Source organism: Oryza sativa, chromosome 2, assembly GCF_034140825.1.
Source record: "Oryza sativa Japonica Group chromosome 2, ASM3414082v1".
NCBI lineage: Eukaryota > Viridiplantae > Streptophyta > Magnoliopsida > Poales > Poaceae > Oryza > Oryza sativa.
The window spans coordinates 28,587,709-28,657,052 of NC_089036.1; the positions used below are offsets into that span (position 1 = coordinate 28,587,709).

The 69,344-nt window shown below is 43.4% G+C and overlaps 8 protein-coding genes and 1 long non-coding RNA gene across 11 annotated transcripts; 2 read left to right on the forward strand and 7 right to left on the reverse strand.

The window, feature by feature from the left end:
* Window positions 1-9,597: 9,597 nt before the first annotated feature.
* LOC136355034 (uncharacterized) lies at window positions 9,598-10,334 on the reverse strand. The gene is made up of 3 exons (XR_010739055.1): window positions 10,205-10,334; window positions 9,972-10,042; window positions 9,598-9,861 (listed from the first exon to the last, which is right to left on the reverse strand). It is a non-coding gene; the product is annotated as an uncharacterized lncRNA (long non-coding RNA).
* Window positions 10,335-10,759: 425 nt separating this feature from the next.
* Window positions 10,760-14,362, reverse strand: LOC4330353 (uncharacterized protein At4g15970). The gene is made up of 5 exons (XM_066307106.1): window positions 13,933-14,362; window positions 12,961-13,326; window positions 12,322-12,803; window positions 12,068-12,178; window positions 10,760-11,783 (listed from the first exon to the last, which is right to left on the reverse strand). Exons 1-4 carry the CDS (start codon window positions 14,242-14,244, stop codon window positions 12,157-12,159), a joined length of 1,182 nt encoding a protein of 393 aa, XP_066163203.1. The 5' UTR covers window positions 14,245-14,362; the 3' UTR covers window positions 10,760-11,783; window positions 12,068-12,156.
* A 339-nt stretch (window positions 14,363-14,701) lies between these two features.
* Window positions 14,702-19,671, forward strand: LOC4330354 (aspartate--tRNA ligase 2, cytoplasmic). The gene is made up of 10 exons (XM_015769778.2): window positions 14,702-15,354; window positions 15,732-15,842; window positions 15,953-16,066; window positions 16,553-16,843; window positions 16,923-17,033; window positions 17,134-17,187; window positions 18,063-18,142; window positions 18,225-18,340; window positions 18,967-19,081; window positions 19,216-19,671. Exons 1-10 carry the CDS (start codon window positions 14,824-14,826, stop codon window positions 19,340-19,342), a joined length of 1,650 nt encoding a protein of 549 aa, XP_015625264.1. The 5' UTR covers window positions 14,702-14,823; the 3' UTR covers window positions 19,343-19,671.
* A 3,586-nt stretch (window positions 19,672-23,257) lies between these two features.
* On the forward strand, window positions 23,258-24,674 carry LOC4330355 (F-box protein SKIP31). Of its 2 annotated transcripts, XM_015767076.3 has the most exons (3): window positions 23,258-23,629; window positions 23,817-23,976; window positions 24,170-24,674. In XM_015767076.3, the coding sequence occupies exons 1-3, from the start codon at window positions 23,551-23,553 to the stop codon at window positions 24,393-24,395; spliced, it is 465 nt and encodes a 154-aa protein (XP_015622562.1). In that variant the 5' UTR covers window positions 23,258-23,550; the 3' UTR covers window positions 24,396-24,674. The 2 variants fall into 2 exon arrangements, with proteins under 2 accessions (XP_015622562.1, XP_015622560.1); XM_015767074.3 differs by having other exon boundaries at window positions 23,334-23,629; window positions 23,817-24,674.
* A 6-nt stretch (window positions 24,675-24,680) lies between these two features.
* On the reverse strand, window positions 24,681-29,110 carry LOC4330356 (MYG1 protein C694.04c). Its single transcript, XM_015767073.3, has 7 exons — window positions 28,786-29,110; window positions 27,924-28,070; window positions 27,395-27,493; window positions 25,959-26,150; window positions 25,728-25,847; window positions 25,563-25,634; window positions 24,681-25,134 (listed from the first exon to the last, which is right to left on the reverse strand). The coding sequence occupies exons 1-7, from the start codon at window positions 29,068-29,070 to the stop codon at window positions 24,910-24,912; spliced, it is 1,140 nt and encodes a 379-aa protein (XP_015622559.1). The 5' UTR covers window positions 29,071-29,110; the 3' UTR covers window positions 24,681-24,909.
* An 8,183-nt stretch (window positions 29,111-37,293) lies between these two features.
* Window positions 37,294-38,537, reverse strand: LOC4330358 (uncharacterized). 2 transcript variants are annotated; one of them, XR_001542954.3, is made up of 3 exons: window positions 37,993-38,498; window positions 37,531-37,912; window positions 37,294-37,451 (listed from the first exon to the last, which is right to left on the reverse strand). XR_001542954.3 is itself a non-coding variant. In XM_015768340.3 (2 exons), exons 1-2 carry the CDS (start codon window positions 38,265-38,267, stop codon window positions 37,747-37,749), a joined length of 441 nt encoding a protein of 146 aa, XP_015623826.1. In that variant the 5' UTR covers window positions 38,268-38,537; the 3' UTR covers window positions 37,294-37,746. The 2 variants fall into 2 exon arrangements, 1 of the variants encoding a protein (XP_015623826.1); XM_015768340.3 differs by having other exon boundaries at window positions 37,294-37,912; window positions 37,993-38,537.
* A 6,189-nt stretch (window positions 38,538-44,726) lies between these two features.
* LOC107277113 (FCS-Like Zinc finger 2) lies at window positions 44,727-45,697 on the reverse strand. Its single transcript, XM_015768341.3, has 2 exons — window positions 45,421-45,697; window positions 44,727-45,324 (listed from the first exon to the last, which is right to left on the reverse strand). Exons 1-2 carry the CDS (start codon window positions 45,627-45,629, stop codon window positions 45,156-45,158), a joined length of 378 nt encoding a protein of 125 aa, XP_015623827.1. The 5' UTR covers window positions 45,630-45,697; the 3' UTR covers window positions 44,727-45,155.
* An 8,700-nt stretch (window positions 45,698-54,397) lies between these two features.
* LOC4330359 (FCS-Like Zinc finger 3) lies at window positions 54,398-55,378 on the reverse strand. The gene is made up of 2 exons (XM_015768342.3): window positions 55,147-55,378; window positions 54,398-54,996 (listed from the first exon to the last, which is right to left on the reverse strand). The coding sequence occupies exons 1-2, from the start codon at window positions 55,290-55,292 to the stop codon at window positions 54,822-54,824; spliced, it is 321 nt and encodes a 106-aa protein (XP_015623828.1). The 5' UTR covers window positions 55,293-55,378; the 3' UTR covers window positions 54,398-54,821.
* Window positions 55,379-61,265: 5,887 nt separating this feature from the next.
* On the reverse strand, window positions 61,266-62,971 carry LOC4330360 (BOI-related E3 ubiquitin-protein ligase 1). The gene is made up of 4 exons (XM_015767601.3): window positions 62,841-62,971; window positions 62,654-62,745; window positions 62,149-62,516; window positions 61,266-62,059 (listed from the first exon to the last, which is right to left on the reverse strand). The coding sequence occupies exons 1-4, from the start codon at window positions 62,885-62,887 to the stop codon at window positions 61,538-61,540; spliced, it is 1,029 nt and encodes a 342-aa protein (XP_015623087.1). The 5' UTR covers window positions 62,888-62,971; the 3' UTR covers window positions 61,266-61,537.
* Between the last annotated feature and the right edge of the window lie 6,373 nt (window positions 62,972-69,344).

The following is a 69,344-nucleotide window of genomic DNA, read 5'->3' on the forward strand; positions in this document are numbered from 1 at the left end:
TGCACGTTAATATATTAGAAGAAAAATAGTTTTATTTATACGACACAGTCAGCCAGACCAACTTATGCTAGGGGGAGGGAGAAAAAGCAAATGAAAAAAGTTGAAGCTTAGAGAAACTACGACGGCTAGAAACAGACCCCGAGTAGCGGGAATGGGCCAAACCACGCTACACTCCCAACAAATCCCTAAAAGTGACGACGCCAGCTAAAAATCACACATGGCCCTTCTAATGGATGAACTTCAGAACCACTGAGATGGTTAAAAGCTGATAGTACACGGTTTTAAATCTCAGAATCGAGATTTAGACTAACATTGATTTATGGTTGTTAAAAAGAAACTTCCTCATAGAGGAATGCCACGAACTAAAGCCTTGATTAGACACAAAAATACATTCTAAATATTTCACTTGTCTCGTGAGTGAGCAGCATAATAGCATACACCCAACTCTCAAGGGTTCCAGGGAAAGATTTATGCGATTGGCACTATAATCCTTAGTAGTAGCACCCACAACACAACCCAGAGAGTGGAACACTTTTTTTTGGTAGCAAAAGGTTGCGAGCAAGGGACAGATGTCCGAGCCAGGAGCCACACGAAACAATCCTGGTACAGATACTTTCGGCGTTTCTCTCGCTACATCTACATGTGTCACGCTGCCACAGCCTACATGTTCTCTCATGCGTGCAGGCAACCAGCTTTTCCCGTTTATGCTAGTGGTGGTCACGCTTGGGCATTTCCCTTCCCTCACCACCGTTCTTTTTTTCTCTTTTACATGGCGTGTGTGCAAAACTGTGCATGGCCGCCGCGACCCGAGACGGGAAACACGCCCAGAGGACGCACATTCTCCCCCTCACAGAAAGCGCGCAGAAACGCTTGCCGGGTTGCCGCTCCAAATTTGCGACGTGGGGCTCGTTCGATATGGCTTGAGCCTAGCCGAACAATTTCGGCTTCATCTTATTTGCGACGTGTTGTACCGGTGCGAGATGCGGAAAGGAACACCGGTGACTACTGGTGATGAGCCGTGAGATATTCGAAAGACGATGCGATCTTGCTCTCGCCGAGGACGGCTTGCCGAGAGAATTTCTCGCCTTTCAGTAGCCTCCATGCTGCGGAAGTACGTATAGTCCCTTTTTTGTTGTAGTGGTGCGAGAGCCCAAAAGCAGCCACTTCGCACATGGCAGCGGCGCCTTTCCGCAGCACATATCACTATATCACATGGGGGGCGAACCAAGCGTAACTGAACGGTAGGTTACACGAGATGTACGAATACGACCCAGCGGTAAGCAGCTATGCACGCACGGCTGCAGCTCGACGTGCAGGTTTGCATGTTGTATCTTGTATATGCTATGTTGCTATGCACGATGGGAGTGTGTTTCATGTTTGATCGATGTGTCGAGGTAATAGCGAATCGGTGATTTGGGGGTGGATGCCACTTTTCAAGCCTAAGCTAGGCACTGAGCCACACACGATGTGTAGCCGCCTTAGGGTGGGCTTTTTGGAGTGTGATCAAAAGCTAGCACAGCGCCACCTTTCTCTCGGATCAGCGTGACGGTTGTTGTGGACGAGAAACAGAGAGCCACGAAACTACACAGGTGCGACACAACAGAAAGATTTTTCACCTGAAGCACCAAATTACACTTTTAGACCGAGTAAAACTGGGCACTTCCTTTTAGTAAGGTAAGCCGAATTGTATAATAGCATATAGAAATACAATTAGGAAATAACCGAAAGTCAGAATTAAAAATAAGAAATATTAGAAGTAGAGTATAGAGTCTATATAGAAATACAATTAAGAAAAAAATAGAAATTTGGAATTAAAAAATAAGGAATATTAGAAGTAGAGTAGAGTTCATATTGAAATTTAAAACCAACTAAAATTCGGAATAAAAAGGAGCCTCCACGTTCGCTCTCATGGCTTAGAAATTCTCACATTAATCAGAGAAAAAGAAAAGAGCAGAGTCCATATAGAAATACAATTTAGAAATAGCTGAAATTCAGAATTAAAAAATAAGGAATATTAGAAGAGGAGACTAGAGTAGTTATTACACATTAGTAGTTTTGAAAAGTCATTGCAAAATTTAAAATTATGTCGTCATTGTAATATATTTTAATAATATAATGAGAAAACATATATGCTATTATATAAGAGAAAATATAATGATGCTAGCCGCGCAATCTGCGCGGACCACCATGCTAGTTGTTAGTAACGTACTAAGATAAAAAGCTATGCTGATCGAATCATCTGAAAAATAAATGGTCGCATATGAAGGAGATAATATCTTCACCTTAAACTATTGTCAACAGTGAAATTTGAATTATCACATCGCCAATAGTCGGATTCTTGCTATATTCGGTTAAGGAAATTAATCTATTAAACAAAGCTTATCAAGGAGGATACGGCATGACAAGTTATCTATTAATTAATAATAGTTTATTAGTTTCCTTTTATCTCTAGGAAAATATGTTTAGTGTCCTATAAGGACTTTATGTATTCCTTTTATCTTTAGGAAAGTTTCTTTCTTGTACTACAAGGACTGTATCTCCCCATGGGTATAAATATGTACACCCGGGGTCATTGTAAGATCTCTCTCACGATCAATACAATTCGGCGCATCGCCACCTTTTGTCTTTTCTACTTTATTTTATCGTCCGACAGGACTTAGCACCTGACGCTGGGCTGCATCGGTTTTGATCTCCGGCGAAGGGGTAAATCCAATATTCCACCGGCCCAGGCAATCGTATCTACGTCGGTGTTGTTCAAGGCTACATCAGTACATTCGACCTCTTGGATTACTCTGGTTTGGTTGATATATTTGCCTGGTTATTTATCATATGTCTTAGTTAATCTAGTCTTAGTATCTCAATTTAGCTATATCGGTTGTCTCTCGCTTTAGGCGGAACTCTATCAGTTGTCTCTCGCTTTAGGGTTTCCGTCGGTATCGGCTAAATTGTTTTACTAGATTAGATTAGCTAAGGCATCTATCACCCTGAAAATTAGTCAAGGGCTCGATTGTCTAGATATTATGTTTCTTTTCATAATTAGTGATGCATCAGTTAAGTTTGATCTACCAAGTTGTGCTTAGAACCATAATCTCTAGCCTGCTTGTTGACTGCCAATAAGGGTTTCCTCGGGGTTTCAGCCGATGAATTATCTGGACGTTGCATTGGCTTACAAGGATTGCATATAAGTTGGATTTAGCCGATAATAACAAAGGCTTTACTGTTTAATCTAATCTCGTGGATTTTATGGCATCGGACCTCCAGCTGATGTATGCTTTAACCTTCGGATCAGTGCTCATTCTATCATATTATTGCTAGCCAACTGGTTTCTACTGGATATTATTATTGTTATATTATATCATTATCAGTCGATCGCCTTTATTTATATCAAGTGTCAGATTCTACATCAAACACATAACCGATAGCTCAAAACCCTATCGCTATCGGCTAATATCGACATCGGCTAGAACTACTCTATCGGCTTGTCAGCCGATCGACAATTTGATCTACTATTTTCATACCTTGTCAGTTGCAGGATCAAACTGACTAGCACGCCTGCACCTCACCAAGATTTGGACCTGCACTAGAGCTAAGCAGATCTCCCAAGCCAGCGTATGTTTTTCACGTCAACAACTATACAAAGGAAAAATATGCAATTTTCAAACTTGAACTGTTGAACTCATGGTTAACCTTTAATTATAAACTTTCACGTGATGCATATTTGCCCCTAGAGACCAAAACCACCTTTGTTTTCACCTCAAAACCTCCTCAGGGCAACAACAATGTATATAGCAAAAGTAGTCCATATAGATGGGACCCACATATATAGACTTTAACTATTGTAACATTCCCAATGTATACAGATAGCAAATAGTATTAGGAGGAGAGAAGAAATAGAGACAAATAATATATTTTATGCTCTATGGGCAGCCCATATGCTTATGGTTAGCTTTTGTTATTTCTTTGCTATGGACTAGTTCCACAATGTTACTAGCTAGTTGAATGAAATATTATATTGCATATGAATGACCACTTTTGAACTCTATTGTGGATGCCCTTACATCCTCCAATAGCGGACAAACTAACTCTAAACTAAGTGGCGCATATTTTTTTTTCTTTTCCTATGATTAATAATGATAATTCACGTAGAATTAGATTTAATATACAACCCTGAAAATTTATTTCTATTAGCAAAATACCCATGTGTTGCTATGGGTAAAAGAAAATACATTATAATATGTCATAGAGATTTTTTTTTATCAAATATGTTAGTACCACTTATTTACTTATTTAAATATATGGTGTTTACTTGTTTGAAACACACACTGGACTATTCCATGATATAAAACTTATACAAGTTATAGGAGTGGTGGAGTGGCAATGGCAGATTCACTGCTGCCACCACTAGTGTTTTTTAAAGGAGTATATATAGGTACCATTACATGTAGAAGTATATTTAGATTTTGTATACAACTCTTAACTTCTATTTATATAGGTTTAGTTCTCATATATAACTCTTAACTTATAGAAATCTATTTCTATAGTTATAATTGTATTTTGTATGCCGTTACAATTCAAACCCATCATGATATAACAGTTAAGATCTTTTTTCTCCGATTAATGTGAGAATTTCTAACCTTTATAGCTAACATGGTGTCTCATTTCAAAGTTGTCTTGATAATATAATAAATAGATTACTAGGTCTTCAAAAAAGCGGAGAAAAATGACAATATGCCACTCCATTCGGTGGGTCTCGACAAAATGCCACCAACTACAATACAAAGAATAAAATGCCACTTAATAGGTTACTTTCAGGACGTTTTGTCACTTTGGAGGATTTTAAGACCAAAATACCCTTGGATGTGGATAAAGAGGAAGAGGGAGGAGCGGGGAAGGTTGAGCCCGACGGAGCTCATGCTTCCCCGCAGCGAGCGCGGGGCGTTAGCTGCGACGACGGACGGGGGGAGGAAGACAACGACGCTGATGGGAGGAGGAAGACAACGACGCTGATGGGAGAGACGACGGCGATGATGGGTGGCGAAGGACGGCGACTGGGGGATGAGGGCGGCGCCGATGGGAGGGAGGAGGAGGCGACGACGGCACAGAGGGCTCTCCAGCGCTGCCCACCCACGCGCTTGTAGCTTGCCGCCTCCGACACCGCCCGCGCGCGTGCTCCATGCTTGCTGCTTCTGGCGCCACCTGCGCACGCGCTCACTGCTCGCCTCCTTCGGCACCGCCCGCTGCTCGCGGCACCACCGTCCTCCTCCCCATCGTCGTCCGTCCGCACGCCCTCACCACCCATCGCTAACGAGCACAGACGCCGCCGTCTCGATGTTCCCTGGTGCTCCCCCTCCCTTCTCTCTTCCTCTCTTCCCAGGGTATTTTGGTCTTAAAATCTTCCAAAGGGGCCAAATATCCCGAAAATAACTCAGTGAGTGGTATTTCATCCTTTACATTCTAGTGGGTGGCATTTCGTCGAAATCCACCGAATGGAGTGGCATATTATCCTTTTTCTCCTTCAAAGCGAAGGTGGTCTCATTTTTAGCTATACTTAGAGTAAATTTTATTTTGCGCGACCTTTTATTACCCGATATTTCATTTTGGACCACCCTTTAACATAGGTTTTCACTTTGGACCAGGTAATCTTCCCTTTGTTCCACTTTAGACCACCCCAACCCTCTTTTCCATCATATAAACAATTCCGAGTACACCGGCTTCCTACTCGTCAATGAATACCCACGGTTACATCTAGACTATTGCTTTGACATATGACAAGTTGATGCATATAGATAAAATAGTTGAGGGTAGTCCAAAGTGCCATAAATGTAAATTTTCCCGGTTCAAAATGAAATATTTGTTTGGTTTGAAGTGAAACAATGTTAATAAAAGGTGACCCAAAATAAAATTTAGTCCTATATTATAAATACTAGTGAGCGAGCACGTGGAAGACACATTGATAGATATAATTGAGAAAAAATACGGTTATTGTTGCTTATTTACTGATACATTATTAAAGAATCATAGTAGGAACTAAGTAAAAAATAATATTATTGTAAGCAATACATTGTTAATTCATGAAATAAACCTTAATTGTTTATTTTGTTACATGACAACCAAATGCAAAAAAGAAAATGGAATATTTATTTGTCATCATCGATTTCACGCTCACTTTAAGATCAGTCCCTCTTAGGAGATGAGGTAGTGTCAGTGTCGCTCGGTTGTAGATTGATTGCCCTGCATCTTAGGGCAATCTTCACCTGATTGTGGAGGAAGATATCGTTTATTAGGTCTTCTCGAACATCTGGATGCACATGTATATAATATGATGCATTTAGTATTATGTTAGTTGCTACATTGAAGCAGCAGAAATGAAATACGTTATGTACCTAGAAGAGGACCGTACATCCCACTGTCTGGCCATAGCGCAACCGGTAATGGTTGTATTGGTCGTACTAACCAGACTTTCTGAAAATCAGGTATAGACTTTCTGAAAATCAAGTATAGATGATCTATGAAGCATTTTATAAATGACATATATTTATTCTATAAAATGCTTCATAGATCATCTATACGCGATTTTCAGAAAGTCTGGTCCGTACGACCAATACAACCATTACCGTTGCGCTATGGCCAGACAGTGGGATGTACGGTCCTCTTCTAGGTACATAACGTATTTCATTTCTGCTGCTTCAATGTATGAACTAACATAATACTTAATGCATCATATTATACACATGTGCATCCAAATGTTCGAGAAGACATAATAAACGATATCTTACTCCACGATCAGGTGAAGTTTGCCTTAAGATGCAGAGCAATCAATCTACAACCGAGCGACACTGACACTACCTCATCTCCTGAGAGAGACTGATATGAAAATGAACGTGAAATCGATGATGACAAATAAATATTCTATTTTTCGGCATTTGGTTGTTATGTAATAAATAAACAATTAATGTTTATTTCATAAATTACCAATGTATTGCTTACAATAATGTTATTTTTTATTTGGTTCCTACTATGATTATTTAATAATGTATCAGTAAATGCTCAACAATAACCGTATTTTTTTTCTCAATTCTATCTATCAACGTGCATTGCACATGCACGCTCACTAGTAATTATAGCTTAAGACAGTTTTCTTATGGCAAAATTTACTAAAGGACACTTCAAAATTGTGTAATTAGCTGTGGGACATCCGAAAGATGTAAATTTGTCCGAGGACACTCTAAAAGTGTGGTAATTTGCTGCAGGACATTGGGCATATTAAAATATAATATCCACTGAATTGATGAGAGAGAAACCACGTAAAATGATTGTTTTGCCCCTTCTCTTCTTCCCCTTCGTCTTCCCCAACACTAGCTGCCTAGCGCCATTGCCGATTTCCGCTTCCTCGGTGAGCCCCGCATCGATTCCTTGCACCTATAGCCTCCCTAGGATCTCTTTAACTCGTTGGGCATACATGCATGGCAGTCCATTGAAGGAATCAAGCCGTCGCCGTTCACCATGCTCAGCGTCCTCGTCATCGCCCACACCGCCGCCCATGTCGCTGCAAGAGACGACATCGAGGTCGTCGCTCCCGGACCGGCTCATCTCGTTCTCCACTGCCACGCCCTCCTCCTCCCCGCCGCTCGGCTGCTGGTGCGGTGGTGACTGATTGGGTGGTTGTGGGGTGCAGGCGATACGGGCAAAGGATCTGAACGAGATGTTCCCGGTGGCCAACGCGGAGGTGGCGCCGATGTTGAACCCGCGAGGGTTCGCGAACCTGCTGTGGAAGCAGCTCAACCACCTCGGTAACACCGGGTTCGACCTGGCGCTGTTCCGCGTCAACGCCTACAGCAACATGCTCTACCTCCATGCCGACTCCACCTCGCCTCTCACGTAAGACATCGACCACTGGTTCCCCTGTGCCCGTAAGAAACACAGAAATTGAACGAACTCATCCCAAGATCCGCTTCGAGATCATTCATTCGTAGATAGGGCTGAGGGCAATTTTGTCGTTTTGAAATTTCTCTCCCATCTTTTTATCAGAAATAATAAAATATTGTCTCGGGTGTCCTACAGCAAATTACATGAATTTTGTGGTATCCATCAGCAACGACACAATTTTACAGTGTCTCACAACCAATTACACAATTTTTGGGTGTCCCAGGGCAAATTTTGCCTTTTCTTATATGTCGTCTCCATAAACCCCATCTTTGAATTGCTGCATGAATCATACGCATTTGGAGCTAAAAACGAGTTGAACACAAATAGTAAAATGTTTTTTTTCAAAGAACTTTAACAAAAGACATATTTCTCACGCCAAAACCGTTATAAGTCTTTTCTTTTGGCATGCTCTCTTATTACCTGCATCGTCATAAATCTTATATAATCAAAGGATATATATAGCTGATGCCATGTAATTTCAGATGGCTGGAACTGCAACCGTCTGGCATGGCCTCTACTCTCTTCGAACACCTTGCGGTTCACCTTGGGTACGTACTAATGTACTATAGTGATCTTTCCACTCCTTGATAGTTGGATTACGTTTCCGGCTGCTAATTAAAGTCGTGCATTCAGTCGTGCATACCGCACACAAATTGTTACATCAAGATTCAAGACCCACCAAGATTTATGCGACGGGACCTATCACGGTATCACCTTTCACATTGTAGGCTGGATACGCTGATTTCAGGTCAGATTCCGCTTGATAGGCACATCACAGGATGGCACACACCAGCCGCCAGAAAAAAAAGCTTTGCACGAGCTTAAAGCGCCAACATGGAAACGTGGTTGCTCTCAGGACACAAACAGTTAAAGTGTTTCCTGATCCCAAGTAAAAAGACGGCCGAGAAGATACCATTTCACGTGGTTGCTCTTAGGACACAAATAGTTACTGAAGCTAAGTAAATTGATCGACTCCTATTTCACGTTCGAGACCCAAAAGAACAAGAAAAATATTGGAGTATGAGTGAAATACAGACTTAAGCTTTTGGTGAAATGGTTTGTGCGCTATCTCACAAATTGCACTGGCTGGTTTAATCATGGATGGAGGACCAAATCTGAAGGAACACTTGAAGCATGGGACGACCCTGCCTTTTCAGGGTGCAGATAGAATCGAAACATGTGCAAAACGAGCTTTTGGAAAAGAAGATGCTAATAAGCGCATCGAATCGAAGGTGATTATGACTTTAAAAAAGGGCGCCAGAATCAAACATGACGAAGTATCTAGGATAAAGACCCTGGTTTTCTGATAAGATAAGATCCGTCTAATACAGTACTAAGTGACTGGTACTGATGGCAATTTTTGTTTGGTTCTCTCCAAATTGGAGTTACTACTACCTAAAGAAGAGAACGCACCAGTAAAAACTAAAAAGACAGTCGAGCAGAAGGCTCTTTGCATCTGTAATACCACCCTCCTTAAGAGGATACAACTCGGTACCGATCTGCGATAAACTGCCTTCTCTTTCCATGGGGCAAACGGCAGAGTGCTGATAAAGGAGTATGCATATGAGGGCTAGGCCATTCTTTACATAAACAAGGAGAAAAGTGATAGGGCTATTGGTTCAAGTATCTCAGGCTTCCTTTGAATAGAGGTTTTTGCAGGCATTTCGAGGGTGTATCTAAAAATCTGTCGCAAGTTTATTGCGTAAAATTTTTCAAATGTAAGTATAGTACAATTTTAGTGTAATTACATTGCAACTATACTAAAGTTACAGTGTAATACATGTAACTAATGAAAAGCATGCATATCTCAGCTGTTAAGGAGTGCTTGGTGCGAAGCAGGGACCCTGAGTTCGATCCACCGGACCCACAGCGCGCCTTCACGAATCTCCGTGCACATCAGATGGCCAGAAAATCAGAAGTTGCCCCAAAATAAAACTGTTGGAAGTTTTTTTAGCGAAACCGTTCCAAAAGGACAGGGAGAGACTTTAGACAAAGGCATGCACAAGTGTACAACGCCAACCAACAAATAAGACGGCTCATCGCACCTTTTAGTAATGTGAATGACAGAATGAGAGAAGAAAGGTAGATAAGAGAGACGAGGAGAAGGAGACTGGCCCTATAGATGGACAGGTTCAGGCAACCAAGCATTAGAGCATTGGGGGAATCCCCCCGTATCTATTAACAAATAATTTCAGTCTGCTAAAATGAGAGAAAAACGGGCACCTAAACATTATGCTGTACTGTGTTTTTGCAAACTTGCAACAGCTGGGATACGTACCAATGTTCAGATGCCAAGTATTCTTGCCATGGTCATGCAGCTGTGTTTCTTGCAGTGCTTTTCGCGCAGATGAAACTTCTACCAGTTTATGCAATTTAAAATCGCATATTTGCATGGCTGCAGTTCCAGATCAACAAACATGTTAGAACTAAAACAAAAAGGAGATAAGAACTATGAATAATCAAAGGGATACCAGAAAGCAGCCTGCACCTTTCCCAATGTTATGTTCCGAAAGATACACAATATTACTGAAGGTAGGGGTGCTAATGGGTGGAAATCCAATCCATTACTGCCCCAACCCACTTCTGTAACAAGCATCCTTCCAATTCAACCCAGACCACTTCTCCTTCTTCAAGCCCCAAACCAATCCAACCCATAAAAAGTTTTGAACCAAACGAGTCCAACCCATTCTAGTTAAGTGGGTTCAACCAATTCTAAATCCATGGACTGAAACCGCAGTGTCCAATCCTTGGTTCAACTCTCTTCACGCACGTACATACATATACATGCATGCGCATATACATGCGTGTATACTACCAATATACACATGTTCCATGCATGGATGCATATATCCACTTTAGTATCACAGAAACTTTAGTATCACAGAAGCTGTGGTTGCAGCGCCCAGCCGACCACCGGCGCCGCCACAGAGAACTCCGGCCACATGGGAGCACCTCCTCCGGCCAGTGGCGGAGCCAGAAATTATACAAGACTAGGCCTAAGGTAGGGCTCGACTAATGGAGTATTAGTTTTATGAAAAAATTACATGGTGAATCAACAAAATTTAAGCAAGTTTTTGGAGGCAGGCCGCCCTAGGCCTGCCTCCGCCCCTACCTCCGGCCGCCAGCTTCCATGTCTCCACATTTTTGCTGCTGTCTCCACAGAGCAGAGGTGACGACGTCGTCATCGTTAGTGCCAATGATCCGCTGCCCCATCTGGGGCTAAGGCCATGGAGGCCGACAGCTACCAGCCACCTCGTCTGCAGCGCCGCTGGTGACATGGTGGCCCAGACCAGGCAGGCCAAGGTTGAGGTTGAAACCCATGCCAACGCACCCCTCCAGCAGCGGTGCCGCACCGAGCACGAACAGCGAGTCAGAGCAGCTGGCCCACATGCTGGGCAGAGGTCGCCGGCGGCGGCGGCAGGATGATGATGATGAGCCGGTGGTGATCTCGCCGCCATGCTCCTGCCAGCGGTTGCAACGAGTAGTGACACAGAAGGGTGTGGGAGGCAGAGAGGAAGGTGGCAAGCCACCGGCGGCGTCAAGCGAAGTGGTGGTGGTGCCGTGGCTGTCAATGTCATAGGAAGACGAATGTGATTTGGGGACAATCCAGTGGAAGCCCATGGGCTGAATCCACTTTCTACCCAAACTTTCCTAACCAAAACCAATCCAATCCAAACCGTTTTACATCTCCATCCAACCCACCCCAGCCCATTAGCTGCATCAATCCATTTCAACCCATCCAAAGCCAACCCACACTGAAATCCAATCCATTAAATCCATTAGGATCCAATCCATGAGCAGGCCTAACTGAAGGCATCAAAGTTGGCAAAGTTGATGATGTAGTAGCCCCTTTTTCCCTGAAACATAACAGAAATGCATGTAACTTCACTATTACAATGCCATTATTCCAGTGGGTGACAGTGTCTCATCAATTCAGACTAGCTATCTAGTTTAGTTTGCTACTTGCAAAAGAGCTCCTGAGTATGACTTTTTTTTGAGAGAGAGAGAAGCTCCCGAGTATGACTTTACTCACACTGGTGTTCGGGCACGAGCTCCAGTTAGGCAGTGGCAAACTGACAACATAATATTACAATAACTGAAGTTTGTAAAACAGAAACAATAAGAAATGCAAGAAACCAACCTTCAAAGTATTTTTCTCTTTCTGACAATTATGCTCAGAAATTGACATTTTCTACAGTTTTATACAGTTTGCACCCCCAAAAGCATGTCTCACTGGTTAAGCAATGAAAGACTGCATAAGAAACCAAATTATCAGACACATCATCAGGATTCAGGAGAAAGAAAAATCAGGACATGAATACCAGTTGTACTTCTCGCACAACATTTTGGGGGAAAAGAAGCATGTGAAACTCAAATTCCAAGGTAGCATCAAACCTGCAATTTTGTGGTACCCCCCATGACAATGCCCCAAATCTTTTTAAGCTTGGTGGCATAGACATATAATTCCTCCAGTCTTCCATTATGACTCTTAGATCATGAAGTTTGCTCTGTAATCCAATGCAACAGTTTGCATGCATAGTGCAAACCTTGTTTAAATCTCTGCTGGGTTCACAAATGCCACCAAAGTATGTAGTGCTTAGGAACTTAATTTTCAGTCCAATATCTGTAATGTAAGGATCATGCTTTATAAAATTAAATACATCCTGATCATGATAGCCAGGATATCTCAGTCGCGAAGAATACCAAAACTTGTAGAATTCTATACTTTGATTGTTTGACCTCACATAGTTAAATCCCCCGTTTGCTATGTTCCCCAAATCAGTTGCATTGCCTACATAGTGATCACATGCAATCTGAAAATCTCCATCAGGATAGAAATGAGGAAAAGGATTGCGGAACCACGTGATGTCTGCATCCTGAAATGCAGATAAAAAATATGTCAGGTGTGACTAATAAGAAACTCTATTTCAGCTTCACATCTGCTAATTTTTCAGGAAAATATACAGCCCTATGTGCGTATAAAAGCTGATTTTCAATATAGATAGGACACACTCAAAATGCAATTGACTTTACCGAGAAAATGAAGCTGTAACCTTTTTCAAGAACTAGCCGCAAGAAATCCAGCCTTTTCCACATCATGTCCAGATAACCAGCAGTCAGAAACCTCTTCTCTTGAGAAAAATCCACATTCTCGGTTGCAAGAGCAAAGCAGTATGCGTGGATCTTCATACACCTTTTGTAAGCCTTCCAATCAAATGTTATTATCACAAGATGTCTCAAAAGTGAGCTAGTCCTAACACCACGGCGAAAACTGTCGATAAAAAGATCAATGACCGAGCCTGAAGAAGCCCATGCAGCATTCAGTGTTGTCAATATAATGGTCTTATTATCCATGGAGGCCTCCTGCAGAACTTGCTCAAGTTTGAGGTCGTCACTGTCCTAAAAGAAAATGCAATAAGCCAATAATCAAAATGCAGGTCTATTAGCTCTACTTGATCTGATGATCTCTCGAATTCAATGACATATCAGACAGCAGTGAAATTGGAAGAAATTGCATCCGCAAAGGAAAGCAGCAATATACTATGGCTTATTGTTCACGAATCTATTAGTTTTCAGATTTTAATGGGAGAACAAATTATTGGATGCTATGTATGATAAGCATTCATTGCAGAATTGATATGACGAACAGCATGAAATTTTGACCCGTGAAACAAATATAAGGAATCTTGACCCGTAAATCACAATGACGGTCATTTGATTATTGTTCATTACTGCAATGCGTATCTGTAAGTCATAGTCGATTGAATCAGTTAATGGAGTGTCAAACAGGATCGATGACTAAAAATAACCTCAAAAGCGAAATGAGTAGAAGTGAGGTATAAACCACGCGATTCACTAACAACGGCACGCAGAAAACCTATATATATATATATGCTAAGCACAGCAATTCGCACCTCAGATAACTAGAACCGCTACAGAAAAACTCAGGGGGACAAAATTAAACAGCAGAAACGACGGGGAGGAGGAGGTGGAAGCAAAGCGCACCAGATCGTCGGCCGCAGCGGGATCGACGTCGCCGTCCTCCTCGGGGACCACAACAGCAGGGGGCGGCTGGCCCCGCTCCCACCACGGCCCGCGATCCCATCCCACCTGCACCGGTTGGACCGCGTCCAACACCGCGGCGCGGTACAGCACGGCACAGGGCAGCGCCACGGCCGCCGCGAGCAGGAGCGCCGCCGCGGCTTTCCGGAGAGCCGGCGCGGACAGCGGCAGCGACGGCTTCGAGTGCCCAGGGAAGTGACGGAGGGAGGTGGCGGACGTCCGTGCCACGGTCTGGTTCGGCAACGGCCTCGCCATTGCGAGAGCGGCGGCGGCGGCGGCGGCGGATGACCACGACACCGACGCGGACACGCGGCGCGGCGGGGGACGGGGAGGGGAAAGTGCAAAGCGGCAGCGTAACGGTCGGTGAAGGCGTAAACTCGTGGTTTCCGTAAACGCAGCGTTAAAGCGGATACCGCCTACGGGAGAGAGAGAGAGGGGATAGCCGCTCGCACGTGAGGCGGCCGCACACGCGGGCTGCCAGATGGGCCACCGCATGCGAGGTGTCACTCGCGCGGTGCACCGCTGCACCATCACCGCCTTCCAGTCTCCATGACCGATCGGGCCCACTCTTGGTCGCTCTACCTGGCCCCACATGTCATCCACTCGTGCTACGCAGCAGTTGAGCAATCGGTGATTAAAAAAAAATTCCACACCCAAACCCTAGCCCCGCACCGATCCCTCTCCCTCTCCCGCCGCCACCGCCTCCGCCTCCGCCTCCCCTCGCGCCGTCGCCGTCGCCAAGAGCCGCCACTTCCGCTTCCGCCTCTGCCTCGTCCAAGTCCAAGCCAACTACCTAAACCTAAACCCTATTCTTCTTCTTTCGCCTCCGCCGCGATGTCGTCGGAGCCTCCACCCGATGCCGCCGCCGCCGCCGCCTCCTCCGCGGGGGATCTCGCGGCCGATCTCTCCTCCGCCACCATCAGCAAGAAGCAGCTCAAGAAGGATGCGAGGAAGGCGGAGAAGGCCGAGAAGGCGTCGCAGCGCCAGCAGCAGCAGCAGCCGCAGGCCGACGCCGACGACCCCTTCGCGGCCAACTACGGCGACGTCCCCGTCGAGGAGATCCAGTCCAAGACCATCTCCGGCCGCGTGTGGACCGAGATCGGCGGCCTCGACGAGGCCGCCGCCGGCCGCTCCGTCCTCATCCGCGGCGCCGCGCAGGCGATCCGGCCCGTCAGCAAGAAGATGGCCTTCGTTGTGCTGCGCGAGAGCATGAGCACCGTCCAGTGCGTGCTCGTCGCCAGCGCCGACGCAGGGGTCAGCACCCAGATGGTGCGCTTCGCCACCTCCCTCAGCAAGGAATCAATCGTCGACGTCGAGGGCGTCGTCTCCCTCCCCAAGGAGCCCCTCAAGGCCACCACGCAGCAGGTCTGCTCTCTCCACCATTATGTTGGGTCAATATGATCATCAATTGCATTTGCATCAACCCTTGGCCGCAGTTGATTAGAATATGCATTCGGATAGCCCTCTTGTGATAGCTCTAGAATGCTGAATATTTCATGTTAGATGATGGTTCTGCAATCGATTGGAATTCACATTGTGATAGTCCTCTTATGATACCTCTTGGAGGCTGAATATTCATGTATGGTGGTTTTTGTTGGACTTTTTGTATCCATCTTAATTTACCGTCACAATTAGCTCGATTTAATCCCGCAACATAACTTATTATACGGTGTGCACATTTAAAACTGTGCTTTGTTTCAGTTAGTACTAGCTAATGAAGTGTCTTTTGTTTTTGCTGGCAGGTGGAGATTCAGGTGAGGAAGATCTATTGCATCAATAGGGCGATCCCCACCCTTCCAATCAACCTTGAGGATGCCTCACGGAGTGAGGCTGAAATTGAAAAGGCTGAACAAGTATGTATATGTGCAACTTGCTTGTACATCCACAATGTATATTTACAGGATGCCTATAAATATTATAATCATTGTGAGACTTAAGAAATTAACCACTGCTGCCGTTTCAGGCTGGAGAGAAGCTAGTTCGTGTGGGCCAAGATACTCGCTTGAACTATAGAGCTATTGATCTCCGGACACCTGCAAATCAAGCAATATTCAGAATTCAATGTCAAGTTGAGAACGTGAGTATTTATTTATTTATTTTTACTGTTATCATTTTTGTATTAGTGGATTGTATTGTGCCAACGATGCTATGTGATCTATAGCTCAGTTAACACATTAAATTTTCCATTGAATAAAAACTACTCTGGCAAATGTTCATGCTTTCAGCTTAGTCAATCTTGCAGTAATAAACATTTGCCTCTTGGGAACTAAGCTCAAACTTTGCACAAGTTATTGCTGTTTGGAGATATACTGATTTGGTGACCCCAAGATGTTCCCAATAATCTGTGCCTTGCAACTTATCTAATTGCACTTGTCAAGGGTTAGATTCAATATGTTTGTCTTGAGTGAAGGCCATGCGTGTAGTATATATTCATGTCCAAGCCTTATGTAGGCTAATTCTTAATTCAGTGGAGGTTAAACAACGAGCTTCTATTATGTTTTCTATCGCGTATGAGCGTGTTATATTCATTATGGAAATTAAATCGTTGTCATGTATTTTGCAGAAATTCAGGGAATATTTTCTGTCGAAAAATTTTGTTGGGATTCACAGCCCAAAGCTAATTGCTGGATCCAGCGAAGGTGGTGCAGCTGTATTCAAGCTACAGTACAATGGACAGCCAGCATGTTTAGCACAGTCTCCTCAGTTGTATAAGCAGATGGCTATTTGTGGTGGGTTTGAACGTGTATTTGAGGTTGGACCTGTTTTTAGAGCTGAGAATTCAAACACTCACAGGCATCTGTGTGAGTTTGTTGGCCTTGATGCTGAGATGGAGATTAAGGAACATTATTTTGAGGTAAGGAAAATTGGATGAAAGATGCTTTGTATTAGTATAAGCAAAGTGATGCTGACTAAGTGCTGATTTCTCAACACAGGTTTGCGACATAATAGATGGTTTGTTTGTAGCAATATTTAAACACTTGAATGAAAATTGCAAGAAAGAACTAGAGACAATAAACAGGCAATATCCATTTGAACCTCTGAAGGTGAACAAGTTCTTGCCTCTTTTTGTTCCCCTTTTATAATATTATCTAACTCATATTTTGATACTATATTAGCTAACTCATATTATGCTAATTCATACAGTATTTAGAGAAAACTTTGAAGCTCACGTATGAAGAAGGAATTCAAATGCTGAAGGTAAATATCTTGTTTCAGTCATCATCTCTATGTTACCTCTTATTTGGTATGGGTGAATTTCTGAACATATGTCTGATCTATTGAATGAACCATATTCTAGCTGAGGGTAATATATGATTTTCTTGTTGGGCCTTATATGAGAAATCTACTAATGGCCCAGGTTTTTACTGAGAATCCTAAATATTTCATGAGCATAATTTACATGTTGGTATGCACATTGTGTATTTTAGCAATTTAATGTAGTTCACATCTTTGTTGCAATTTGGACCTACTGACCCAGATATTGGTTGGTAAAAGCTTCAGTCATTGCTTCATCCTGAAATAGCAACCTTGACATTTTCAGTCATAGAATCTTACCAAATAGATAGATTTGTTGGACATTTTGACAGATGTTCATGGACTAAGCCTAGTAAGCTACCTACAATGGATACCAAAGAATCTTGTCTGGTAATTTGGTTTGTTAACATTGACCAATTCATGACATTAAACGGAAATTATTTTTCAAAAAAAAAAAAAGAACAGTGATGAATCTTGATCAATCAAATCTAAAGAATGGGACTGGGGAGAGATTCAACCCCACAGTATTTTTTTTTAGTACGAGGGAGGAAGTGAGCACACCAACCGTGTTCGCAGCTCACTCAAATTTGATATAATGAAATCCTGTTTTTGCTAAATATCTAGTATGTTAGAAACATGTTATTGGCAACTTTGAAGTAGAACAGGTGTACAACTTACAGATATACTGGGTTATCTGGGTCGTCTTTTTTAGTAAAACCAGATTTAATTGTTGAACTAATTTTTTGCTTAGGTGTTGGCCTAAAATGCTTTCACAGAATTATATCCATAGCGATTAACATCGTGGTTTGTCCTGGCAGGAAGCTGGAACAGAAATCGAACCCATGGGTGACCTCAACACTGAAGCTGAGAAAAAACTAGGCCGGCTTGTTAAGGAGAAGTATGCAAATTCAGCCTGTAGTTACTTATTCGCTTCTTTTCAAAAGAAAATGTGGTTTGACAACTTGCTACATTGTCTGTAGGTATGGAACAGAATTTTTCATCCTCTATCGGTATCCTTTGGCTGTGCGTCCCTTCTACACCATGCCTTGTTATGACAACCCAGCTTACAGTAACTCTTTTGATGTCTTTATTCGAGGTACGTAAATTTGTTTATTTCTTTGAGATGTTTGAATTTATTACAGTATATTTCAGTGTCATGCATGCATGTGTGAGGATAATGTTACCTGAGCAGGAAAACATTATTTTCAGTCCTGCTGCTTATAAATCCTTTGTATTTTAGAGCCATATTGTTGTGAATCACTATCCTATATGAAATTAGTAATGACTTCCACTTTTCTTCATTGCATAGTCTGACACGCAAAAAGATAGATAAAAATCATGACTTGACAGAAAGTAAACCAGAATATGCTCTATCCTGCCAAGGACTTGAATTCGCCACGGGGATTACTTAGGATGGCACAGAAATGACCAACACCTATTTTTAGTTAGTCGCTTAAATGCATTCCATCCAATATGATGTGCTAATTGGTCCTGACGGTTAGCTTGATTGAGTGTTTGATGGTGCATCCTATAGCCAACCTAGGTCTGCACAACCACATTGAACTTTGCTATCAATTTAAATTTAGTGAAAATTTATTCCTTTATTATAGTCGTGTTTGCGTCATCTTATCTACTTCCATCAGTAGTCACTATTTGCTATCACTGAAGAAGATATTCATCATGTGTAGAAGCATCCTGTTGACCATTTTTGTGATATGATAGGAGAGGAAATAATATCTGGAGCACAAAGAATACATTTACCAGAGCTATTGACGAAACGTGCAACAGAGTGTGGAATTGATGCGAGTACTATTTCATCATATATCGAATCGTTCAGGTAAGTTTATTTGTTTATCATGTTGTTAGTCCTCTAATATTGCAACATATGTTGTAATGCTCATCCAATTTTCTTCTTGTCATCATCTAAATCACTTCATTCAACTCATTTCAATATATGGGTCATCATTGTAGCTATGGTGCACCTCCTCATGGTGGTTTTGGTGTCGGCCTGGAGAGGGTGGTAATGCTGTTCTGCGCCCTAAACAACATCAGGAAGACATCACTTTTCCCTCGCGATCCACAAAGGCTGGTGCCATAATTTGCTTTTTTTCCCAAGAGCAAGGTTTGGACTCAGTACGGACTGGGCAGTTTTCCTCGGCTGGTTTTTTTACCTGGACATTATTTTCGTATTTATTAATGTGCTGTACTGCAAAAGCTGCTCCTTTCCACAACATTTGGAATAGTTGCCGATACATTTGGAATAGGGCTCAACGTTGGCGTTGTGATTTCGTTGATGATTCCGCTATTCGTAACAATGGCGAATCCAGAGCAGAAATGACCCTATGTCAGAAACATATCACATACTCGTATGCCTATATTTCCAAAAGATAAGGGATTATGGAAGGATGACATATTCAAGTCCCAAAATACAAGGTGTGGTTTGACTCGTGGTCTTCAACATCCAACTTTTGATTGTCATTTTCTGTCATGGTACCACCTTCATCCTAATTTGACATTCTCTAAGTAGAAGGCACCAATACCAAGAAAAGTGTGAATGACTTATATTTTAAATATTGGATGTCATTGCACCATTAGAAATTAATCTTGTTGGTTGCATGTAACACATTCAATGATGCACATTACTCACATTACTCTTTGTACAAATAAACAAAATGACACTTGTTTAATGATGATCATTTTGGAAAGACCCCAGAAACCTTATGGGATGATCAAAGTGGGATGGAGGGATCATATTATTATCCATATTGAAACCAACTTCACATGTAAAAGAACATCAAAATATGAATCCAACAAGACCGTATTTATATCAGTAAACCTACACATTATATATTATTAGACTAGTGGTTAGAAAAATTTATAAAATTCAAATCTTATACGTGCGTACCTTACAGTTCGAGATGTCGAGGTGGAGGGAGTAACTATCTTAGGTCATTATTACACAAGATGTAATGAAGTCACTTGTTTATATTGATTCCTAGATAATCATCATAATCTATACCACTTTTTTTTCAAAAAAAAAAAAGTAATGGTGGTAGCAGTGACCACCACGCCATCAATAACATGTGATTTCTCATATATACATCTTAAAGTTTTCTAAACCATTTTAAAAGAAGGTAATAATGAAACCATCTTAAAAGAAGGTAATAATGGTGACAGTAAATCTGTTATCACCGTCCCATCAATAACATGTGATAACATGTGGTTTCTCATATGTACTCCTTGAAGTTAAATAAAGAAATGAGTAATAGGAGTAGGTTTTGTTTTAACTAGAGAGAGAAGTGGGTAGCTACATCAAAATTTGAACGGTAGGATTTGATTTTAGGATGAATTTAAGGTTTTTTTTCAATCTCTTTTCATAATTATTAAGATAAGTAAAAGAATTCATAATTTTATTATTAAAAATCAAAGAACAAAATTATTGTATATCGACTAATATATAATGATGTAGCCATATTTATTTTCTCCACGTGAACATGTAATGCCATATGATTCTCTTTTAATCCCGTAACAGTGTAAAAGCATTCTGCTAGGCAAGTTTTAATATAGCTAATGTATAATATTTAATCATTGTCACAAATGTAGCAACCTACGACATGTAAAATATAACCGAAACTGTCTAAACTGTCACTATTATTATTTGATCTATTATTATCTGATGAGTCTACAAACAATCTATCCCGAGAAGATAAATAAATCTTCATCCTTACCCTTAATTTCCTTAAATCTCAAGTGCATGTGCTACCTACGTATCAAAATATATGATGTTATATGAGATGTACAAAGTATGTATGTGCTTTTTTTTTTAGATAATGATGTATGTGCTTCTTTAAAAGGAAGTAATAGTAATAATAAGTGATGAATCTACAACCACTCCTACCACCAACTCCCTACCTTTTTAGAAAGTAAAATGACACGTAGGTCTAGACGATCCACGTGTTAACCAGCCCCACCATCATTTTCTACATACATAATCTCTTATTTTTTTATACATTTGTTATTGACATGTAGGCAGTAGCATGTGGCCTGTATGAGGCGGGGGAGGGGGGTGGTGAAGTGAACGGTATTAAAAGTTTACATGTAGGCACAATGTGACCAAATGGCCTACATGTCAATAATAAATGTATAAAAGAATAAGAGATTATGTGTGTAGAAAATGATGGTAATAACGGCTTAATGATTATTTATTTAATTAATGGGATAAGTACATTTTACTCTCCTTAACTCTTCGTTTTGTCTAAAATGCACCCTCGATCTTCAAAATCGGGTATTTAACACACTTAAACTTTTAATACCGTTCACTTCACCCCCCCCCCCTCATACAGGGCCACATGTCACTGCCTACACCTCTTCTTCTACCTCCATCTCCTCTCCCCTTTCTCTTCTCTCTCTATATATATCCTTCTTCTTGACAGCCAAACCTCCATGCGCTAGCTGCTGCTGCGCCTCTCTCTCTATATCCTTCTTCTTGGACGGCCAAACCTCCATGCGCTAGTAGCGCCTCTCCTCAGTCACCACCGACCTCGGTCACTGGTTATTCCTCGCCGACCCCCACTACTATAGCTCGTCGGTGACCACCCTGAGCTCGCCCTGTGTGTTGCAGCTCACTTCCCAGATATCGACGAGGAGAGCGGCGTCGCGGTAGACGCACTGTAGTGGTAGCCCCCTTGAGCTCGACGAGGAGAGCGGCAACGGCAGCCTCCCCGAGTTCACTGAACTGGACTAAGAGAGCATAGGGCAACTCAGGCTCTCCAGCGGCATCGGCGAGCTCACCCCAAGTCCCCATGCACGTGGATCTGGCAAGCTCTGGCCCTCTTGCGTGGTTGATGCCTCAGGACCCCAAATCCACCTCAAGGAGGCAAGTCGATTTGTCGTCGCCCGGATCTACGTGGATCTACCGTCACTCCATCGTCCTTGTCAGTGGCGAGAGAGCGGAGGGAGAAAGGAGAGGGGTGATGCGACGACAAATGGGGACGGGGACAGATCGAGCAGCTCACTAGTAAATTCGGTTTCCCCATCAAGTTAGTTCGTCACCGACTACCGCGGCGTCGCCAACCGTCAAGTAGATCTCAAGCTCTGTCTCCCTCTCCGACGATCTCTACCCCATCCATTATTGAGCGGCACCACAAAGGTCGTCGAGGTGGTGGTGCCCGATGGATGAGAGAAGAAGTAGAAAGGAGAGGGTGGAAGATGGGTGTCCCCTACATGCCCAACCTTTTTTTTATGTGTCAATTGGACCACCACGTTAGTTGCATATAGGCAAAGCCAGCATGGTTTGAAAAAAAAGGTTATTTATTGGTATTGATAGTTAGGAGGTGTAATATACCCAGTTTTATAGTTTGGGGGTGTGATTTAAACAAAGACAAGAGTTGAGGAGGGTGTGATTTATCGGCAGTGTCATGTTTTTTCGGTGTCCTCTAACCAATTACACAGGTTTTGATGTACTGTAGTAAATTTTGTCTTTAAACAAATATATGAGTTGAGAAGGGTAAAATGGACTTATCCTTTAATTAAAATTTGAGTAAATTTCACAAAACAACAGGTATTCTGATCAAACTATCGCAAAACTATATATTTAAGGCGTTATATCACAACTACAGATTTAATACCATATTTATCACAAAACTACATATTTAAGGTTAAGTATCACAAAACTGTATATTTAAATCTTTTTTTACGGGGAACTGCATATTTAAAATTGAAGTTATCACAAAACTATATCTTTTAGAGTTTAAACCCCTAGCACCATTATTATGCTAGAGCTATAAACATTATTGTTTTATGACCAAATTGGTTCTAAACATATAGTTTTGTGATAATTTAGTTACCAAACATACAGTTTTGTGACAATTCATCTTAAACGTATTCTGCGATAAATTTAGTGTTAAATCTGTAGTTTTGTAATAGTTTAGTATAGTACATGTAGCTCTTAAAATTTTGTTGCAATCGCACGTGCAGTAGGCTAGTACCAGCAAAGCAATACGGTGCGCATCACAGCACAGCACAGGGCAAGGGACCGCAGAGGCGCAAACCGTTTGCTTCTAACTACCGCGGGGCCAACGAACTTTTCCTCTCCTTCCCGCATCCTCTCCACCTCTCGTCCTCCCCCTCCCCTCCGCTCATCGTGCCCTGCTCCGCTGAGCACGCCGCAGCTCCGGATCTGTGGAGCCGGGGATCAGGCAGGCGGAAGCGAGGTCGTGTCTTGGCACTTCTGTGGCTGGTTCTTTCGTAGCTCTAGAGAATTTTGGTGGATAGAGCGCCTCGATCGGAGAATTCGGGGGGGACGAGATGGATGGTCTGCCTGCGGAGCTGTGCATCAAGATCTTCCACCTCCTGGATCACCAATCTCTCGCCTCTGCTCCCCAAGGTGCCCTTTTTTTGTCTGCTCTTTTTACTGCCTTGTTTCTCACGATTCTTAGTGCATCATTCTTGCCACTGTCGCATTCAGACGTAAGCGCTAGCAAATTGCATCATGGTGCCTCTTCTTATCTTATGCTAATGGTTCGCAGTTTAACTTAAATCATGGCCTTAACAAGTGCTGTTGCAAAATTCAGTGTGCAGGAAGTGGAACACGTTGACCTCCGACGACGAGCTGTGGCGCAGGCTGTTCAAGGACAGGTGGGGAGCGGATGCTGCAGCGTTCTACGCGCCAGAGGGCTCCAGGTCATGGAAGGACGTCTTCATTGTGCAGGATCGATGCGACCGATATGGGCTGTAAGTTGCCATCGAATTCACTCGCCTATCATCCCGCTCGAGCTGTACTTCTTATCTTGGCATGCCTACTGTCACGGTGTCCCCTGATATTCAGACGTGGCACACATTCTGTAGTACACTGCAACAATGTCACTCTGAAGTACTCCTATATGAACTCTGAATACTGTAAGTTACGCCTCATTGATCTTTCCAGGGGTGTCAGGATTATCAGAGAAGGAAGCGATTACTACCTGATTTACCAGGGTGAGATCCAGAGGTACTTGGGGTCGAGACAGCATGTGAGCTGCGATAGCAAGGACGCTCCTGCGCAGAGTAGCGAGGACGAGCAGCGGCAGATATCCGATCGGATCTTGTTCTTCCTTGGAGACCTGGAGGCTGCATGCGCAGATGCCAAACGTGTGAAGGTGCGACGACCGTGATATCCAGGAACAGCGCTGTATGACATTGTAGTTGTTATTTTTGCACATATTTCGTGCACATATGTTGTATGTAAAATCTTCAATCCATTATCCGTAGCGTTTCACATTCATCTTATGTATTTCCTCATTTTAAAAGTAAAAAGTTTGTAAATCTGCGCTAATCGCCTTTTACTTTTAGGCTTTTAGCAAAGCACGTGTAGCATCATCTGGTAATTTTTCCGCCGTAAGTAAATGTAATAGTCATTTAGCTGCAAATGCATATATGCTTACCACGACAAATGGATATGTCCCATCATCTTTTCTAATCTTTATAAAATGTAATCATAAACTCGTCGTTCGAGATTAAAAAGGCAACTGGCCTCTCCTGTCAGCTAAGGATGTTTTACGCAAGGAACATGAGTACTCAAATGTCAATTACGAGTCAATAATAACATGAAGTTCAACTGGTTAACTGTGTTACTGCAGCTCATGGGTGACAGTGCGTTACTGATTGAAGCCTCCGTCGAACGTTGAGTCAACACTTGATAGCAGCTCTTGCCATTTCCAACGCTCCCTCATACGTCTTATTGCCGCCAATGAAGCCGCTCATATGAACAAAGACACATCCTGGAATGCCAATATCGTTTGACAGTTCATCATCTCTCAAGCCCCTCCACTTTTCCGGCAGAGGCTTTCGGCTCTCAAATCTATCCGGAGCAACGCCAACAGCTTGTACTCTCCAACTTTTGCTCCTCTCATCCTGCAATTACGTTATCCAAATCAGCATACGCAGACATCAATACTTTTAGCATGCTACTGGCCAACGCTAGAAAGAGAGTTTATTCTATGATCAGAAGTTCAGAACTACAATTTTAAGTGCATAAACAAGGGCCCTTTTCCTTCTTTCTTAGATTGAATAAAACGGTGTTTGACGAGAGTAAGACAAAACAAGGTGGAAATCAGCAAGACCACCCTAAGGGTTAATGACAAAATGGAGGAAACATGGCATAGTATAAATGATTGCACTTAAAGTAAAATTTACTTTCAAGGCTGTGAAACGTAAATCCAAAAGAAAACTGAGTCTCTGCTAGAGCTTCAAGCTACATGCTACTTCTCGATTTCAGCTTATGCAACTAGAACTACATCAAGATATTCATATCATAGGCTGAGAAAGGCAACACTTCTCACCTGGTACAACACATACTTCGTGAGGGGATCAATCTTCAGCTCCTCTTCAAGCTCAAACAGATGAAGTTTCCACTGCAATGATAATAAGAGATTCTCAAATTACATGCTTGGAATGATTCAATATGTTAGTCAATTCAGCAGGGTATTCCTGAAAAAAGATCTTACTGGGCAGAATCTATCCAAAACCATAATTTCTTCACTTGGATCAACCTTTCCTCTTGACAACAAACACTCCAAGACAATAGATCTCGCAGGTAACCATGACTTAACATGAAAGCGAACACTCTGGAAGTGAAGGTGCAAAATATTATCATATACAAAGAGATGAATGGCGACACACTAAAAACAAAGTTCTCATGCAGTAAACTAACGTATCACATACAGAGACTATTATACCTCCATAAATTCACTTCCAGCAAGCATCATTGCCTGTTGAAATGCAGCATTTTCCTTCTCAGGTGACTGGTCTGGATCGGTCCAGTCTGGATTAAGACGCCCAACGCGTGAAGACAAGTGTGTGTTGTTCACATACTTTGGGGGTTGGTCTGTGTCATATTGATTGATTCCGTTGTCGACTGCATCAAGCGCCTGTCACATGACAAAAGTTATTGTTTCTCTGGGATCATGCAGAAATATTGGGGTAGATGCATAAACACATAAATTAATAACAGTGTATAAAAGATGTCTTAAGAAAAAATGATGTGAATTGATGCTTTATAGATTGAAGCTTTCTACTCCTTAGTATAACGGTTAAACTTAAACAAAAAAAATTACTTGCATTCAAGTATATCTGATGCCTCTACACCCTTCTCTGCTAACTTTATAATTGGCACCAAACGCAGACTGGATAGTAATCATATTTTGCCACATACAGTGCATGCAGCCTATCAAGCTAATTCAAAAGTAGATCGTGAAAAGCCCATCAAGGTAATGCAAAAGTACGGATGAAACATTGAAGCATTAACCTTGTAGTAGGCAGTCGCTAAGCTATGATATTTGTTAGTTGGTTCCATGCTCCTAAGATAAAACAAAGGATCTAATATGTGCCTAGCAAATATTTCTTGCTGTATGTCTGCTAGTGGATGTATAATGGAGCTGCAATTTATCAACTATTCTATTCCCCTTAAGGGCTTGTTCGGATAATCCCACCAATTAACCCACGAACAAGGGGATTGAGGGGGATTGGAGGGAAATAATTCCACACCCCCTCAATCCCCTCCAATCCCTCCTTCTCCTTCCTTGTTCGTTTACTTCTCCTTCCTTGTTCATTTAATCTCCATGAAAGAAGGATTGGAGTGTTTAATCTCCATGAAGGAGGGATTAGAGGGGATTGAGGGGAATAATTCCACAACTCCTCCAATCCCCCCTCAATCCCCTTGTTGGTGGCATTAACCGAACAAGCCATCATGGGGATTAAACGAACAAGGCCTAAAGGGTGCTCACTACTGCTATTCAAATAATGCCGATGCACAGATTTATATCACCAAGACATTAACACAGTAAGCATACTCAAGTACTCAATGGTGATATCTGGCACGTCAACACTTCTTAGGTCAAAAAAAGACAGAGTGATGCAGACGTCCAAATAAATCAGGCGATTTCAGTGTATAGTTATAGACTGAACACAACAAAGCACACCCACAAGGCAAACATTTACCTAAATTCCAGCCAACCTTTGATTCTCTCCAAAAAAAGAGTTGGCAAAAGTGGCAAAACAAACAGAAATGGAAGTTTAAAAGAAGAGATCTTACTCAAGATTCAACATAATCATTTAGTGTATCAAAAGCACGACAGTAAACATTCAAAGGTTGATTATCTGTGCAGCTTCATACCTCAACAAAGCTTTTATATATTGCAAGATACAACCGATGAACATCTTCATGGTCTTCACTAACTTCAAGCTCCTTTGCAATTATCTCCTTACCAAAGTGCTGTAACATCAAGTCAAGAATCAGTGGTAAACATCTGAACTATAGTCATGGTCCTCAAATGGCAACTTGTAAATTTCAATGGTCTAATACATCATGCTGGACAACCAAGGAGGAACTTGGTGTCAAATAATTAAGAAGAATCCATGAGCACATCAAGGATCGAACGCAGGAGGATCACAAAAGGACTGCAATATACCACACTAGCAAGTGCATCTCGGTCTAATACATCACAAAAGGACATCATGATCTTAAATCCACTAATAAATGGCCCATCAATCTGTCTAGCGTGGTAATGCAGTTAAAGCCTCTTATGTAGCAGTTTCAAGGTTCTACCTAACAATGTAGAGAACTTTGTTCATCGTCGTGTTTGCTAACAAGTTGTCAGGAAAAAAGCTCAGGTTTCAGAATGTGAATTATCCATGGGAAGTACCTTGTAAACAAGCCCGGCACTGCTAAGTTTTGTGTTAAAGCCATGTCCAAAGACCTCATTAAAGCCCTTCTGGTGATGATCGTAGCGATGCCGGCTGGGATCATAGACACCACCAACATCAAGCACAGCATCCAGAGTATCGAGGATCTACAATGATGCCCAACAAGAAAAAGGGAAATACAGGTAAGTTAAAGATCTAAGAATCTAAGAGCACATTACACCAAATGAGAAGGTTTATGATTATTGTATCATATACAACTACAAGCAGCGATTTTTACATAAATTACACAACAATCTGTACTGTACTAATTGTTGCACAGACGCTAGTACAATGGGAATCATTCTGTCATGGATAAGAGTAAAATCATCAGCACCTAACTAAGACACACATCTAGCACAGATGCAAGCGGGACATTTAACTATTTGCTACTTTTAAGATGTGGTGTGTAACAATTTGCCACTCATAATCTATGATATATGGGCCATCATGTGTCTATGACATGTGTGTCCAGTGGCAAATTGTTAAATGCCACATCTAAAAGCAGCATGTACAATTCAGGACACCAGATTATACGTAATTAGGAGAAAAACACAACTCAGTTAAGTTTAACAGAGAGTTGCATTATTAGTATATACAGAATCTAATTGAAACACAACATGTCTACAAATTGTAGGAACTGCCGCGTACAGACCCGCAACGCAACCCCTAGAGACAGACAAACTTCACAGAACCAAAGTCATTTTACAACCCCCCCCCCCCCCAACCACCCCCCACCCAAAAAAAACAGAAAAAAAACAAAAAAAAAACCAAAAAAATGTAAGGCAATGGTAGGTTAATCGAGCCAGTGAGAAGGCAAGAGACCTGGGGGTCGCGGGTGCGGACGACGTCGGCGCCGGCGAACTGGGAGGTGAGGCGGATGAGGTAGCACCCGAGCGCCTCGTCGCAGTGGAAGCTGCCGTTGTGGGTCCCCACGCGCTTGCCGCTCCCCGCGCCGTTCGCGGAGCGGCCGTCGCCCGAGACGGACGAGTAGACCCTCAAGCGCTTGGGCGAGGCGGCGGCGGCCATGGGGAGAGGGTTTAGGGTTTGGGATCGCACGCGGGGAATGAACGTGACGGCTCGCTGCGACAGCCTCCAGGCGGCGAGCATACTACAAGTCGCGTGCGGTGCGGGCGATGGGGGATGAGGTGGTGACTTTCGCTAGATGTTGGGTTTTTGAGGTGGGGTTTGGTTGGCCGTTCAAGGCCGCCGAACTGCAGGAACAAGGCCCGATGCTTGCGTGAGAGGTTTGAGTTGTTGCCTTGTTGGGCTCCCTCTTCGCATCCAAGGGCCGGGACGGGATTTGTCCCCAACTTACGGGCATATAAATATGTATGGTTGGCCGGCCATATAAATGATCACTTCCAATAAATAATTTGTTCTCTTTCTAAGTCATGTAAAATGAGTGTATGTTCGTGTCTTTTGTCCATAAATACTCTTACTTTGAGTTAGATTAAACGTGTATGTTTAAGTTGGGAAATTGGAGGCAAACAAAATAGATATAGAAATCAATTCCCACTCCTTTCCATACAATGGTTAAAAACTCCTATCTTATTCCGTCCAGCAAATGGCGTACGTTTAGTCCCATCACCCCTCCGGCTGCTTATCATCTTCCACTTCCAAGATTTCAAACAAAAAAATTTCCATCCGGGCTAGGATACCACATGGGCGATTGACACATCTGCCACCTTCTCCCGTCGAATCAAGAGCCCTTTAGTCCCATCACCCCTCCAGCTGCTCATCATCTTCCACTTTCAAGATTTCAAACCAAAAAGTTCTCCATCCGAGCCGGGAGACTAGCTGGTCAAGGGCCGGGAGACCAGCTGGGCGCTTCAATTGCAGTGAGAAGGAGAGCCATCCCCATCCATCCCTCTGCGCGCGGATTCCCATCCATCCATCTGCTCGTGCGGATCTAGAATTTCCGAGAGGAAGAGGCATGGTGAGTTTGCAGGCCGCCGAGCGGCGTGCGGTCCCGTTCGTGGTCTTCACGCCACTCGCCAAGCCCCTGACTGCCGCGCTGAGCAGCAAGAGGGGTGATGGGATCTCAGATGAACTTATTGCATGCATATATCATATGACCACCACTTTTTACACTTTTTAGACTGCACCTTCGTAATGCATGATTATGTATGGTTGGCTGGCCGGCCACATGAATGATCAATAATTCATTTTCTTTTCAAGTCATGCAAAATGCGTGTGTGTTCGTGTCTTTTTCATAAATACTCATATTTTGAGTTAGATTAAACGTGCATTAAGATATTAGAGGTAAACAAAATAGAAATCAATTCACATCACTTTCCATCAACACGTTGCGGGGTTGTATGAGGGATTGGAGGCAAACAAAATAAGTATAAAATCAATTAATTCCCATGTTTAAGTTGAGTGATTGGAGGCAAACAAAATACCACAGTTTTCTATAGGATGGTTAGACACAACCTTGGCATTAAACTCGTTGCGGTTGCCATAGTTAAATTAAGGAAAAAGCGTGGACATATACTCTAGCCGCAATAGCCGTCTATTTTTAAAAAAAAAAAATTATGGAAGAAGTGTGAACATATACTCTGGCGAGAGCAAAACATTTTCTACAACTCTTGACTAATTTTGTATAATCTGCAAAAATGTTGTAGTTTTTTTTTCTCTAATTGGTATAGTTTGCCAGTGTACACATATTTTCATCTTAGAATTACTTATGTAAACTTTTTAACTTAAATCATATGAAACATTTATCTTAAACTACAAAATGAAACATTTATCTTAAACTACAAAAATACAACTAAGAGATTTAGTTTGAGTGTTTGAGGGAAGGAAAAAGAACTCATATTTAGAAAATACACAAAACGAAACGAGATGAGTTATTAGTGTATGATTAATTAAACATTAATTATTTTTAAACTTAAAATTTTGGTTAATTTGTGTTTTCTAACATTTTTTTTAAAAAAATACATCGTTTAATAGTTTGGGAAGCGTGCGTGCGAAGAAGAAGAAAAATCTTCTCTCTTTATCAATTTATCAAACGCAGTATATGTTGGGAAAGCAACGGCATTAAATAGCAATTCCGGATGAACGTATGGAGCACACAATTTTGCGAGCAAAGAGCCAACGTATTTCATAATCATCTATAACGGTCTATAAGGAATAAGTCCACTTCATATCCCCCATCTTTCCATCGAGTTTAACTCGTATCCTTAAACCGCAATACTGGAATCTTAACCCTCAAACTTACAAAGTCAGGTTAAATTAGATCATATGGTAGTATGTGTGGCCGGTTTTGCCGACATAATAACATCTTAATAAGAAAAAGAAAACTGAAAATACCATTAGGCCCATATGTAAGTGGTTACCTTACATTCTTCCTGTGATTCTCCTCTCATCTTTTCTCTTCCCCTCCTCTCCTCCATGTCGGGGAGCTTCTCCTGTCGGTGGTGAGCTTTGCGACGGTCAGGGTACTTATCCTGGTGGTTGCGGAGGGTGCCGGGTGTGAGGTGTCTAGAGAAAGAAGGAGATCGTCATCGTGGGTGCCGGCGTGGCGGGCCTGGACACGGCGGTCGCCCTGCACCGCCTCGGCGTGGACGTGACCGTGCTAGAGCAGGCGCCTGCGCCCAGATTACGGTCAAACCCGTTCAGAGCAGTCTGTCCCCAAAATCAAGCTAATCATGGCAGCCACCCACACAAACGCCATCCTCTCCACTTCCCCTCTCAGAGCAAGGATAATAACATAGCCAACTGCTAGCTCTATACTAATACCATGTCATTTATGGCAATCACTAATATAATAGGTTGGCTGTTAGGTTAGCTGTTTGTTTACATCTATTGAAGATTTAGATATTTAATATTAAACATTTAGATATTTAATATTCGCATGTGCACCTGATCTCCTCGTATCTGGTTGGAAGAAAGCATTTTTTCCTTTGTGTGTTGCGCTTCAGCCGAGTGATAGATGAAATGCCCGCTCCATCTTTTTCTTCCCTTCTCACTCCTCCACGTCGGATTTTGCTGACGGGTAACATGCTAGCGCCGGCTGATTAGGATCTATTAAACCTGCTCTCAAGTGCTGCCGCCTCCCGAGTCCCGAGGTGTTCCACGTCGCCGTCCTGCTCGTGTTTGATCTGCTGACGACGGTCGCGTCCCATGTGGTTTCTTCTCCGGATTCAATCGTGTCCAGGAGTCTAATTTGGTATTTCTCTCTTGGTGGTTTTCAATTCTCCTGATACATTCAATCTATGTGTTAGGTGCAGTAGTTATCTCGTTGATTGCTCAATGTTTTTCTCCCTATCGTCCTAGCAATTAGCAGATTGATCTTGGTTCCTATAATTCGTCGCTTGGAGGAGAGGAGAAGAAAAGAGAGGAGAGGGGAAGCAGAGGAGGAAGGTGAGAGGAAACCACTTATATGTGGGCCTCACTATTTTAAACCGACCACACATACTGCTATAAGAGTATTATACCTAATTTAACCCGGTTTTGTAAGCTTGGGGTTAAGATTTCCGATATTGCGCTTTAAACTCGACGGGAAGATGAGCGACGTAAAGTAGACTTATTTTGGTCTATATTTTCACGGGCCCAAGCATCCCAGGAAGTGCCTCCTTGTAAATGGGCCTGGACCTGTTGAAAAGACAAGCGGGCCACGTGGACTGGTACATGTACCTTGTGCGGCCGTTTCCGAGTTGAAACAATGTCCGCCGCTACAACCGGGTTCACTTTTTTATTTTTCATTCGAACGTGCACATCACGGAGATTTGTCTATTGCTCCGATATTGCCGACCATGCAAAAGCACAAACTAACATGATGAATGATGGGTGACCCAGCGTGACCGACCGCTGTGATCTCGGTTGCTACTACCATCCAGGCTCCAGCACACCACCTTCTTTTCTTTAGGGCCCGTTTGATACAACTACAACTCTAGCTTCACCTCTCCTAGAGTTGAAGCTCATCCAAACAGTTTCAGCTCCACCAAAATTAGGAGTGGAGCTGGGTAGAGCTCTCTCACAAAATGAACTACTCCAGACCCAACTCCTAGAGCTAAATTTAGGAGTTGGAGCTGTATCAAACAGGCCCGTAGTAGAGTAGCTGTAGCTCCGGAGCAGCTAGTGCGCTACCGCGCTAGCTCCAATCACCGGCCTAATTAAGTGCCCTCGTCATCAAGTTTCTAGTAGCATGTTCTTGGCAGGTTTCACGTCAAGTTTCGTCCTTTGTCGTTTGATTTGTGCTTGACGACGTTCCAAGATCACGGAAACATCAAACATGCAGGCAGAGGTAGTTCCCATGGTCACTACGCGGCGCCTTTGATTGTTTTCTGATGCCTACTACTACCTTGAAAAAGCGACGAATTTACGTGAACTACTCCGTATATATACCGATTTTACTTGAAGGTTGAAGCACGCATCGTAGCGTACCGCGTACGTTCTCTCGCATACATAAAAAACTGTACTATTTGCTCGCGATGCACGTACTAAGTTATGTGAATTAAATTAAAGAGGTATACACATGGTCAGAATTAACTGTGCCGTCCAGCCAGACGCATCGGTACTACAGCAGCAACGGACGGGTCAATTTCTGGGGACGTATGCTCGGCCACCTGTCGAGCGCCATCAAATGGCACCAGGACAATGCAACAATCGCATCACCGGTTAATTAAGCTGTTCAGCACGGTACAGATTGCAACATTTCATACTCCACAAGCATAGAAAAGCAACCAGTTAACAGGACAATCACGAGTATCACTTTAATTAACCTTGAAAATTAAACTATAGCTAGACCAACATGCTTTTCAACGATCTGTTTACCAACCTGGGGAGATTTTTATTATCTCTAAATTCCTCTCCTATCTTTACACACGGGATTGATACAGCATCAAACACACTAACACGCCACCAAACAATCCAAAGGGTTTAACAAAAACACAAACCCGTTTTTACGTAAAAAAGCGACTATATTTGGTGGGGTTTTATGAAAGAAAAAGGTGAGAGATCTTATAGGCAAATTTAGCTTCTACATTGGCGGCGACATCATAGGGCTAGGATGGACCCGGCCCGGACGCTGTTGCCCCGCTCCTGTGGGCCCTCCACCTCCCTGCGTGAGGAGGGGGCCCCACGTGTCAGCTTCCCGGCGCGGCGGGCTTTCTCCGTCCTCTCCGCCGCCGCGTCCGCCTCCATCTGCTCCCGCCTGCACTCCTCGCTGCAGAACGGCGTGTCCCCTCTGCTCGATCGGCACACGACCGCGTGAGATGAGATCCCATGGCGTTTGGCGAAGAAGAAGAAGAAACGGAGAGGGTGAAAAGTAGAGGGGAGAGATAGAGTGGGCGGCACCTGTACATGAAGATGTCGCGGTTGCCGGCGAGCCGCTTCCGGCAGAGGAAGCACGCGTCAAGGAAATGCGTGTGCCCTCCCCTCCCCATCTCCTCGATCGATCGGATCGCCGCGCGCAGCCACACCACACCAGCTTCTCCGCCGCCGCCGCCGCGCGTCGACCTGACTACTCCGGCGCGAGATCCGGTGGTGCCGTAGAATAGGCCGTGCGGCCGGCTGACTCCTCCGGCGAGATCCGGTGCGGATTCCCCTCGCTTGCGGCGGAATCGCCCGTGGTTTCCCTGGATTCTCTGATGCGTTTCTGCGTGTTCTCAGCGTCCAAAATTCGTGATGCTTGGTGGGGAGGCAAGCGAAGGATGCGCGGGCTATTATATAGTGGGAGGGGTAGAGAGGTGTCAGTAAGTGGGACCGGAGTGGAGATCCTGCGGGTCCCACCTGTCTGTGGGCTCTGGCAGGATTCCGCGTGGAGACCGACGCGCTGGTGTTGTGGCACGGGAGGTGGGCCCCACGGTCGCCGACCCGCTCGTCCATCTGCCGCCTTCCAGCTTGCCCCGGCAGTGCTGTGGAGTGGGCCCTCTCCGGTTGGTGGAACCAACAAGTCAGTGGTAGTAGGAGTAGCTAGGAATGGGGTTTCAGGCTTTGCTTCTGGATGAATCTTCTGACGATCACCGCCGGATCAAAACAGCCTTGCAGTTCAGTCTAAACAAAATAAAGAATGCCCGCTCCTTGCAGCACATGTACACAATAAACACGGAGATTTTATATAAACTACAGTTTCTCTATTTATTTTTCATGATTCTTAACAGGATCGGCAATTATTAAGCCCCTGTCAGATACTCAGATCTTCAAGATCTTGCGGCCCTGGCAGCTCTGGAAAAATCTTGAGAAAGTCACACGGTACCTTTGGTTCTTTGAACAAGAAGAAGAAGGGCTGTAGTTTCGCCGGCGACCAGTGGTCCGCAAGTTTCAGCCTGGAGAGGCATGCATGATGCACGGGTGTTTAGCCCCTCTCTCTCAAACACCCCCCCTATTAGTTGGGCTACTCACATCAACGACCTGGAGCACTGCAAGGCCTGCCTCGTGGCCTGGATCCTCCATGAAATGCTGACAGAAGAGCTGAGTCGTCTCGTCCCGTAATACTGGACCAGTGGACCATCGCATGGCGGGCGTTTCTTCTGCAGAAATCTTCTGAACTTTAGAATTAAGGTTGCCATTTCTATCTTACGGGCTCGCTTATTAATTAAGCGCACGTAGTACCGGTTGCGGTGTGGCTGACGCCTTACGGCGGGCAACAACTGCACAAGCCGTTTAACTTCATCCCAAAGGAATCCATCAAGTGTGGTTGGTCATCAGGCTGAGTTTGCAGTTTACAGGTGGCAGTCAAAAGAAAGCGTAAGAGCACAAAGATTGACTCCGAATATTGGCTGCCCTTATGGATTCCGTCAAAGTTCGAGCCATGCCTCAGCGCATTTTCGTTACGGTAAGTCGGTAATTAACATGGTTAATTAGTAGCTTCTCACTTGGGAAACTCCTTTTATCCCTTAACAGAATACCTCCTCGTTTTTATATATTATTTAAATAATCATAAAAAAATTTAACATGATAATCAATATAACATATACTCCCAAGTAAATAAGCAAATTCACATTTAACAGTCGCAAGTAAAAAAACAAATTTCAGCACGACTAGCGTGTCCTACTCGCACTAAAATTTATTATTTTTTTATTTGTACAAGATACATTTGAATTTGTATGTTAGTGGAGTAATATATCATATATTGATCTATCTTGTTAAAAATTTTAAAATTTTTTGATGATTTTTCGGATGACATGCATAAAACGAAATTATATCCTTGAGAGGTATAAAAGAGTGATATTGTGGAGAGTAAAAATCTAATTACATCGCACTTACTTACATGTTAGAGTCGAGCAATGACATCTTAGCTAAAAGAGTGATCTTGTGGAGACGTGTGTGTCTTAGAGCAGGTACAATAGCAGGCTATTAGCCAACTATAAACATATTTTAATGAGATAAATGATGAGAGAGAAGAGCAGCGGGCTACAGATCTGTAGCCATAAGTAACTATTGTATGAATTGGCTATTAGATTAGCTATAGATGAATTGGAGCTAGTAGTGGGCTGTACTATTAGACTTGCTCTTAGGAAACCTTGGGGAGTCTTGGCTTAAAAAATAAGCTGATGTGGAGCTATCACCTAGGAAGTTGCATTATGTGAGTTGTGTCGTTGTTGTGGTGTGGTTATTTTTGGCGTCTTTGATGATTATATATACACTCTCGAGAAACCACGCCACGAGACCACTTAACATTGGTTTTCCCTTCCCTCTTTCAGCGCATGCTGCCAAAACGATGTCGGGTGTAAAGTTGTGATGCCTACTGCCAATAGGATGCTTGTGTAAACTAATTTGCTCATCATCTAATATATTCACACACAACCATTTTGCGTGCTCGAAAAAAATACCACTTTACAATGTAAATGCCCTTATGAAAGGATAAATTAAACCGAACGGTTTGATTCCACAATCCAAAACTCTTCTAAAACACGAATATTAGGGAAAAACCTAATATCAAATAATTAGAAGGGCAAAGTTTCGAACCCAGATCGGTTAACCCACCACATTGTGGAGCTAGCCGGAAGACCCTTGGACGTCTCTCAAATCCAAAGCTCTTCTCTGTTCGCTTTGGATAAGTTCCGTTATTTTTAGCTTAATTATATCTCCATATTATCATCAACCTGATTATATATTCATGCCAAACTTATAATAATAGGATTTATTGAAAACAAATTCTTCAACATTACTTAGATAACTTTTTTACAAGCTAATTGTTAGTTACAATACATAACATCTAATTTATACCTATAAACAAGTATTTATATCACCAACCAACTTTTATCCGCATTTCAACTTAAAAAGAGCATGCCTTAAGACATGTAACAGGTTCCAAAGGTAATATAAATATGCTTAGTTGGGTACTATTGTGCAACTAGACAGCCAACAGATCGAACATCAACAAAGGAAAATGAAGACGAGATGGAATAGAGAGGGCGTTACAATATACATTAGAAAAGAGCTCATAGGCTTCTTTTGACAGCCCGGTCTGAACCAGTACGAAGTAAATAGACCAAACACGAGAGCAGGACGCCTGGACGAGCATGCTGTTCTAACCAAACCTGTATATATATATATGCTCATCAGCAAGCATAATGCACAAAAAAAACTCTTCTATAATTACTTCACCGTTTTCCCTACCACAAACGTGGGAACTCGGGGTCGTGGTGGTGGTTCCTCTCGATCGATCCATGGACTCTTCGAAATGTCTAGTACACACCTGTACTTGTATATGTAGTATCACCCCAGTTGAACGCGTGTGTGCATGCATGCGTAACATGCATGCGCGCGTGAGTCTCCAATCCGGCAAAGGGCGCGCGGCTTGGTGTGGTGCCGAGCTGAGCTCTCTCTTGATCTCTACCTCTGCGGCTGCAGCTGACGCTGGGGCGCGCGCTCTGATCGGTGGTGGTGCGCCGCCGCCTGCGCCGTGGGAGAGTACTGCTGCTTCTTCCTGCGGTGCCTGTTCCTGTCCATCTCGATCTGCTCCCTCCTGCACTCCTCGCTGCAGAACGGCGTGTCCCCTCTGGCGAACGAACGACATGGTTTAGCTCGATTTCATGGTGTGTGTGCAGCCAGGCGGTGGTATGGTTGAGGGATCATCACCTGTACATGAAGATGTCGCCGGCGAGGCCCTTGCGACACAGGGTGCACTCGTCGAGGAAGTGGTGCGCCTCCTCCACCTCCGCGTCCTGGACGCAGAACACGGACGGGGCGCCCTGCCTCGCCGCGCCGCCCCTGCCAACGTTCACCGCCTTCGCGCCGCCGCTGCTGCTGGTGGTGGTGCCCGGCCGGATGGCCTGCGCGCTGCCGCCGCCGGAGAAGACCGCGGCGAAGTCGGGGTTGCCGAAGGCGTGGAAGTAGGACGAGGTGAAGTCCATCGATCGGGTCGTCGATCGGCGCCGCCGCGCGCACGTCTCGCCGCGGCACACCTACGCAGTCCGGCCTGCCGGATCCGGATCAGGCAGGCGAGCGAGCGACCGAGCGACGACGGCGATCGACCTCGGACTCTCGGAGGAGGGGCAGAGGTCGGGCGGAGGTGAGAGGCCGTTGGGAGGCAGGCTTAATACTTGCAGGGCAAAGAGCTTAACTGGCTAACTGTTTTACCAGCTAATCTCTAGCTTAATTTTCTTCGTCTCCAGGGGAACCACTCGATAAATGCGTGATGTCTAATTTGGAAAAGGGAAAATGGTTACAAAACACAGCAAAAAGGTGACCTGTGTTGATTCCGTTGCATGCATGCACCTAAAGATAGGTTATCACTACCGTGTGGCACCTATTTTTACTGCATCCATGACCCTGGTGACCTGGCCAATTAATTCGCCAGAGACGACGCATGAGTAATTGTCTGCTTGACAGGCAGCATTTCTACGATGTATATTACTCCGTACGAGATTGCATCACGATTTGGCCGGTCGATCGCCATGCAAGTCGAGGCTACGGCCAATGGAAGTTCGACATCACAACCATTCGTGATTCCAAGGTACCTTACAGATACTCTAGGATTAATTAAATAGACATTCCCGTCACGTCGACAAGCGCTCCAAGACAACACACAAAATTGCCCTTCATTTGTTTCGTTGTGACGAGGTTCATGATAAGCTGGAAGCACGCAAAAACATTTTTATACGGCCATGATGGCGAGCGAGGACAGGAAAACGGTGGAATTTCTCTGCTGCCGCGCGCTAAAAACCAATTGAGCCGCGCACCTGATGGTTTCGTGCACGCAGCTTCCTGAAATCAACGTACAACAACTACGCAGTGCCCTTTCGTTCTACAGGAGGTATATATGCATGCGATGCTCACCGTGTACACCTGAAGGCTCTCACATGGTTTGGCACTTCGGTTTTGAGTTTGGACGTGGACTGCGTTGTCGCGAGCTAGCAGAGGGGACAGCGGCCGTAACATGGCCAGCCAGCACAGCACAGCACAGCACTGCACTGCACCGCACAGCAGCTAGCGCACCACGGCGATCGAGTTGGTGCCAACCGTGTGCGACGCGACACGTACGTGCGAACGCGCGCGTGCTCGTGCTGAGCTCGGTCTCGGTCTCGACGGATCGGTCGATCTCACGTGTGCGCCCTGAACAACCAGCAGCCGCAGCCTGCATACCCTGCCTTGCCTTTGCGCCCAAGTGGGTTCGTGCTGGGCTTCAGGCACAGGGGCGCGGGCAATAATTTGGCGTGCTTAGATGTCGTAACGTGTCAAGAATCTCAGCTCGCACGGGAAGAGGGCTATCAAGTGCACCCTTGCGTTATTGAATTTGGCCTAGGTTGCCTAAAAACGATTCTTTTCTCTCTTGGAGCGTGCACTGTGAGCACATGCATGGTTGCAACTTGCATATACCAAGGCCCAGCAATGAAAGATTATCTCTCTATTATATACTAAAAGTCCATAAAACTTCCTACAAACATTCTCAAGCCGCCACGTGGGAGTCCTATAAACAATCTTAAAACGTCACGTGTCACTTTAATAAACAACTGGACCCACTATTTTTAATTAGTATTAGAAAATTGTTTTTTCACCTCCCTCTCCTATCCCCACGGGCTCACATCCAAGCAGCCCCCGCACGTCCATACGAACGTACAAACGTACGTAACGAAACTACCTACACACTACTCATTGGAAAAACAAATAAAAAACTATTCATTGAAAAAAAAAATGAAAAAGAACATATATATGTATGCACATCTGCACCCACGCGCGGTTGGAAAAGGAGCGATCAATCCTTACCCCTTTATTTTCTTCGGTTGTTCACTATCTAAAATTTTATAAAATATGTGATGTATCTTATCTATAAAAAATATTGCATCCATATTACCTATATATTTTAATTACAAAAAGTTATCATGTGGACATATAGTCTTAATAACTATATATGTGTGTTTTAATAACTGACAACTAAGTAATCTCCTAAGCCGCCAAGTACATTGTTGACCAATTAAATATGGTTGATCAATTATTTTATACTATTCATTTATCTTAGCAATAAATTATTTATGTATGTGCATACGTATTGTTTTTATTTTAGATACCTTGATGATCATAATTATAGGCCATTAAACTTCCTATAAATGCTTCTAGACTTCTAGCCCGTTACGTGGCACCCTATAAACACTTTCGAGTTGGCATGTGGCACTTTAATAAAATAGAGAAATTCGACCGTCGATTTTCATTTAACTCAATGAACCCATTATTTTAAATCGTTAGATCTATCATAAGAAAAATGTCCCTCTGTTCATGACTCTGCGCAGCATTCTCACGCATCTACCTAACCTACCCTGCCTCCGTTCCTCTCTTTTTTTTTTCTATTTCCATGATAACTAAAATTATTATTATTTTTCTTTATGGGCCTAAAAATATCCATCAATAGACATCAAACTACTAGATCTAGCAAGCTCTTCCTCTATACTCTCTTTATAACACAGTAAACATCATACAAATATTTCTAAATAACTACATGGCACTCTTAAATTAGAGAAAATCCAAAAAATATTTAACCATCGATTTCTACTTAAATCGATTTTAGGTTGTTAGATCTATCTTTTTTAAAAGAATGATCAAATGTACCAAGGTCGCACCAACATATATGACCAATTATTTCATTAATTACAGAAAAAAGTTTAATGTGATAAAGTTATATCTACAGTGCAAAATTGTTCTACAGTACATTGTCATTGTTATTGTAAATTTAATAGAGAGGAGATAATATAGTTGCACAAACACACGGCTTTATATAAAAGTCCATTAAACTTCTTGCAAACACTTCTAATCCATCACGTGGCATCCTATATATACTCCTAAGCCATCATATGACGCTCTAATAAATTAAAAAATCATATAAATTTTGATAAAAGGAAACACATCTCATCATTGATTTTCACTTGAATTGTTGATATGTTATTTTAGGCTATTGGATTTATCTCATCAAAAGAGAACAACAGGACCTCCACCGTTAGGTTAGATTGATCTAATTAACCAGAGCCTCAAAATTAAAGAAAAAAAATTCTATGATGCACCTCCTGCGGTTGCAGGAGATCGCCATCACCGTGTCAAGTTTCTCTGATGAGCTACAACTTTATATCGTATACAACACAACTTCAACTTTATAAACATGGATCCGTCCCATTCATATTTTCATGTGCTAAATTGTTCACCTAGACAAACCAACAATTGATATATACTGGAGCATAGTCGTAAAACATGCCATAGACATATAATACCACATATAAGCAACAAACAACTAGGGGTGAATTAGTTTTCCGGCAAGTTCAAGTAAAACCGAATTTACGTGTGGCGCGATGCATACAAACAGAGGTTTAATTAGGAGGTAAAAATATGTAGTATAAACCACATATATTGCAAACCTAAAAACTATCACATGATATAAAAATAAAAGTTTGAGATTTATCCACATCATCATGAGTAAAACTTTTATTTCCAATATACCTCCACAAATGCTTGTAGGTCATCTTACAGCAATGCACATAATAAACTACCATGATTGTTTAAATTCCTAAGTCTTTCCAACAAAGAAGATAAAATAGGGTAGATATTGTGGGCTTCGCATTGAATATTATGCACAAGTTGCGTGAACACACCGTGTAAACCAACTGACACACACACACACACACACATATTATATTGGGAGTAAGAAAAAGACATTTATACTCTTAAGACCGTCAGAATTTTTGTTACGGATAAAATATAATGAATTTAAGGGTAACACTTTACACATAAGTGTAATAAAAAATGCCTAATGTACATTAGCTAAAAAAAGTTATAAAGAGTGATTGTCTGGAGTATATAAATTCCTAATGTTTAATTATAAATTTTAGAGTAAAAATATTTAAATCATGACGACACTGATGAAAAGTCGACACTGCAATAATAATCACATATGCGGAGTTATTTTTAGCTATGAAATAATATTCGTAGGCTATGTGAAATCTCAGGCACTCTTCCCCTTAATTTTTTTTCTCCCCTAAAAGAATAATCTCACGCACTCTACACAAAACAATGAGTTGTTTCCCACAATCCAAAATCAATTTGGACTACAATAGACTTTTTTGTTTGGAATATATATATATATATTCATATACACTAAGGCACCCATTAAAAATGCAGCATATAGAAAAAAAATACCAGGTGCATCTTAGCAACGAGATACAATAATAAGTTGTAAAATATCTAGCAAATTTTACTACATACCAGAAAGACCTATCAAGTTCTATCAATTGTTGGCAAACAATAATATGGGCACAAGTACCATTATTTTCACATAGGGATTTTCAACTTTTTAATTGTATGAATAGTTATTTTCATCACAACTACGCAAATGATTTTTGTGAGCATTCTTTTCACATTTGGCTCAAATGTGCAGCCTTCTATGTGGTGAGTCTCTTGCCTCAAACTCATGAGTCATCTTTGAAAATATTTTTTGCAATCCTTTTACACAAAACAATTTTAGTGGAGTGCTTAAACCGCAATGTAGCGTTGAAGCTTTTACACATAAAACTATTTTAGTGGAGCGCTTAACCCGTAAGATAGTATTGAATCGATCTACTCCTTTTGTTATAGAAAAACATAGCTCATTTTACATCATAATGATATTTTATTCTTTCAAAATTTTTATATTTCTCGTCATACAAGTCATATACTCATATTAAACACACCAAGAGGTGAAGATAATGATAAATCAATTCAGTAAATTCTATCCTATCCTTTAAAGTACCTCCATGGGTTTCTCCACAATCTGCATGTATAAGCGCCTTTAAGGTGGCAATACAAAATCAATAGCCTTTCTTATAATAATATGATTAAAAGTTATTTTTTTTCTAATAAATTATTATTTTAAGATTCAGGTTGACTAGGTCTTTTCTTCAAAATACCGTAGGGTTTCACATATTAAAAAGAAGCGCTATACAAGATATGTATATTTGATCAATTAAAAAGAGGGGATAGCAGGATGGTTAAAAAAAAACTTACGAGCAATAAAAGTTTCTCGAGACTTCTCAAGGAAAAAGTAAACAATAAAAATTCAATTAAAATGAAAAATGCTTTACTTTAATTTCAACTTATTTTGTTAGAACTATTTCCAAAACAAAATAATATACATGCCCGCGCGAATGCGCGGGCTACCTTGCTAGTTGGTAGTAAAGCATGATGGTTTGTTTTATTAACTAACTCCAAAGTCCGCTTTAGCGCATTACCTTTGGCCCTTTTGCTCTACTAAAACTAGGCGGTAAAGAAAAGAATAATCTTTTGCTATATGCCAGGATTCCAATGGGTTGCACTCCGTACAAATGGAACCGGAGGATCGAATTTGTTCGATGTTACTGTTCGTGATATATGACCTGGAACCATATATTTTTGGATGAATGTAGTACTAATTTTTAGAGAAGTATAAACCCATTTACATTCGTAGAATCAAAGACTTCGTAGGTTGATGTCTCCTGAAATGCAGGAACAATGAACAGGGTTGTTATATATTTGGTTGCTACTATATTTTAGGCTAAGATTTGGCATGCCAATTTTTTGTTGGCCACAATTTTAACAAGATCTGACAAAAAATTGTGCCTATGACATATGAACACCAGGTAAAGTTTTTTCAAGCCAAATGTGTAATAGCAACCTAACAATACAGTAAGCTGGTCAAACTTCCTTATCAAAGATATAGCAAAATGTGGCTACTACTAACCAAACATCCCCGGAAGTGACAAATGTGCCAATTAAGTAGATTACATGAACTAGCTGCTAACCAATATGTTACGCGGTTATTTGTTATTTATATTTTAAAATAAAAAATATTTATGTTTTAATGATTTTGAAATTCGTAATTAATAACAATCGAGTTATACTCGGCCTATAATTTTAGTTGTAACAGTTCTATATTTGACAAGTCTAGCTAATATTTAGAATAAATAAAACTAGTAGATTGTATTCATATTGGAGTCTCAATTTTCATAACATGCATATATATGGGTTTTTACGGGATCCATGATATTTAATGCAAACCTACCATGATCTATATAATCAAGTACTACTAGATTTTTTTTAGTTGATATAAGAGTTTTTATGGCGTTCACGAAAAAAAGTAAGAGTTTTTATGATGTGTTCGATTAATTTAGGTGTAGTAGATGGATGTATTATTTGGTATCAGAATAATTTTATAGTGGACATGAAGGTGGGGGCTACGGGTATACGGTCTTCAGTCGAAGTGATACTGTACGATCTACTGTATCCTAATTCTTACAGGTAACTGAAAACTTCTTGGCAACATTAGAGCACCACTGATTACGTTGATGAGCACGGTACTGCAGCTCAGTTGCAAATGCAAATTCTTTATGTCAAATACTACAACTTCTCTTATTTCTTCCAGATCAAGAAAAAAAAGAGTTAAGCAAAGGCCGTATATATACAGCACAGCATACAAATGAATACCTACAAACACATACCAGTTGCACACACACGCTGCTGCAGTGTGGGCAACGGAAAAACAAAGCCTGTAGTAATTCACAGGCACACGAGCTAGCTAGAGCTAGCGCTCGAGCCGATCTTCAATAATCTCCAGGACGGCTGGGTAGACGCGCAGGGCTGTTCGCCGCCGTCGATCGAGCTGAACACCTATGGATTATATTACGTGTGTACAGCAAACAAGCCGATGCCGGAGACGACATATTTTTTTAGATAATAGAAATGGATTACATCTCCGGCTTCTGTCATACACATAGCCATAGCCGGAGACGACACATGCCGCGATAATATTTCTACCGGGCCCAGACCGGGATGCCGTGCGGGCTCTGCCGCCGCTGCGGCTGCTGCTCTCCCCTCGCGGCGGCGGGCTGCATCTTCGCCCTCTTCTTCATCATCTCCGACGCGTCGTCGGCGTCGATCTGGCGCTGCCTGCACTCCTCGCTGCAGAACGGGGTGTCGCCTCTGCACGCGCGCACAAAGCAGAAAACCACCGGTCACAAACCAGAACGCGCGTGCGGCAAGCTACAACGTACACTACAAACTCCATGCGGCGCTCACCTGTACATGAAGATATCCTTGTTCCCGGCAAGCATCCGCCCGCAAAGGAAGCAGGCGTCGAGGTAGTGGTGGTGGCGCCCGCGGAGCTCGCCGGCGACGTCGACGTCGCGGGACGTCGTGCGCCGGGGGCTCGGCGACGGTGAGACTGACTCGAGGTTGCCAACGGGCTCCAACTCCAAGGTGGCGGAGAAGTAGAAGTAATCCTCCATGGCTCGGATCGGTGGCCTCTTCTTAACTTGCTGCTGCTTCTTAATTGGTTGCAAGGGGGGAGACAGAGACAGTTGAGATCTCTGGGCTGAAGAGGACTGTGGTTATATAGAGGAGAGGAGTGACCGGAGTTTCAGTTTGCCTCCTCTGAGTCTGTTCTCATCTAGTTTTGTTAGTGTGTTCTAAAATTTTGGCGGACGATGAATTACGGATGAAATCAATTATTTAATGACACAGATGAAAAAATTAAATACTAGAAAATTGAGAGATATGTTTAAAAATAATCTAAAAAGTGCTGAAGATATATATTTTTTTAAAAAGGTGACATTCAATAGGTCGAGAAGTGCACCCACAATAATCCATAACCCCTGTTCTGAATGGCTTATGGACAACGGATTATTGCCGGTATGTTTTCTAAGCTTTTAAACGGTAAGATCTTCTTTTTTTTTAAAAAAAATCATCAGTTTCTTAGTAAACGTTTTTAATCAACTTATCAACTTAATTAATTTACAATATATACAGCTCATTAGTTTTTTCTTTTAGATAATTGTTATAAACTCGGTTTCATTCACCATCCATCAGACTATCACTATTTTTGAAAAAACCCTTGGACTAACAATAGATTGCTCTTGTCGATCATCTCTCCAGCAGTTTTTATATCATTGATGCTCTTCTTAGCTGAACTTGTTTTAAATACATTTGATCCGTGAACGTGTATCATTACCAGAGTGACGATAAAATTAAAGATAGTACAGAAGAATGATAAAAAGACAAATTATTAATTACGTCCGCGGAGACTTTGCATTAACGTAGAAATGGTAAAAATCAATCCTGAGGTCATGCATAACGCATAGCTGAACATTTTATTATCATATTAAAAACAACCACGTTCGTATGCATGTGGCGTTACTATGATCTTCCCTTGCCAAAAGTGAAAATTATATTGCTGCAGGAAAACGACAAGCTAATCGTAAACTCATTGTCCCAATTGAAGTCTTTGTTAAAAGCATGGGGAGTAAGATGTAAGAATACATCCATCCTCCAACGAAAGGTTGGATCCTCCAAATTAAAGAAAGCAAGACAGAAAAAAAATTGTGGTTATTACCAGGTTAGGCATCTAGCTGGCCAAGTGGCAACAAATCTAAAGCTGGCTCCTTTGAGTGCTATGTGGCGAATCAGGTGGCCGAGCAAGAGCAAAACCAGGGCGCAGGGTGGCAATTGGCATGGTCTTCTGATGATATTATAAGGAGCAGCTACACCTCGTGGGCTCACGACCCCTATATTCTATGCGTTCGCCCCTTTCCATTTCTCGGCCCCTTTACTTTGTAGCACACGGCCCGTCCAATTTGATGGATAGAATAGTTTTGTTTCTAGAAGTCATCACTTGCTCCTGGTTTTTGGGTGGTTTTGTGTGTTGAGCAGTGCAGCATGCTTGCTTGGAACACCACTAACATAGTTGAATTAGTATGCAAATTACATGTTTAACTTTTGTTGCAAGTGAAATAAACTAAGATATTTTAGTCAAACAGATAGGTGGTCAGCCATGGCGTAATTCTGTATTGGAGGTCAAAAAATCCTACACCCTCCGTCCAAGTTCATTTCTAGCATCTCTCATTTATCTCAAAATAAGTTTACTTTTTATAATCATTGAATCAGAATATATAAAAGTAGAGGATAATTATATTAAGAGAAAATTCATGAAATGCCATTGACAAACACTCTAATTCCAGAAATGCCATTGACAAGCGCAACTTCCTCAAAATGCCATCGTACAAGCGCTTTTCTCCCCGAAATGCCATCACAACCATAGTGCTGTTAACTCCTATCCGTTAAGTTGTATGAAAAGACAATCTTACCCTTGGGCAACCTTTTTGCTAAAACAACATCATTTTGTATTGTTTGCTCACAGAACATTATTTTGAATTGATGCATATTTAAATTCACAGACGTGTATTATTTTGCTACCAATCAAATTATTTCAAAATTAAATTCACAAATTTTGGCATCAAAATTATTTCAGAAATTTTGCTATCAATTATCAGGGTTGTGATATGAGCAAAAATAGGGGCATCAATTATCAGGGCAATACACACAGAAAGTACCAATCATGATCAACATGAATTTTCACAAAATAAAGGGTTCACAGTACTTAGCATCACAACCCAATATAAAGAGTACTTAGCATCACAACCCAATATAAATGGTTCACAGTACTTAGCATCACAACCCAATACAAGAGTACTTTGCATGCTTAATACATCTTAGTTCAGACAATACATGTGACAGTAAGAAACTCAATCAATTATTCTCCTCTTGCTTCTAGTCCCCATTGCTGGACTACTCTTCTTGCTTCTAGTTCTCATTGCTAGACTGTCATGTGGTACTTCATTATTCTTCCTCCTTTTGGCAGGTAGAGTAGTAGGTTGTACTGTTGGGGATGGTTTTCTCTTGATTTTCTTGTCTTTGTCCTCCTTCTTCCCCTTCCCCTTCCCCTTCTCCTTCCCCTTCCCCTTGGCAACAGGTGCAGCAACATGTTGTAGTGGCACAATGGTCATAGAGCTGAAAAAAAAAGTTATTTAGCAATCGATTTAAGTTGGCATTAATCAAGTGCAATGGGTACAGTAAAAAACAAAAATGGCTACCTTGGTAAGGATGGCAAAGGCTCATTATTAGACTCAAGTCCAGAATCACTAATTGTCCCACCAACGGCACTTTAAAATCATATATTACACATTAGTTAAGTTGCTGCAGCCTAGGAGCAATAAAAGGTTAACAAAGTGGAAAGTGGAAGATAGAAATTTCACCTTGATAGGCTAGCCAAGATTTGACTTGACATAGCAGTAGGATCAATGTTTTCAGTGGCAACAGTGGCAGCAGAAGTAGATTTTGGTTTTGATTTCCTTTTCAGTTTTCTACAAGAAAATGAAAATAAGCGAAGTTTGTTGGCAAAGGAAATCAACATGAAGATATGGATATAGAAATCACCTTTGTTTTGCCACTAAAGCATAGGCCTCTTTGGCTTCTGGATCTGCTTCTTTGCAACTTGTCCATCTATGGCCATAATTTTTGTAGATAGGACACTTTTGCTGACATTTGGTACCTGCTTTTCTCTTGCCCTTCTTATTCCCCTCAACCCCACCTTTGTGCCTTAAAGTTTTGGGCCTCCCTGCAGAACTCTTCAATATTGGAGGATAAAGAAAGAAATCACGTGTATTCTTTGGCCAATGGGAAATGTCAGTTAGAGCTGGAATGCGGGCTGCATATGTGGCTTTAAATCTGGCCACACTATAGCATTCATCAACATAATCATGCACCTGCACCCCCCTAATAGATGTGATGAAGCACAAGGCATGAGCACAAGCTTTCCAGACACTTGCCACTCTCTACATGTACATGTCTTCTCTTCAAGATCAACTACATGCCTCTTACCACCTTTTGTGAAAATGCAATAATAAGATTATGTCCATCAACATTAATAATGGGAATTGCAAGTATAAAAATTCAATACGACATACAACATAACATTACCTGGGTCTTTATCAGTAACCTCGGCAATGAAATCATCACTTCTATCTAGGTCAAAGTTTAGTCCTCTACTTTTCTCAAGAAGCTCCTTCATGACACAAGGTAGAATGATATTACCTTCCAATTTGGCTACCACCTTCTTCCTCACACGAAATTTATCCATCACCTTTTTTCTAATCTTATCAACCAATTCGTATGGCATAAGACCTTTATGCTTTCTGATCCAATTGTTGAAGCACTCCGCTAAATTGTTGGTGATGTAATCAACCTTAGAGTGCGTGGAGAACTCGCTTCGCATCCATAACCTACAAAATAAGCAAAGACAAAATATTACATTCAACTTCAGTTCACGTACTGAAAAAACAAGTATTCGACTAAAAAAAGATACCTTTTGTGGTGGGTTTTCAAGTATGCTATAGCTTCAGGCTTTACTTCACCTATTGAAGCCATGTGTTCATCGAAGTCTATAGGAGTCCATGCATATGCTGCTGGCCATAAATGTTCCTCAAAAACTTTGCCATGGAACTTGAGCTTGAAATTGGACACAAGGTGTCGCATGCATTCCCTATGCTCTGCATAACCAAATACCTCTTTAATAGCATAGTCAATGCCTTTTCATGCATCTGAACAAATTGATAGTCTAGCTGGTTCACCAATAGCTTCATGCAGTTTCTCCATGAACCAAAGCCATGTCTCACTAGTCTCCGAGTCAATAATACCATAGGCCACTGGGTACAGCCAATTGTGTCCATCAATAGCACATGCAGTTGCTAGCTGACCTCTATACTTTCCTGTCAAGTGTGTACTGTCAATTGCTAAGTATGGCCTACAACCTCCTAAAAAACCTTGAATGCAAGGGTGTAGTGCCACAAATAGCCTTGTGAATCTCTTCTTGTCCTTGAATGTCATATGGTCAATGGCGACTATACTTCCTGGGGACCTCTTCTCGATCTCCGCCTTCCAACCATATAGCTTGTCAAAGCTACTATCCCAGTCACCATACAATTTACTCATAGCTAATTCCCTCCCAGAATGTACTCTCTTGTAGGGGATGGTTAACTTATGTGTGTCCTTTATCCTCCTTTGCAATTCCATGGCCCCAACACTAGCATCCTCACGTAGCCACCCCATAACCTTATCACAAACCCACGCTCTCTTTGCATTCCTGACCTTCTCGCTTTTTCTAGTACTAAGACAACCATGGTACATCTCATGGACCTTAATCTGAAAAAGAAAAAATATGCAATTAGATAAGAAAATAACAAAATATGCAATGTAACACATTAATGTAACACATACCTGCACTGCTGGACCACCATGAATAGTTGACGCATGAAGCCTCCATCCACATCCTTCTTTGATACATCTAGCTCTGAATCTACTAGGATCAGTTTTTTCAACAAAAAAACTCGAATTCTTTCTTAATGGAATATTGAGCCACAGCCAATCTAAACTCACACATTGAAGGATAAATAGTCTCAACAGTCATGGGTGGGTTTTCTTTGTCATATGCAACTTGTGGGATTACTGGATCTGCCTGAGCATCTCGTGCAATCCACTCTTCATCATCACTATCAGTGATACTCAGATCATCTCCCCCTTCTACCTCAGGCACATTATCAGTTTCAGCAATAGAGTCATCACTCTCAGATGAAGAGTCATCACTCTCCGATGAAGAGTCATCAATACCAACTGAGTATTGTTTCTCATCATCTACACCTACATGCTCATAGTGCGGAATGGATTTTCTAGGTATGCATCACTTTTGGATGCCTGACTAGTGCTGCCTTCCTGAGTAAAAAATGCCTGAGAGGGGACTGAAAGTGATGGAGTGCAAGGTACAATAGCTTGGGACAAATTAATTTGGTTTCCCAGAGTGATTACCACTTTACCCCTTTTAGTATGATGAAAGCACTCCAACATTGCTGTCAAGTCCTGATCTTTGCATATTGGAATGAGTTCTTTGCTACTAGCATGAATATAATGCAAACATACAGTTTCATTTAAACCCCATGGATATTTTTCACAAATATCACCCAGAAAATCTTTGAAGTTTGTTACGTCTGCATCAATAGGCCATTTGAAAGAAAAACCACCCGGAAATTCAGGCCTACATGTCTTACCCATTATTCTCACGTCAAGTAAATAAGTAGAAGATGTGTCCATTCTGTTGATGAACACATCGTCGATGTGTGAGAAGAAAAATGTGAAAAATGTAACTGCTCTGACTCCCTAATAAAAGTATATTACTCATAGGGCATAAGATGAAAGACATACCCATCCGGAATCCAAGATGAATCCATCCCCTCATGTTCATGCTCTCCTTCACTGTGCTCCAATCCATCTATAATTCCACCACAATATCTCATTCACATCATGCAGTACAAATTCTTCAAATGAAACCAAACAAAAGAAGGAAAATGGAACCACCTGAGAGGGATGTGCCACCTGCTGGGACTATTATGCCGCTGCTAGTGACCACCGTACCGGCGCATGCAGCCCCCGCACCACCCCCTGTGCCGCCACTTGCCACCTCCTCGCCTCCCGTCGCCTGAGAGCCTGCCACCGACGCGCCGCCACCTGGAGCCGCCGTGCCGCCACCTGGGAGCACCACATCGCAGTCGAGGGCCGCCGCACCGCCGACTGGGAGCCCCGCGCCGTCGCTAGGGGCCGCCGCGCCGTCGCCTGGAGCCGCGGGCCGCCGCCTGAGGGTCGCGCGCCGCCGCTTGGACCCGCCGCGGTGACCCGCGCCGTCACCGGGGGCTGTCACGCCGTCGCCTGGAGCCGACGTGCCGCCGCCTGGGAGCCCCGCGCCGCCGCTGAGGGCCGCCGCGCCGCCGCCGAGGGCCGCCGCGCCGCCGCCGGGGGCCGCCGCGCCTGAGTGCCGCGCGCCGCCGCCCGGGAGCGCCGCCTCGCTGCCGCCGCCGGGGATCCCCGCGCCGCCGCCCGCGAGCGCCGCCGCGCCGTCGCCTGGGGGCGCTGCATCGCCGCCGCCGTCGCCCCCCATCGGTTAGGTTTAGGGTTCCCTCTTTTTTTCCCCAATCTCTTTTCTTTTACCGCCTGTAGACAGTATAATTTGGAGCGAGGGTAATCTGGTCATTCTGGTAAAAATAAAAATTCTAACGGTGTGGACTAAACGGTAAGTTGACTATGATGGCATTTCAGAGAGAAAAACGCTTGTACGATGGCCTTTTGAGGAAGTTGCGTTTGTCAATAGCATTTCTGGGATTAGAGTGCTTGTCAATGGCATTTCATGGATTTTCTCTTATATTAAGAGTAAATAAAGTAAGAGATAGTTATATTGGTATTTGATAAACTGATGGTATTATATTTTTTTTTACTTTTTTATTCATATGTGTGGAATGGGTGAAAAATGATTCTATTCTGAGACGTTGATGAGACTATGACTGTATTTGTGGAATTGTAAATGAGATAGTGATTATTTTTTTAAGATAATGGAAATGCTTAAATGGGAAACTGATACACTTCCGTTTTGCCGGCTGCCCATGCTTTTCCCAGCAAAAAAGAGTAACATCACTTTGCTGCCTATTCCTATCGGTAGTTACATCCTGCAAGCTCTTTTCGCTTGCCATCTGTCGCTTAATTGCTGAAACCATGTGCCGGCCTCTACAGCTACAGCACCTACACATAGTTTCAGACTCCAGATCAAGCCTGAAATGCAGCGATCAGTAAGCTAAGGGCCCTGCTTTAATCAAGCCTTAAGTACGTGTCTTTCAAAGTTTTGCGAGCTTATGAGAGGCAGACACATCGCACGGTTAGGCGCGAAAACAACAGGGGCACAGGACACCGATCGTTCCATTCCATCCCTTGCGACCACCACAACCATCAATGGTAGTACAGCAATGCTCCTCTTTCCCTTTTGGCCTCTTAAACTAAAGAATTTTTCTTTCGTCCGAATCTTTCTTTAACTGCTCTTTTTTTTCGTGTCACGAACTCGGGAAGGCGTGCATATTAGCTTCTTGTAATTTGCAAGATGCAAGTGGTTACGAGACGTATTAGTACCTTTTGTCAAAAGGGAAAGAAAACAAGAAAGAGGTTAGTACATGAGACGCTACCTTTGGGACACTTTACCATGCATAGGTTGATTGATAGACAATGCATGCTACGGGTGTGTTTAGCTTACGCCAAAATTGAAAGTTTGGTTAAAATTGGAACGATATGACGGAAAAGTTAAAAGTTTATGTGTAGAAAAGTTTTGATGTAATGGAAAAGTTAAAAAATTGAAGAAATATTTTGGAACTAAACTCGGCCTACATTGCTACGACCGATCTGAACTGTACTCCCTCCGTCCCAAAAAAAGGCAAACCCTGTGTTTCCGTGTCCAATTTTAACTGTCCGTCTTATATGAAATTTTTTTATAATTCGCATTTTCATTGTTGTTGAATAATAAAATATGATTAATATTTTATACGTGACTTGTCTTTTTAATTTTTTTTATAATTTTTTTAAATAAGACGGACGGTCAAACGTTGGACACGGAAACTAGGTTTGTTTTTTTTTTTTTTTACGGAGGGGCGAAGAATGTAGCAGCTAACGTCCTACTACGGTGCTAGTGTACTGGATTGCATGTGTGCAGTTGATCGAGGGGGTGACCGGTCAAGTCAATCGTCCGAATGACGACGCGGACAAAAGGTGCTGGCTGACTGGGTCTAGCCACGCGCACAAGCTGGATTCGCTTGATAGTTTTCGCGGAAGGACGCTTATGATTTTGCTTTGTGAGAGAGAAGCCTCTGCTGCTGCCTTTTTGCATGGTTCGGTTTCAGCGGTCGGAGCGTGATAACTAGCCATAGGTTACGCCGTGTAAACAGTGAGCGACATTGGGCTCAAGAACGTCGGAAGCCTCACGAACGTCTTGGGATGGAAGTACGCAGATGGCTGTGCTGTGTCATGTTTGTTTTCGGTCACCAAAAATTACGCACTGTTAAGCTCAAATTGCAGTGCTATGTGATAGCCTGATAGGTGGTAGTATTAGTTTTCCCCATCTTTTAAACTGTACTATAGTTCTAAAAAAAACTGTACTATAAAAGATCTCTAATTACTCATTATCAAACAGTGCAATAGGTCATCATACTAATCGGTTTGTAGTACTGCCTTAATTCGTTTGTTCGTTCGTTAGGAAGCCGGCAGCGGCCCCGCCTCAACTGTTCATTTTCTTTACATTTCTGCATTTGGGGCCAAGGCCAACGGACCAACATCATGTTGCCGGTCAGGATGGCCAAGATCATTGCACAAAAGCAGCTACAATGCCTTACCGGTTGATCTGCTCAGGTGACAAGTTAATAGTACAGAATCGAGGCACACATTTTACCCAGTAGGATCTACGGCTCTCAAGGATGAAAGAACTGGTTGCAACGACACAGCATCAAAGTTCTCTCCCACAGGTCGAAAAGGAAGGGAAAAATCCTCACACAAGAAAAAGGGGAAAACGCCGTCATATACACGTATTTTCTCTACCGCGCTATTTCTCTTGCTCTAATACATGCACAGAACAAGACTGCAAGGGTGATGGACAGAAAACTGGAATTAACTCGGAGCTTGCTGCTTGCCCTGACTCATCTGAATATTCCTTGTGCGTTCATCTCATCTCGATCGGGCGATTCCCTTTACTTTCTCAAGGGGACCCCGGATGCTTTACTTGCGCCTATGGCTTAGCTCAGGACGGGCACATTCGCCGCGACGGCGACACTGCCGGCGTCGAGCCTGTGGCGCTGCTCGTTTCTTGCAGCGCGCTCCCTCGCATTCGTGGCGCTAACCCTCACTGCTGCTTCGTCCATCTCCATCTGGTGATCCCGGCACTCCTCGCTGCAGAATGGCGTGTTCCCTCTGTTTGTTCACAACAAAAAGAAAGCTCAGTCAGAAACTATTCAGAATCAGAGCTCAGAGAAGCTGATCGCTTGGTGATCACTTTGTATTCTCCTGCCTAATTATCCAAGTGATTCAACCGATAGGAGCAAAATTGAGCGTGAAACAGACCTGTACATGAAGATGTCGCAGTTCCTGGTGAGCGGCTTCCGGCAGAGGGAGCAGGCGTCCATGGCGTGGCCGGACAGGCAGGCCTCGCCGCCGTCGAGTGGCTCGATGTCAAAGAACGAAGAAGAGGACGACGACGCTGACGCCATCTCGGTTACAACTTACAACTCGAGCTGAAAGATCCGAGGAGAGAAGACCGATGAGCTGAGCAAGTCTTGGGGATCACTGCCAATACGGGAGAGACTTGAGGCTCTCCTCTTTTATAAAAGAGAAAGGGGGTTAGTGGTGGTTGCTGAGTTTGGTGCAGGGGGATGCGCGAGAAACCACGGCTAGATTTCCAGGAATCCGTGGCAAACAAAGCACGGCTCGCATCGCCAGCACACACGCGGGACACGGCTAAACTGGCCGAACCGGCGCGGCTAGGGCCAACACAAGAAGTGTTGCCCCGGTTTTTGTTTGTTTGGTTGCTCGCGATTAGTCTCCCCTGGTTGCCTTGGAGACCTTGGTGGCGCCGGCGTTGTGAACTGCAATGCTGCAGAATCCACCGGAAGATCTGTAACAAACGGGGACCCGGTTTCTTTATGCGCAAATTCGATTCTATGGGGACCTCTTGTTGTGGCCTTTTGCTAGCTGTTTGGTTTTGTTTATTGCGCCGGTCTCGCCACGTGTTGAGGAGTGCACATGACTAGGACACATTAAATTACACCTTCAATGCGGTATTAAGGACATTAACTGATGATAGTTTAGTCACATTTATTATAGTGTACAATAATTTCGAAACAGAGAGGACATGTTTCTACGTGAAGCATGTTGCTGGCTTTATGTATTTTCTCACTCCTTTTTGGAGGAGAAGTTGGCAATGAAAAAGAGGAGGAAAGGCAAGGAAACTACCGGAGCGAGGAGTGAGTAGTGAGGCTGTAGCAGCGATGGCGACGCACGCGTCTCTAGTTCTGTACCGCACCGTGTAAACTTTGGAAGCGTCACCGGTGTGGACACGGACAATTTACGGTGGATCCAGGAACAAATTGCAGGGGATCTAGTAGTTAACATATGTATAGTTGCAGTCCGTGTTTGATTGGTTCTTGACACGGATAGGAATTCCCCTTGACCCGTGTTGACCACGTTGGACGTACGCCAGACTGAGACACTGACGATGACAAACATTTGTGTCCGAGCCGACGACCCCATGGTCAAGTAACTAAAGTTTCTGTCATGCATGTCCTTAACGGACTTCAGGGAGAGACAGATTCAATTCGTCTGCTTCAGTTCAGTACGCCAGAAAATTCATAGACGTGCAGGGCGCGTTGGCGTGTCGAATGGTCCACGACTCCACAGTGGGAGTGGATCTACGATCCAGGAAGCACATTTTCCGTTTCGTGGTTAATGCACATTTTCTGTTTTGTAGTTTAATGACCTGGTCTGAACATGCGTGATCCACTGATCCCATACTATAGAATTGCGCGGTGCAGCAGTTCAGTTCATCAGAACGGTGACCGGGATGGACAAGGGCATGCGTGCCGAAATTTCATTTCATCAATATTTCTTCTTGAGTTTTGCTTTTGAAGGAGATTGTTCTTGCTTCTTAACCATATATGTTTTTCTCAGAGAGAATCAGAAATATTGAATTCTAAATGCTGTAATTTTTTTTACGTATGTATGTAGATACTCCCTCCGTTCTAAAATATAATAACTTTTAGCCTTCAGGATTTGTCCCAAAATATACCACCAACATTCTCTTCCCAACCAATCACAACCCTCCACCATTAACTTTCCCACCTACCTCCACTATTCATCCAATCACAACTCTACACCACCCACTTCTACCTAATTTCTTAACAACCGTATATAATTCTAAACTTTTTATATTCTGAGACAGAGGGAGTAATAGTTTTTAGAATCAACTAGCCAAGCCCAAAATGTTTAGAATTCATACTCCGTTTATGACGGGCTGGGTATCTTAGCCCGTGTAGGCCCATGAACGTCATGTTGGGCTTTGTTAGTTTATGACGTTTTTTTGGGGAATAAGTTCACTATGGGTCCCTCTATTTGTCGTCAAGTCCGATTTTCGTCCCTTGACCACAAAATCGGATATGACCCGTCCCCCAACTTACGAAAACCGGGCAAACATGGTCCCTCGGCGGTTTTGATAGTGGTTTTGGCTGATGTGGCGCCTACGTGGCTAATTTGACTCGGTCTTCATCTGACTTGGCACTGACGTGGCGCTTACGTGGCAAATCGAATCGAAAAATAATAAAGCCCGTGGGACCCACATGTCATTTTCACACATAAAATTTTTTTAAAAAATAGTGGGACTCACGTGGGCCCCACATGTCATACTCACCCCCTCATCTTCTTCCTCCCTTTCCATCTCCCCTCTCTCCATATCTCTCCCCTCCTCTCTCTAGCCTCCAGGCGCCACGGCTCACTGGGTCACGGGAAGGTTCAGCGGTGGTGGCCAGCGACGCGACAGCAGCCGCCGGCGGCGAGCTCCACCTCTCGGCGCAGCCGCGCGCGTTTCTAACCATGCGTGCGCGCGGCTATCTGATGGCGTGGGCGGCACGGATGGATTCATGGATCTAATCCCGTGCCAGCACGTAGCCCCCGGCGACGCGACGGCGAGACGACGACGGCTGGCGACGTCGCTCTCATGCCGGCAAGAGAGAGTACATCTTCAACTGCCAGCATTAATTTGCATCGAGAGAGAAAATTAGCAGTAGCATCAAATAATATCGTTTCAGTTTCGTCGTAATTAAGCTAGCTAGCCATGTGAGGAGTCAGTTCCATGCCTCGATCGATCGTCGGCGTCGAAGAGGGGTCAAGAACTCAAGATTAGGCGATCGATTCCATCTGACTCATCGGCTGAATCATACGAGCTACCGTCAATTAAGTACTCGTACTAACGTACGCGTGTAAATGCTATTGACTGCATGAGAGAACTGTACAAGTCCTGTGCTTACACAATGTACTACGGCCTAGCCATGATCTAGATGATGCAGCAAAAGACCTTTTAATTAATTAGTCGATCGACAAGCGATCCATGCATGCATGGGAGTAATTTACAGGCTTCGAGTTCATACACTGTTGCATTGTGACTTGCGAAAAACACAGTGCTACACTGAGAATTAATGATGGTCATCCGCAGCTAAGTAATGATCTGTGAGCAATTAGCAATTACCAGTTACTGACAAGAGGTGAGTAGGTAAAGGCATTATTAGCAAGAACTGCATCGGATCAAAGTTCATTCCGGTGGTCAAAACTCAAAACCCCAGCGAGCTGAGGCGTGAGAGCGACGTCGCCGGCCGTCGCCATCTCGCCGTCGCGTCGCGGGGGGGTTACGTGCTGGCGCGGGATTAGATCCATGAATCCATCCGTGCCGCCCACGCCGTCAGACAGCCACGCGCGCGCGGGTCAGAAACGTGCGCAGCTGCACGGCTGCGCCGAGAGGTGGAGCTCGCCACCGGCGGCGGCTGTCGCATCGCCGGCCGCCACCGCCGGACCTCCCCGTGACCCAGTGAGCCGTGGCGCCTGGAAGCTGGAGAGAGGAGGGGAGAAAGATGGAGAGAGGGGAGATGGAAACGGAGGAGGAAGAAGATGAGGGAGGTGAGTATGACATGTGGGGCCCACGTGGGTCCCACTATTTTATTATTATTTTATGTGTGAAAATGACATGTGGGTCCCACGGCTTTTTAATTTTTCCGGATCAAATTGCCACGTAATCGTCACGTCAGATGAAGACTAAGTCAAATTAGCCACGTATGCGACACGTCAGCCAAAATCACTGTCAAAACCGCCGAGGGACCTCGTTTGCCCGGTTTTCGTAAGTTGGGGGACGGGTCGTATCCGGTTTTGCGGTCAAGGGACGAAAATCGAACTGGCCGACAAATAGAGGGACTCAAAGTGAACTTATTCCTTTTTTTGGGCTGTTTATGACGTCCTAAAATTACAGCCCAAAATGTTCGCGGGTTCAGATATGAAAAGCGGGAGAACCGGGCCGTTTCATACATGGGCTTTCCGGGTCAGCCTTTCGTATTTCTGGATAATTTTGCTTTTGCTCAACTGTTCATCTTTTTCCTCGCAATTCAAGTATACTATCCAATATTGCCAGATTCCCCTCTAGAAGTTCCACTTCGTCAGATTAAGATGGAAACATGCACACTTTTTTAAGGTGAAAACATATGACCATCTAGTGCTAAATCATACCGATAAAATACAACACGTTATTCGGTTATTGCTCTTCATGTTGCTTCATTAGAACTTATCTTGAGGGTCAACGAGCATGTCAGCTCTTCTGCCCCGAGATAATTGATTACTTCGATTGGCCAGACGATGATGCGCGTTGGGTTGACAAAACGCATTGGATTCAAAATATTATCGGCGACCTATCAGCTGTGCATGAGCTAAATGTGGATACGCGAATCCACAATCGTTTTACCGGGAGCACGCATTCCCTTGCAAGTTTCAAGTCACCCGATGAGACTAGCCGATCATGCATGGAACACGCCGCATCAAACCATCCATCAACAAGATCAGATCGATACTGGATAGGTCACACACGGCCGCGATACCTATCAACCTCGTGAAGAATCAGACCAGACTCCAACCTAACCATCCCACTAGGAGAGAACGATGGCGCCCCAAAATTACAAGGAAGAAAAGAAAAAGAAGAGAACGATCTGAACCTGCAACAGCGACCCATTCATCCATCGCGGCAACAACACCACCCGTGAAGAAAACGGATCAGATTTCGGGGCGGCTGCTACGAGCTATACGACCGATTCGCGGCCGGACTTGCAGCCGCCGCTGCCGTGCAACCAATCCAATCCTAAGGGGGAGGTGATGCCACTGGCGTCGCACATGACGCTACCGGACGGCGGGTTAATAGCCGGGCGCGGCATCCATCCATCCATGCGACCATGCGTGAGGCATGGGGTCAGTCTCCGTCACGCACGCCGCGGAGGCAGGCGGATCGCGTTGGTCATTGGTGACGGCGGTGGTGGTGGTAGCAGGTAGCGCGACGAGAAGTGCGTGCCCTCGCTGCGATTTCGCTCATCTCAACCACGGCTGTTTTAATGGCCCTACTAACTGAACGCTGCTGCAGTCCAAAAGGACCAACCTTTTTATGAAGGCACGCGTACTCACTGGCAGCATGCATGGGGATGGGGTGCGCTACTGGTGTACTGCTTACCGACGGTACTAGTAGCGCGTTGGACGGACTAATAACTTATTTCATCGGGTTAGGCTGCATATGCACGAATTTGTGCATCATCTACGGCCTGGAGCCCTGGACGCTAGCACCTTGTCACTGCATCCTTCAATTCCCTTTGTAAAGCTTAGCGGTAAAAATTTCTCACAGATCGGAATCGCTCTACGCCGTTGGTCGATCTCTTCGCAGATACGTCAAGATCGTAAGGTAGAAGTAATTAATTACTCCGTCATAGCAGTGGCAGTACTAGTACTACTCCCCTACTGCCTACTGTAATGACAGTATCTTGCATAGTGCTGGTGGTGCCTGCCGTTGCGACGAGTCCGTCGACCATGGCATGCATGAGGGGCAAGGGCTCCCCTATACCCACGTCCCAACACCCATCCACCCTGGCAACGTTCGTGCCAGCCTGCGGCTGACTGCTCCTCCCTGCCACCTCGGCGAATCCACTCCCCACCACCAGCGATGTCAAGCAGTCGCACGCCCCGCGATTCGGAAGCCGTTCGCTCCGCGCGCCGGTGGTGTGCGCGCCAGCAACCGACAACCGAAGGCACTGTGCTGCCGTGCCGTCCCGCGCCCCCGCAATAACTTCACCGCTCCGAGGAAGCGCGTCAGTTACCTCGCGCCAAGGCATTAACGGCCTCCGCGCGGGGGTTTGAGGTTTGAGCAAATGCGGGGGAAGGGAAACCAACCACGTCGAAACCGCACGGCAGCACGGGATGGATGACCACCGGGGTAGCATCACAGCACGGTGGGTGTGATCGGCTGTTAATATCACCACCAAGTACAGTACCCCCTATACCATAGTACCATTGGTAATATCTACATCAGTTATGTCAATGGGTTGCAAAGACGCCAAGACAGGCACGGTGGAAGCAAATTAGGAGCGACCAGTTGGGGATTATGAGAGCCAGAAAAAGGAAAAGAACGTGCAGCTTCAGCTTTGCAAATTGCTCCGTACTACTATTAACAATGAACTTATCAATTGAATTCTCCTAAACCCCAAATATAAAAAAGGAGATTTGAGGAAGTAATCCTCGGTGGTAAAAAAAAGTTGGAAAAGATATGAACAAGAAGATGAAAGTTCTAAGTTTTTTTTCTTCTTCCCTAATTATGATTTTCTGGGATGGGCAATGATGCCTCCGCACCAGACACTCACGAGATGGACGGCCGAGATGAGACGACGACAGCTCAACAGAGGATGGCCTCCACGCCCCCTGTCCGGACGCAATGGCAGACGGGGCACGCCATGGCCACGTCCACGTCGCCGGCGGCGAAGCAATCGCCGCAGAGGCTGAGGTGCCTGCAGGGGAGGAGCACCACGGTGGCCGGCCTCAGGCGGCAGGTGAGGCAGGCGCGGTCAGACCCGCTGCGGCGCGGGTCCACGTACGCCGACGAGGACGACTCCGCCGGGCCCGCCTCGCCGCCACGGAGCTCATCGCCGGACGCCCGCGCCGCGGCCGCGGCCTGCTGGAGCTGCGCGTGGAGGGACACGGCGGCGGCCTGCTCCGAGAGGGCCTTCGCCTGCCACGCCGCCGCCTCGCTGCGGAGGCGCGCCAGCCGCTCCTCGAGTTCCGCGCCGCGCCGCGCCTCGCGCTCCGCCTCCAACGCCTTCTCCCTGAGCCGGCGCGCCGCGGATCGCTCTGCCGCGACAAGCAGCGCCCTGTTATGGCGCCGCACCCGATCGGCCATCGCCCGCCTGAGCTGCTCGCCCTGTCCAAGAACGTGCCGGCACATCACGCCACGGAAAAAACGAACCACCGAAACAAACGGATCGTGTGGGGGGCAAAATCGTCGATTACCTGCTCTTTGATGAATCGGTCGAGCTCCTCATCTTGCCGCTTCATCTGTCCGGCAAGCTCGTCGGAGAACGAGACGAACGGCATGGGCGACGACGAGTAGCACAAGGCTTTCAGGCGTTTGCTCTCTTGTTGTTGCTGCTGCTGCTGCTGCTGCTCATCCAATGCCAGGCGAAGGCCAGTGGACACGAGTGCCGCCGGCGCGCGGGACGGCGACGCCGATACCCTGTTGTGGAGCTGCGCCATGTTGACAAACGACGTAGACTGCTGCGGCTGGAGCGTGAACAGATTGACCAACTCCTCCTTGGCCGGCGGCGGCGCCATGGCAATGGCCTCCCTCGAGCGCTTATTCCTCCGATTAATCCCACTCGCTGCAAAGAAACCAAAACCACATACGCCCATGTCACAATCCAAGAACCGTAGTGCGGCGGCGCCATGGCGCGACCTTGAACTCCTTCAACATCAGGCTATCTATCTATCAATCAATCAGTCAGTCACCACCACCCACCTCCTCCGCTGGGAAAGTACACCTCCGGCGAGACTCCGGCGAACATCTGCGGCCTGGGCAGGTCCATCTCCTTCGTCCTCTCCGGCTCACCTCTGTAAACCAGACGACGAATAATCCATCAGCCCAAAGGAGGCCAAACCTTTAAAACACGTAGCCGCCCTAACGAAGAAGAGGAGACAAGCCGCACCTATCGTGGAAGAGGAGACTGGAAGGGTACTGGGCCTGTACCGCCATTGTTAAGAAGGAAGAGAGGGAGGGCGAGGCGAGGCGAGGCGAGAAACGGACGGGTGGGTGGTTCGCGAAGCGGGAGGTGACGACGGGGAAGAAAACTTCCTCGCGTGGTTTTAATAGGGGTGCGGACGAGCCGAGTCCAATTCCGAGAGCACCCACTTCGCACGCTTGCTTTTAAAACCTCTCATCGCAAGGAACAAGGAACGGAACGGGCTCGCACCGCGCGCTCGCTCGATCGTCGATGGGAAACGAGTGATGCGTGAGGAGGGAGCGTTGCACCAATAAAAACGGAAAAGAAGGGGGCCTAAATTTACTGGAGGCAGAGGCAGTAGAAGAAAGATGGTAGCGGATATGGGTGGTTAAAATTAGGATCCCAGAGGATCGTGGGTGGATTAAAAGTTAAGCGTCTGTTCTTGATTTTTTTTCCTTACGTTAATGCTGAAGATTAGTGATCGATAAATGGTGTCTGTGGTTTCGCTGTGCCACGCAATAATGGTGGCCAAGGCTTTTGGAATACGCCGTAGTTAGTAGGAGGAAGTTGGAATACAAGGACGGAAGAAAGTTTCCTTTGTACTAGCTGAGCCATTGAACTTTCGAAATATGAGATCATCTATCTATTTTTTTTAGATAATGGTGAGATCATCTATCTATAGATCTACCAAATCTTTTTCTATACTAATATGATAATCAAATGAAATATTTCACATTATTTCAGGAGACAGTGAATAAGTATAGCATTTTTTTATGCGACAGCCCTTAATTAGAACATGAATAATGGTATAACATCTTAGTCTAAGAAGAGAATACTCCTTCCTTGTAACCGGCAACGACCGATCTGGTCAGTTGCGTTGTGTAACAAAACTGTATTTTTTCTAATATAGTGACGTGTACTCCCTCCGTTTCACAATGTAAGACTTTCTAGCATTACCCACATACATATAGATGTTAATGAATCTAGACACATACATATGTCTAGATTCATTAACATCTAAATGAATATGGGCAATGGTAGAAAGTCTTACATCGTGAAACGGATGAAGTAATTTTTTTACGCGTTCGTGAAAAAAAAGAGAGAGAGAGAGAAGAGAATGTCATGTAGAATTTAATTTTTTAAGTAATGGAGATGAGAGAAGAATACCGTATTAATTACCAAACGGTATAGTAGACAGCTTAATGGAATACCATATATACAATATGTATATTATCTATATAACTTAAATAATTAATTGTAATATATTATTAGACAACATTTTTATAAGTCATCTATACCTCGTCTAGATATAATGTGAAAATATTATCGATAGTGGCTGTACGAATCATTGTTCATTCAATTCACTTAGATTATAAGGATGAACAAACTAATTACAACTTGTTAAGTACTTAGAGTTATTTAGTAACTAAATCATTAAAAAAAGAATTTAAGCGGAGTTCGACTTTGTATACTGTAATTTCAAATTTATGGATTATCTATCAAGAAAAAAATTGTTACTCCAAACCATGATGTTATATTTATTAAGTAGAAGCACACATGAGTTGATCAAACATATAAATTTCAAATATTCAAGAGTTCGGATTTGTAGATTTGATAATGTACTAAACTGAACTCTGCAACCATTAGAGCTGGGTACTTATTAATATTCAATCATATCATTAAACAAAAAAAATACAATTGTGACTCTAAACCCAATATAACCTTATATTTCTTAATTTAATCAGAAAAATAGCATTATAACCCAATGACAAGTATACTTTGAACTCCCTCCATTTTCAGATTATAAGTCGTTTTGACTTTGGTCAAAATCAGACTACTTTAAATTTAACTAAGTTTGTAGATAAATATAAGTAATATTTATAACATAAAATTAGTTTTATTAAATTAATAATTGAATATATTTTCATAATATATTTGTTTTGGGTTGAAAATGTTAATATTTTTTTTCTTTAAAATAATTTAATTTAAGAAAATAAATTATGGAAGTATTTATGAGAATAAAAGAGTACAATTATCCTTGCCCCAACAAAAATTTCATAGGCACGTATTAGAGCAGACGAGCTACGTGGCCTGGCATAGAGCTAGCGAAGGCCGTTGCAGTATCGTGACACACAGCTCAATGTGTTGCTTCTACACATTTTTAGTTCATAGAAAAACCAGAATCATTAAACGATATTCCTACCTCCTAAATATATCACCTAATTGTAAGCTAAGCATAGTTATGATATTAAGTGACGTGACCTATCTTAGGCGTATTACACTGTAGCATTGTCATCAAGCAATATTATGTTATGGGTATCTCAACTAATATCTTGTGACATGGAACTCCCAACCATTTAATGACGCATTTAGCCACCGATATTTATATTAGCACGTATATGTTGTGTACTTCTTTTTGCGAGGATATATTCTGTGTACTTTGGCGAATTTACGTTTCGACGTGGACGAAACGAACATCTGATGCCAGCGACAAAATTCATGTTTTCATTCCTCATGAGAAGCTTCCAAATACTTGATTTTCCAGGCGCCTTCATTCCAGCTGTCAAATATTCAATCAGAAGCTGCAATTATAAATGTACAGACTACCGAGTATAAACTGAGGCCCCAAGTAACACGTTGCGTTGCTTCTCGGCAGATAAGAGAAATGCATAAATACAGGGGAGCAATCAATCGTTGAATTTGTAGCGTTGCCTCCTTTTCAAGTACTTGCTGTTGTTGATAAGGAGGAGAATTTTTATGGAGAAAATAAAAAAGAAAACCCGTGTCTTGTTCTAGAGTGTAGTGTGTTTGGTTTTATGGCAGGGCTTTGTTTGATCTTTCTTTCCTTTTCATGACTTTCATTGTCTTGCGGGGGAAAAAAAAGAAGGGACGGAAATCAGGCGGAGATTGAAGCATCCAACCTACTCGAGTGGTTGTCGAATGCTTTGGTTTGGATTTTTGGGATTCTTTGATTGATGAAAAATGATGAATTGACCCTAATGCTAACAATGACATCTGTTCCACTGGCTTTCTTTTTATATTTGTAACAAATAATTCTCCATGTTTTGATTGAGTCTAGCTAGCTAGCTAGCTTCATATATATCCTAATAGGTTAATACCAAACTTGATAGGGGATTTGTGAGGTCGCCAGTGTCATGTCGTGCCTGAATTGGAGATTAACAAGCAAGCATTGAAAATTATTGTTGCTTTCCAGTTGGTGCTTCCTATATACTTCTAGCTAGCAGCTGCACCAATACACACATGCATATCTTAGCTGCCAAGGACTAGCAAGCATTGGCGTGCGTAGGACCCAAAGTTAGATGCAGGCGGAGTTTATTGACTACTAGTACCAGTTGTAAGTTGATTGAGATTTGGTAAACAGCATTAGGACCAACTAGAATTAACCTCTCCACTTTTAACTCGACATCTTCAGAAGCATGGCGATTGAAGCAAGAAACCAAAGATGGGAGGGAGGTGGGGGCAAAGAGAGAGAGAGAGAGAGAGAGAGAGAGAGAGAGAGAGAGAGAGAAAAGAAGAAGAAAATGTCCTCTAGAATATTGCTTGAGACCGAAAGATTCAAAAGGGAGAGCTGGCTAGAAAGAATCAAATGCTGCCATCTTTGTTCCCAAGGTGCTTGTCACTTGACATGCACCGTTGCATCTACCTTCCTTGCAAACAACCCCTCCCCCCATGTCAATTTTCGCACCCCGGATTTAATTCCTCAGCCTTTTAAAAAAATTTCCATCCATCGATCTGCACGTGATGGCGATTGATTCTGCACACTATAGCAGCAAGTTTACCTGTAGATGTGTAGAGCCATCTGGAGAAGGATGCATAAACTAATCATCAACGGCGACAAAAGTATACAATTCGCTGGTGGCATTGGGGGTTAAGCTAGCCTCGAATGTATACTTCACCTGATCTAGAGACAGATACAGATATATCATCTGGTTCCCTGCAAGACTAGACGACGCGTTCGATCGTGGGCACGCGATTCCGGTTTGGAAATGCGTGGCCTCGTCGTCAAACCCAACGCAAATGCGACCGAAATGTCAATCACACCAAACCCACACAAACGCAACACACCACACCACTACTACTCCTATACTAATCTCTTTTTGTCAGAGAGTTCGTGGTATTGCATACCTACACCGGATTTCCGGATTGGTTTGATCCCCGTTGTTTAATTAGGCCGGTACGTTGCAATCGCGAAGAAACGGCCGGTCAAATCCGGCGTGGCCAGGACGCGGCCACACACGCGCCACATCACACACCGAGACGTACGTACAGGCAGCTTCGCGGCGCCGGCCCGGCGCGTTGGTGGCGACGACGACTGAGAGCTACGGGAGCTATAGTGTGCGCTGTTTCAGATAACGCGCCGGTTAGGTCTCCGACGCGAACGCATGCAGAGAGGGGTTAAGTGCGGGCGAAGGAAAGGCGGGGGAAGATGACGACGACGACGTACTCCCATCGATCGATGCCAATGAAATGATCCGTCCACGGCCATGCCTGCACTGCACTGCAACCTCTCTCTTTTCTTTCGCAAGTGTTCCGGGTGGGCATCCATCCAACTGGGGGCGTGGCATGTGATGCCTCGTTGCTCCTTTCGACCGCCGCTGGGTCCCCTCTCTCCCTCCATAGCTTGGAAGCACGCACGTAATACTAGCACCTAACTGTTGAAGATCGATCGATTTTTGCAATTCTTCCGGAGCGGAATTGTTGCTAGTGGTTGTTGCTGTCAGAGGCAAGCGACCGGCGCCTAGCTAGCTCCGATCGGGATTCAGATCGGTCGACCGAGACCGATCTGTTGGGGTCTTGGTATGTACGTGCGTGTACATGTTAGTTGATCGTTTAGTAACTGGTAGTTGGAGCTTGTTTCGCTTGCTCAACAATGACTTCGTTTAATTATCCATGCAGAGAAAGAAAATTAGTGCATGTACAATGGTTGTTAATAGTGGTCTCTTAGCGTTGCTAATTAGGAATACTTGTTGACATGGAGGAAAGAGAAAGAGGAGAGACAAAACATCGTTGTTATGCATGACAATGGCTTAACAACGACTCTTAGTCACTATAATATGAAAATATGGTTGCATGAGGATATAAATATGGAAAGAATATTAACAAAAGGAATATTTTTTGAGTTAATGATTAAAGCCTTTGTCATCTCAACTATTGTAAAGATATGGTCTCTAAATAATCTTATATTGTTTAAGAGACCATACCCGTCTCTACCATTGAACATGCCCTAAGTCCCTGACAGAGACGGTAACCAAACTAAAAAAACGATCTATCCGGATGGATTGTAAAGACGGATTGGCGGTACGCCATATAAGTACCTTCAAAATCCCCTGCATGCCGGACCTTGTCAAATTTCACATGCATGTACTTGAGTGAGGTTAATGGAACCAGCCAACCACTAGGATTCAATCGAAACTTCAGCGCGGATTACATCGATCTCGATCGTGTTCACATGTTGATCTAGTACCGGCGTTCATGATCTTTCAGCAAAAGCGATCGAATACGATGGATGTTACAGTTCACGACCGTGGTGGTCGCGTCAAATGTGACAACGAACTCTCCTCCCGTCTTGACATTTGAAGCTTGGACCAGGGCCTACCTGTCACTCGCCGGCAATGTACATTGGGGGCGAGCCCTGTTGCTATCCGTCTCTCCATATGCTTGGAACCCGTGGGTTTGCAAGCAACTAGCTAGAGAGCAAGTTTACTAGTATAGCCAACTATTAATTTTAAATAATCTATAGTTAATTAAATAGACAATTCACACAATAGTTATATATAAACATATACTACACTATTAATACATGGTCCCACCTATCATATATACACTATGTCTTAAGTCCGTGCTGTAACTGGTTATAAATCTGTATCCTACTGCCCTCTTCTCTCTTCTCTTTTATCTCATCGATATATGTTTATAGCTGATTTATAGTCTGCTATTGTACCCCTCCTAGTACTAATATAAAACACATATGTACGAATACCTAGTAATATTATATTCCCTCTATTTCATATTATAATAACTGCTTTAACTTTTTAAGTCAAACGTCTTTAAAGTTTGATAAATTTTATAGAAAAATATAGTAATACTTGTAGCACCAAATTATTACATTTAACATTGAACATATTTTGATATTTTTTTTGTTTCGTGTTAAAAATATTGCTATATTTTTCTATAAAATTGATCAAACATAAATAAGTTTGACTAAAAAAGTTAAAACGACTTATAATATGAAACGATTGTAGTACACTTAATATTGTCTCCCCGTTTCTAAATGTATATTGCTATTAATGTTTAGACATGATTTGACTGTTTGTCTTACTTAAAAAATACATAAATTAAATATTATTTTTATGTTGAGTACATTCAACCAAACTATGGTAAACTATAAATTTAAGATGATATATCACAAAACTATAGATTTAATACCAAATTTATCACATAACTTGAAATTTTTCACCAAACTACAGA

What these genes read in the sequence shown, in the direction of transcription:
- LOC4330353 (XM_066307106.1), bottom strand. Translation starts at nt 14,244, where the DNA reads ATGGCGAGGCCGTTGCCGAACCAGACCGTGGCACGGACGTCCGCCACC. An exon ending in CCGCTGCGGCCGACGATCTG is followed by an intron (nt 13,327 to 13,932) that starts GTGCGCTTTGCT and finishes ATTTTCTTTTAG; the next exon opens with GACAGTGACGACCTCAAACT. An exon ending in GGGGTACCACAAAATTGCAG is followed by an intron (nt 12,179 to 12,321) that starts GTTTGATGCTAC and finishes TTTCTTATGCAG; the next exon opens with TCTTTCATTGCTTAACCAGT.
- LOC4330354 (XM_015769778.2), top strand. Translation starts at nt 14,824, where the DNA reads ATGTCGTCGGAGCCTCCACCCGATGCCGCCGCCGCCGCCGCCTCCTCC. An exon ending in AAATTGAAAAGGCTGAACAA is followed by an intron (nt 15,843 to 15,952) that starts GTATGTATATGT and finishes CTGCCGTTTCAG; the next exon opens with GCTGGAGAGAAGCTAGTTCG. An exon ending in ATCCATTTGAACCTCTGAAG is followed by an intron (nt 17,034 to 17,133) that starts GTGAACAAGTTC and finishes TAATTCATACAG; the next exon opens with TATTTAGAGAAAACTTTGAA.
- LOC4330355 (XM_015767074.3), top strand. Translation starts at nt 23,892, where the DNA reads ATGCTGCAGCGTTCTACGCGCCAGAGGGCTCCAGGTCATGGAAGGACG.
- LOC4330356 (XM_015767073.3), bottom strand. Translation starts at nt 29,070, where the DNA reads ATGCTCGCCGCCTGGAGGCTGTCGCAGCGAGCCGTCACGTTCATTCCC. An exon ending in TCCGCACCCGCGACCCCCAG is followed by an intron (nt 28,071 to 28,785) that starts GTCTCTTGCCTT and finishes GCATCATTGTAG; the next exon opens with ATCCTCGATACTCTGGATGC. An exon ending in TATATAAAAGCTTTGTTGAG is followed by an intron (nt 26,151 to 27,394) that starts GTATGAAGCTGC and finishes GTCATGTGACAG; the next exon opens with GCGCTTGATGCAGTCGACAA.
- LOC4330358 (XM_015768340.3), bottom strand. Translation starts at nt 38,267, where the DNA reads ATGGACTTCACCTCGTCCTACTTCCACGCCTTCGGCAACCCCGACTTC. An exon ending in GGCGACATCTTCATGTACAG is followed by an intron (nt 37,913 to 37,992) that starts GTGATGATCCCT and finishes TTCGTTCGCCAG; the next exon opens with AGGGGACACGCCGTTCTGCA.
- LOC107277113 (XM_015768341.3), bottom strand. Translation starts at nt 45,629, where the DNA reads ATGGAGGATTACTTCTACTTCTCCGCCACCTTGGAGTTGGAGCCCGTT. An exon ending in AAGGATATCTTCATGTACAG is followed by an intron (nt 45,325 to 45,420) that starts GTGAGCGCCGCA and finishes GCGCGCGTGCAG; the next exon opens with AGGCGACACCCCGTTCTGCA.
- LOC4330359 (XM_015768342.3), bottom strand. Translation starts at nt 55,292, where the DNA reads ATGGCGTCAGCGTCGTCGTCCTCTTCTTCGTTCTTTGACATCGAGCCA. An exon ending in TGCGACATCTTCATGTACAG is followed by an intron (nt 54,997 to 55,146) that starts GTCTGTTTCACG and finishes GTGAACAAACAG; the next exon opens with AGGGAACACGCCATTCTGCA.
- LOC4330360 (XM_015767601.3), bottom strand. Translation starts at nt 62,887, where the DNA reads ATGGCGGTACAGGCCCAGTACCCTTCCAGTCTCCTCTTCCACGATAG. An exon ending in AGTCTCCTCTTCCACGATAG is followed by an intron (nt 62,746 to 62,840) that starts GTGCGGCTTGTC and finishes TCTGGTTTACAG; the next exon opens with AGGTGAGCCGGAGAGGACGA. An exon ending in GTACTTTCCCAGCGGAGGAG is followed by an intron (nt 62,517 to 62,653) that starts GTGGGTGGTGGT and finishes GTTTCTTTGCAG; the next exon opens with CGAGTGGGATTAATCGGAGG.